This window comes from Candoia aspera, chromosome 4 (genome assembly GCF_035149785.1).
Source record: "Candoia aspera isolate rCanAsp1 chromosome 4, rCanAsp1.hap2, whole genome shotgun sequence".
In the NCBI taxonomy this organism is placed as follows: domain Eukaryota; kingdom Metazoa; phylum Chordata; class Lepidosauria; order Squamata; family Boidae; genus Candoia; species Candoia aspera.
Genome location: NC_086156.1, coordinates 106,498,497 through 106,554,065, shown reverse-complemented (window position 1 = coordinate 106,554,065; position 55,569 = coordinate 106,498,497). Strand labels below are relative to the sequence as shown.

General features: G+C 37.8%; 4 protein-coding genes across 4 annotated transcripts in view; all 4 read right to left on the bottom strand.

Annotated features, from left to right (window-relative positions):
- Window positions 1-3,439: 3,439 nt before the first annotated feature.
- On the bottom strand, window positions 3,440-9,782 carry LOC134496917 (vomeronasal type-2 receptor 26-like). The gene is made up of 5 exons (XM_063302633.1): window positions 9,495-9,782; window positions 7,443-8,303; window positions 6,290-6,517; window positions 5,186-5,342; window positions 3,440-4,341 (listed from the first exon to the last, which is right to left on the bottom strand). Exons 1-5 carry the CDS (start codon window positions 9,780-9,782, stop codon window positions 3,440-3,442), a joined length of 2,436 nt encoding a protein of 811 aa, XP_063158703.1.
- A 7,143-nt stretch (window positions 9,783-16,925) lies between these two features.
- Window positions 16,926-25,148, bottom strand: LOC134496916 (vomeronasal type-2 receptor 26-like). The gene is made up of 5 exons (XM_063302632.1): window positions 24,861-25,148; window positions 23,096-23,956; window positions 21,239-21,466; window positions 18,880-19,006; window positions 16,926-17,686 (listed from the first exon to the last, which is right to left on the bottom strand). Exons 1-5 carry the CDS (start codon window positions 25,146-25,148, stop codon window positions 16,926-16,928), a joined length of 2,265 nt encoding a protein of 754 aa, XP_063158702.1.
- Window positions 25,149-30,274: 5,126 nt separating this feature from the next.
- LOC134496915 (vomeronasal type-2 receptor 26-like) lies at window positions 30,275-41,480 on the bottom strand. The gene is made up of 6 exons (XM_063302631.1): window positions 41,263-41,480; window positions 38,771-39,062; window positions 37,264-38,124; window positions 36,558-36,631; window positions 32,216-32,397; window positions 30,275-31,185 (listed from the first exon to the last, which is right to left on the bottom strand). The coding sequence occupies exons 1-6, from the start codon at window positions 41,478-41,480 to the stop codon at window positions 30,275-30,277; spliced, it is 2,538 nt and encodes an 845-aa protein (XP_063158701.1).
- Window positions 41,481-54,477: 12,997 nt separating this feature from the next.
- Window positions 54,478-55,569, bottom strand: part of LOC134496914 (vomeronasal type-2 receptor 26-like) — a 1,543-nt gene continuing 451 nt past the window's right edge. The window contains exons 2-3 of the mRNA XM_063302630.1: window positions 55,459-55,569; window positions 54,478-55,400 (exon numbers count right to left, since the gene is read on the bottom strand). The exon at window positions 55,459-55,569 is cut by the window's right edge and continues 16 nt beyond it. Of these exons, the coding sequence (XP_063158700.1) occupies window positions 54,478-55,400; window positions 55,459-55,569 (1,034 nt within the window). The remainder of the gene's footprint in view (window positions 55,401-55,458) is intronic.

Sequence of the window (55,569 nt, the reverse complement as noted above, 5' to 3'; positions counted from 1 at the left end):
CTGCGGTTGATGGTTGGTAAAGTTCCTAGTGTCTCTGCATGTTATCCTCCAGTTTCCTAGTTAAATATTGATGCAAAAAATATTGACAGAAACCATGGCACAAAGATTAAAGACAAGATTCTTTATAAGATTGTGGTGAGGTCCCGGCTAACTGATAGCAGAAAGTGCTAGAAGAATCTTTGGGAGTCTACATCAGGAGGAACCCAATTCCTATTAAACCTTCACACTCAAAGCAGGATACCTTCTGTGACTGTGTGGGAACCAACATGGTCAAGGAAGTGAGACAGCTGGCATGATTTTGACACTTTATGGCCAGCTATCTGAACAGATCTATGACCAAGTCTTCCTAATAAGTTCCAACACACAGAGGCAGCGGGAAAGATATCCCAGGGGAGTCATCTTTATGGGGCTATAGAAATATACCAACATGACCCCTCCAAGGGGTCATGTTGGTATATTTGTAAGGAGGTTTTGTGTGCCGGCTCATCTGGCTGTAAGAATGTAAATTAGCAGCCTTTATATCTGCCACAGCCACAGATAGATGAGCTGAAGATATTTTACAGTGAGCAGAAAAGTCCTTTGGCCGTGCCTTGAGGCTAGACTGTGTTTAGAGTCCAACAAGTCAGGCATGGGTTCAGACCAGTAAACAAGCAATGGGGCAACAAATCCAGAGGGAAGGCAAGCTGAGGCTGAGATACAGCTGAGGTGCAAGATACAAGCTGAGTCCAAGATATAGCAATGCAGCAATAAAACATACTGTACATGCCGGTCACTGTGGGACCCTATGGGTTTTGGTTTTTATTTGCTTCAGTGTATGGGAGAGTTAATACCCCGAGTGAAAAAACGTCAAGAGACAAAGTTCATTAGAAAGCAGAAAGAACTTGACTTCTTTGTTCAGAAAGGACCTGAGAAAAAGCGTCAGAAGTACTCAAAGAAGGTAAAGTAAGGAAATAATGTACAACATAGCAATTGTACCATCTACCAACCTCTCTATATACGACCCAAACTCTTATGTCTGTCTGTCTGTTTGTCACCTTCAGTTGGGCAAAATGGTGCATTATAGGGCAACAGTTTTTGAACCGAGGTAGCTCAAATGGGCTAACTTACAGAATGAAACCCTGGGAACTTGGTAAAGTTGGGGCCGCTTCAGTGCTTCCATGCTGCTGCCACTTCAGCACTGCTGCATTGCTATAGTCAGCTCTGGCCATGAGATCATCATTTCCAATGCTCTCTGATAGTTTCTCACAAGTGAATGGGGAAGCTAGCAGGTCTAAATTTGGTCATGATTGCCAGTGCTCCTTGCCAGCTTCCCACAAGCAAAATCAGGGGAGGCCAACAGGAAGTTGCTAGTTGAAGGTCAAAAGGAAAATATGTGGCTGCTGCTGGGTGGGGGAGGAAGTGAGGGGGTGTGCAAGAGGTGCAGTGAGTGTTGGGGAAGATGTGTGGGGGTTCAAGAATGGCTGGTATGGTATGAGTTCACAGACACCGGGGGAGGGTGCAAAGGTGGCAGAGACTTACAATTAGGAAGGGAGAGAGAAAGGAAGGAAGGAAGGAGGAGGAAGGAAGAAAGGGAGGGAAGATGGAAGAAGGAATGGAGTGGGGAGGGAAGGAGCATTCAGATGCTCCCTGCCAGCTTCCCACAAGGAAAGTGAATGGGGACACTGGGAGGAAGTTGGAAGTTGCTCCCCTTCCCAACGCTTTTTTGCTTACCCATGGTCATTCTGTTTCTCTGTTTAGGTAAGGAAATATCTCTGAAATGATCCAACAAGTCACAGGTTGTCTAGTAAGTTCTAAGCCTTAAATTTTATTATAATTCCACACCAATACGGTCAGAGTCTTACCCACTGTAGAGCTCAGCTGGGCTGGGCAGGGTGAGAGAGGGGAGTTGAAGAAGAGGTTGCATTCTGTCTGGGATCAGCTTTTCCTGTTCTGACTTAGTCCTTTTCATGTGTGAACTCTTGGCATGTATATACTTAAGGGAGTCTACTGAAAGAATATATCAGGCCCAGCCCAAGAACGACAAAGGATCAATGCAGCCAAATGTCAGGGGGGTTTTTTTGTTGTTGTTTTTAATTTTCTCACACGAATCTTGCCAGATAAGCTACTCTACCTACCCTAAAGGGAAATGACCTGGATAGGCTCTAGGGTTGGGCTATTCTGAACTGACATTCTATACAAGAGCAATGCAATTTGGGGGGTCTTGATCTCAGTCTGTTAAGATTCAAGAGAGCAGTGTTGCACTCTTACCTGCTAGTTTAAGATTTAATAACATGATTGTTGGATATACTAAAATTGTTGATATTTCTTTTAATGAGTTTTCCACTACACTATGCCATACTATTTAAGGCAGAGTAGGCAGAACCCATTTTAGAGACCCTCCAATCCAGGAGAGAAGGCTCTGGAGTTGATCAAAATTGACTTCTGCTTGCAAGGAATGACTCAGAGCCTCCATGGAAACCCGGAGAGGGGCAAGAGGTGCAGCCAGAGCAGATGAACTAGATTTTCATCCAGGTTCTGAAGGAAGCCATGGTATGGAAATCTGTGTATCTCACTAGAAGATGAATCCACTATTGCTCTGTTTTGGTTTAAAACCCACAAGTTTGTCAATCATAATTTTTAAATAATTGTTTTTCAGATTTCTGAACTTTATTAGAAAAAAGAAAGGTGATTAAAGTGTATTAATAGAATATACTACAGGTGAAATTGAGCATAAGCATTAGATTCAAAAAGTTAGTCATAGAAACCAAATTGTGGCTCTTCTCCTGAAAATGACCATGGTGTGGGCCAGGCCTTAGGGGATCTTGTTTGAGGAACACTGCCTCCACTTCTTCACTCTTCTTCTTCTGGGCTAAGGGGAAATTAAGCATTCCCTCTGGTAGAGAAGAGACAAGCTACCCCACAGCCAAAAAAGGAGGCAGTGTAAAAGATAGCTTGGATGCAAGCCATGTAGGCAACCTTTCTCAACCTTTTGACCCTGGAGGAACCCTTGAAATATTTTCAGGCCTCAGGGGACCTCCAGGCTCAAATATAGGCCAGATGTCACAAAATCAGTATATTTGCTTCAACTGTAGACTGGTATACATGCATTAAGAGCGTTCTTAAACTAAAAATAAAGAATGACACTTTCCTCTTTAATGTGATTTTGCCCAAATTTGAAATATTTTTAGATAAATTATATCTCATGGAGCCCCTAGTGACCTCTCATGGGAATCTCAGCTACCACTGAACCCTTGTTGAGAAACCCTGTATGTATGGCTTTGGAGGTTAATATCAGCACTTTCTATTGTACTTGGGAACTACTGAAGGTGAATGGAGTACTACAGTAAGGATGCAATACCCACTGAAGCAGAGAGCCCAGAGTTCAGTAGGGCTTCCCTCATGGTGTCTGGGTGTAGGGATTTAAATAAATAAAAATGATTAAAGTGCCATCCATATTTTTCTATTGTTTTTTCCTTGTGGGCTGCATTTTCTTGTTTAGATCAGGCCTGAAAACAATGATAAAGCTTTTAGGGGAAAAGATACAAATCAGCAGTGCAGCACTGGATGCTATAATGGAGAAGATCTCCACAGCAACCATATATTTCCCTTTTGTGCTCAAATATGTTGGAACAAAGGACACCCAGACACAGCAAAAAGTCAACATGCTGAAGGTAATATGCTTGGCTTCATTGAAAGTGTTAGGCAATTTCCTCGCTAGGAAAGCCAAAGTGAAGCTGATGATGGCAAGGAAGCCCAAATAGCCCAAGACACAATAAAACATGAAGACTGAGCCCTCATTACATTCCAAGATAATTTCTTCTTTCTTTGAGTTCATGTCAACATCTGGAAATGGGGGAGAGGTTGTCACCCATGTTGTGCAAATCATAACTTGAATAAAGGAGCAGCAAAATACTATTGCCATGGCTAGTCTTTTCCCCACCCATTTGGTCACCTTGGAGCCAGGTTTGGTGGCCATGAAAGCCAGAACCACAATGATGGTTTTGGCTAAAACACAAGAAATGGCCACTGAGAAAATAACACCAAAGGTGGTTTGACGAAGGAGACATGTCATCTTGGAAGGCTGGCCAATGAATAGGAATGCACAAAGAAAAGACAACAAGAGAGCTACAAGCAGAATGTAGGTGAGGTTCCGGTTGTTGGCTTTAACTAGTGGAGTGTCCAGATGCTTAATAAAGATCCCCAGTACTACAGCTGTGACAAAAGAACAAAAAAGAGCAGAACTGGCCAAAACACTCCCCCAAAATTCTTCATATATCAAGAATGTTATCATTTTGCTGAGACACAAATCCTGATCCTTGTTTGGGTACTTATCTTCTGGACATTCAACACAGTCTTCCATGTCTAGAACAGAAAATATCAGGTCAGGATTTTGTACTCCTGAAATAACCAGAAGAATTCAAAGTGTTTGCCATTTATATTTTGCCCAAAGTTGTCTCTCCAACATTCTGTGCGCAGAGGTGGCCAATTGTCTAACAAGACTTTTGCCATTCAAGTAAGTAGAATACTCTATAAATAAGGTACCTAAAGTTTTAGTTCACTTAAACTAAAGCTATGTATATAAAAGTTTTCTCTGGGGAAAAAAAATAAAACTTTGAACTTTAAATAGAGTCATTCATAGAAGAACAGAAAAACGGGATTTGGGAATTTACTCATGAAAACGAAAAACAGGAACACCAAATAGAGCTTCTCTTCATTGTTAAGGACGACATGGATTTTTGGAACTTAGAAAAAAAGGGTGTTTCTTTCTTCAGGACATTAACAATGTTGGTGATGGATAAGGTTTTGAATTAATGGTGATGTGGTTTTTTGGTTTGTATCTGAATAGTTTTCGATCCTGTGGGATGCCTTGTGAGGTCGTAAATAAAGAGTATGGCCATCAGTCAGCTTTTTTCATGCATACTTAACGTAGTATCGTTCTATATCCACAGCTGATTGAGTACTGCAAGGTTGGTGTGCTTTGCGTTTCTTTGATTAAACACCATCTATTGGGACCATGGAATAATGCCTTGGCTATAGCAATACCTGGCATCTTAAATGAAGTGCCCCCTGAGATCCAGATGGCTTCCACCTTGTAGGTGCTTTAAAGGTCCATGAAGAGCTGGCTCTTTGCCCAGGTTGACTGAAACTCCTTTTGGATTGCATGGGTTTGTTCCTTTTTCATTCCCAATGGTCCCTTTTCCCTTACACTGAAATTCATGCTGATGATTCGCTACTACATTTAAAACAGCAGGAGAGGAAGAGGATTCCAAGTCTCCTGTGAAGATTGTCCGAAACCCAGTGATGGGTCTTAACTTATATTGGAGAATCACATCATTAGAGGGGGATGGGATGAAATTACACCACTAAGGAGTTCAGAAAGTTCAATTAGTCACTGAATCGAAAAATTTAAACACAACCACTTCTATTATTTGAATATGCCTGACTGGTTTCCATTTCTGTAACCTGTACCAGATGGAGAGAATTAGAAAAACCACTGTCCACACTGAAAAACTGTGATCTGCTCATTTGGATTGGAAAAGAAAGAATATCAAAGTGTTTTGCTTTTACTATAGCTATAAGCTTTACACATGAGATTTCTTACCCTCCTCGCTAGCCATTTTTCCCTCTGGACATCGAAGGCAATCATAGCAGCAAAATGGCTTCCCTTCTCTCTTGCTGTTACTATAACCTGAAGGGCACTTGTTGTTACACTGAGAAAGTGGCTGGGCCTGTGTGTAATGAAAGGAGAGACTTCATTTCTCTACACAGTAACCATCTAAATACCAAGTATTCCTCCCAATGTGCAGAAACACATCATGTCTAATAAAATACCTTATAGTGGATCTGTCCCATTTTTTTCACCCAGGGATTCATTGGATAATAATCTTGCATCTTCTATGACTGTCCTCATACCGCAAGTAATTCTTATTCTTGGGAGATCAGAATACATCTATTACACCAAGCATGTTGCAAAATCTATGTGAATATTTGGGGATATCTGAACAAAACAAACCATCTGTTTACCTTCTCACATATTCTCATGCCAGTATTCAGGCAAATATACTATCAGGTATTCCCAACAGATGAGAAAGAGGAAATGTGTCTTAATGTTAGTAGCCACATCACTTCAACAATATTAGAAAGACAGATGGAGACAGAGATGCAAACAGAGAGGGGGCAGGGGCAGAAGTGAGAGATTGCAGCAGGATTTCCCTTTCTGAATGTACTTGTTGAATTGGATACTTGCTTTTTGAGTATTTTCACTAATGGAATCCAGAAAGGATATAGCTGAGAGATACAAAGAGCATACCTGGTTAAACCTCCGTGGCCATACAATATCATCCTTATCAATGGTAAGTGTTTCTTCCTGGGAATCCATCAGATCCAGTCTTCCAACTCTGACTCTCAGGAAAGACTGGTTTGGAAAAGTGACCCAATTTATTATATCAAATCCAACTTCTAACTCTCCATATTGGTTGAAGGAAATTTTGTCTCCTGCACTATTGTTGAATGAGACTCTTCTCATAAAGTAGTTGAGCTTAATTGCAGAACAAAGAAAAGGAGTACAGAAGTCATTCATTGACATACAAAAGCTTAATGCTTTCTTTCTGTTCTGAAGGGTACAGTTTATTTACTTCAATTATTTATAGAGCCACCCATATCACAAGAGTGACTCTGAATGGCATAAAAAGATTAAAACTACTGTAACTGTACATCAGTGAACTTTTAAGAAGGTCAGTAAGCACTCTAAGCCTAGGCAGTAATATACACTGCAAATTCACAGACTGCCAAATTGTGAATATCCGTCACAACAATTAAACCTTCAAAACATAGTTAAATATTCAAGAGAGAGCTGCATGACTGAGAGTAAAAGAGAGGGTCAAAAACATGATGATCTCCAGAGCATTTGGAGGTAATAACTTGATTAGTCAAGAAGAATGTTGAGCCCAGTTAACCGGGGAGAAAAAATTGTGATTGAATATATCATTAAAATGTTTCTGGCAGAGAAGAAACTTAAGCCCTTTGGAAGAGAGTGTCAGCTGCTAAGTAATTGACAGACACATCAGTAGAATTATTCTTGGAAAAAGTAGAAACATGGATTTTTGACTTCTCAGTCTTACACCGATATATCAGTTCACTGATGTGCAAATTTACTAATGTGGAAGTTCAATGTCATTAATACTAATGAAGCAGCATTAACAGAACAAGTCCATATTACAGGATACAGATGGGGAGCGGGGAGGGCAAAGCTATCACATACCTCAGTATATCCTTTCAGGTAAAAAGTCAGAGTGCAAGTACATTTGAGAAGACAAAGGAAGAAAGGAAGTGTTTTCAGATAAATGAACAATTTGGGATTCAGCTTTTACAAACTGTTGTTGGAGAAATGTCCGCCACAGTCTATATGTTATTACCATGTGGATATGGTGAGCCCTCTGCCATTTGTTTGTTCAGGACATTACCTTCCAGAGTTGTTGTTTTAGAAGACTTTGTTTGTTCCCACATTCTTCTGTTCTGCGTTTCGGAAGAGAGGACTGGAAACCATGCAATGTATGTGCCACTGCAGAGACTGCATTGTAGATGCTGTAGCTGTGGCCAGTCATGTCCATTTCAAACACAGATGTCGGGAGGCTGTCTAGTTCTTCTTCTCCAGTGCAGATAGTCCGATCTTCCTCATCCATTATGGACCTGGAGAATGAACAGTCAAATGCATTTTCCCAGAAAAGCCTCATAAAACTACCTTCTTTTTCCAAGGCTGAGTTTCTCATAAGAAGAAACCTCTGGAAACTCACTACTTCCTTTGAGTGAATAGAAAAGGACAGAGCACCGTGGAGGAAATCTATCTCCTCAGTTCTTTGAAAAGGAAGTGAGGTGAAATCCATCTGAGTTGTCAAAACCCACACCTTGACTCTTCTCCATAGTGGTTTTTCTTCATATTGTGATAGGCCGGGAAGCATTCTCAGAAGAATCATGTCTGCAATCTCACAAAAAACCATCACTATATTGACATTGCTTCCCATAACAACATTGTACATTTCAATCCCAGCTTCCACAGAAGACAAAATGTTGTTAGAATAAGTGATTGCTGGGAATCTTTCACTGAAAGCAAAGCAGATGCCATTCTGAGAAAACATGGGAGCCATATCCTGTACAAACTTTTCACCATAATTGTTATTTGTATATACCATCCCAATCCAAGTCCACCTGAAGTGGAGCAATAACTGGAGAATGCCCTTGTACTGATGCTCCACATTTGGGAACATCATTTGGTACACAGAAGCCTGTGTTTTTGTATCCATTTCTGGAGTTGAGCCATAGATCAGCTGAAGAAACAAACAAGGAAGTGTGGGACAGGTGAAAAAAAAGTAGGATTTTATTTTGGTAATATTTCCTCTCAACTGCATTGACTGAAACTACAATTTAATAACCAATTACTGTTTGAAATTGAAAACCACACATCATATACGAATTTCGGAAACATTAACAGTAATTTCGGGATTGCTTCTAGATTTTATGAATCACTTATAGTTCAGTGGGAATAAGAGGAGAAGGAATACCAAGAATTCAGTTATATTTTGGGAGAAATTATCTGTAGAAATGCGTTTCTAACAAATCCATACAGTTGCATGCAGTTTAAATTTCATGAAGGTGATCTATCTCACATGACATCAGTAACATGGGCTTTCATTCATATCCTACAGTATTGACTTATCTACTCTCTGAAAATGTGCTCTCGTCTGAGACAACAGATTATAGTCTATATGGTCAGAAGCTCTGAAAAGTTGTCTTTCACATCTGGTTTTCTCTTCCTCTCTGTCAATTAAATCATTCATCAATCCCAGCACTTGGTTTTTTTTATCTGAGATTACAATTCATCTTCTCCTAAAAAGCAGTTTTAGATTTTTCTTGGACTAAATCCCATGTTTTGAAAATTTACTGTGTTTAGATAAGGTGTTTTTTTTTTTAAGAATTTTTTTCCCATCTACTTGTAATTTATTTTTTTCTTCTGCTTGTCACATGTATGGGAAAACAACAACACTATCTAACAGTTCCTTTTCTCCACTTGGATAATAATAACTCTAACACTAACAATAATCACAGTAATAAAAACAGGAAGAGGAGGAGGAGGAAACCTCCTTCCTTAAAGGCTACAGACTGTAAACTTCCATATTTCTCCATTATGGGTCTGTAAGTAGATTTTTTTTTCAACATTGCAGTCTAAGAGTGAGAGAGAATGACTCTCTCACATTTCCCCAGCTGGCTTCTCTACATCAGGGAAGGTTGCAATCTGGGTTACCCTCTTCTAGTCCAGCAGCTTAACCAGGGCTGAACAATGTCTCACTGCCTATTACTCTGCCTATAAGTCATACATACGTTATAGGTACATACATATATGCTATTTCTTCTGGTCATAGGACTATTAATTTTTGGACCATAAATACACCCTTGAAAAAAGGATTCCATGCATAAATGAAACCCTTGTGAAATACTGATATTCCATGCAAGCATTGTACCTGTGGTATTTTGTAGAGAGACAAGATGGTGGTCATATGGGCCTGAACTGCAGACGTTGGTCCTCCAATGATGGCTATTGGTCTGTTCTGCTGGTCACAGCTGTAGTTAGGAGTGAATCTGCCCTGAGCAGAAAAGAGTTCCAACGAGGCACGATAGGTCCAAATTGAACTAAAGTAACTATTATAGATGTGGAAGCCCAGGGTGTGATTGGGTAAAATATGTGGAGCATCATTGACCTCCTTGATTGCAAATTGCAAAGCCAGGAACTGCTGGTAGAGGGGTGTCATGACCCTGAAAGTAAATACACTTTCTCACAGCACTCACTTCATAATTCCACACTTGGAATGTTTCATTTCAGAAACTGAGAAGTGTTTTATGAATATACATCCATATAAACAATTATTTTCACATTCAACCGCAATTTTCTCACCTTTATTTTTTTACAATATTTGAAACATTTGATTAAGAGATTGATTTCTCTCAGTATGCAAGAAGTTCTTTTGGTCTCAAGTTCCACAGCAAAATCAGTTGTTAAGGATGAGTGTGAAAAGAGACTGCTAAAGACCAAGACACAGAGGAAAGCAAAACAGACATTAGGAATTGCTGAGAAGAGAAAAGAAGCCAAATCCAAAAGAGATACAGATCTGAAAGAGGAACTCAACAAGAGGTGTTAGAAGAGAGATCAAGCAATATTGCAATGTCATCTGTAAAGACATCAAAGATGGAAAGAGGATTGGAAAGTCTTTGCAAAGATCTTCAGATGCATAAGGAGATTCCAACCTCAAACTGCTCTGCTAAATAATGCAAATGGACAGATAAATGGATTCAAGGAAGATCTGAAAAATAAATAAACAAATGGATGGATGGATGGATGGATGGATGGATGGAAGGTATATTGTGGAATTCTGTGCTGTAGGGATGTCAGCCTCCAAGATCCTTTAGAAGAAATTCCCTGCTTACCAATTCTGTGGTAATAGAAGGGGAAGTCAGATCACTACTCTGATCATTACATATTCAGGAAGGAACAGGAATTGATAGAATTATCTAGAGACATATGGCAAGCAAGAGAAGAAGAATTTGTAAAGGTTGTAACTAAGTTTGGCCAGGAAATCTGGAGAATGACACCATGGGCAGCTGATTGGAAGAAGTCAGTCTACACCAAAGAAAGGAGACTTAGTAGAGTTTAAAATATACTTAATTACACTTGCTAGCAAAGTAATGTCTAGGAGTATGTAATGCTGATTAGCAATTAATCTGTAAAGGGAGATGCCAGACATTTAAGCTTGCTTTAGAAAAGGCTGAGGAAACAACGCCCAAGGAAAAAGGCTGACAAAAATTGTTGATTCATCCTAGATAATTGAGAAACAAAAAGAATAACCCCCCAAAGTCAGTACATGCTTCATTGATTGCCTAAAGACCGTTAATTGTGTTGACTGTGTGGAATGTGTTTAGGGCAATAAGAATCCCAAAACATTTCATCCTTGTGCCAAAACTCTACATAAGTTTTTTCAAATTATATGCTGAATATACTTTGGGGAAGATGAACTGGAAGAAAATAAATGAGGTTTAAAATTAGAAGAATAAACAGCAACAGCCTGCCCATGCTGATATCACTATTCCAATTGTTTAAAATACAAATGGTCTGCAAACTCCAGTAACGAAGGTCGAATATTGTGCTGAGAACAATGGGATCTCTTTTTAATGTAAAGACGACAAAACTAATGGCAACCAGCCTTCAAACTGACAGTGCAGATAACACAGTGGTAGAGAGTTTCAGCCTAAAGGAACCACCAATCAAGAAATAGGTCTCAGAAAAGAAACTTGGTGAAACAGCAATGAAAGCCATGGAAAAGGTGTTCATCTGCTGTGACATGTCTGTACCTACAAAGACTGCTTTCCCTTCTGAAAATCAGGGAAGAGAAAGTTGTAATTTGAAGAAGTAAGCAAGACAGAGAATTCCTGCTTTTGAAATATGGTAGTTTAGAAGACTCCTGAGAAACCCATAGACAGCTAAGAAAGCAAACAAATGGACCACAAAACATCTCAATCTTAAATTCTCACTCAAGGCACAAATGATCAGGCTCAGGTTATCATACCTTTGACACATCATGTGAAGACTTACCACTCTTGAGAAGTCTACAATGGTTGAAAAGGAGGAAGGAAAGAGAAGAAGAAAAGGATGTCGGGCAGCAAGGTGGTGCATTGTTGGAACTCCTCAATTAACAGGTTGGAGACAGGTCATCCTGGAGAAGTCTATATCTCGATCACTATATCTACGGTCAGTAGAAACATGGAGTTTTGACTTCTCAGTCTTACACTGATATGTGATTTTACTGATGTGCAAATTCACTAATGTGTAAGTTCAACTTCATTAATACTAATGAAGCAACATTAACAGAAAAAGGCAATATTACAGAAGACAGATGGAGATGGGGGAAGGCAAAGCTATCACCTACCTCATTATACATTTTCAGGTAAAAAGTCAGAGTGCAAATCCATTTGAGAAGGTAAAGGTAATTGAAGGGGAAGTCAGATCAGTATTCTGGTCATTACATATTCAGGAAGGGACAGGTCTTGATACAATTATCTAGAGACATATGGCAAGCAACAGAAGAATGTGTAAAGGTTGTAACTAAAGTTTGCCAGGAAATCAGGAGAATGACACCATGGGGGACCAACTGGAAGAGTTCAGCCTACATAAAACTACCAAAGAAAGGAGACTTAATAGAGTGTATAAACAATATACTTAATTTCACTTGCTAGCAAAATAATGTCTAGGATTATGCAATGCTGATTAGCAATTAATTTGTAAAGGAAGATGCAGGATATTCGAGCCTGTTTTAGAAAAGGCTGAGGCAACAATGCACAAGGAAAATAGGATGATGATACCTGCTGATCCATCCTAGATAATTGAAAAAACAAACAAACAAAAGAATAGCCCCCAAAAGTCAGTACATGCTTCACTGATTACCTAAAGACCATTAATTGTGTTCACTATCTCTGTGGTCACTAAGAGCTGACATAGACTTCTTGACATGTACTCAGACTAATTCAGTGCAAGAATGTTCTTTGAAAGCTTACAGATTCAGACACACAGAAATATATTCTATATGGAAGGACATATATTTACATTATACAATATCTTTATTACATATATTTACTTGTCTTGTATCTTTCCTTCCTTATATAACTGAATAGCATGCTATTCCCTATTCAGTGAGGAAACTGTATCAATATTAGACATCATTCTCTCTCTTTCTGTACCTGTGAGTGCTAAAATAAACTTACAGAATGTCATAAAAAAGATTACTAGAGGGTGGTTCAAGGAAGTCCATCATGTTATAAAATATGTAGATCTTAGATAGAATGCCTGCAATGTTGAGGTCTCCTGGTTTGTATTCCTTGTGAAGAAAAGGCAGAGGGTCACTGATGCTGCATTTGGGATTGGATATCTTACATGCTACCTGGGCCACAATCATTGTAAATATGGCTTCCAGGACCATCATCCTGAATGAAGCAGTTCCTTCTTGCAATTCCCCTCTCACAGCCTTGGCCAGTGTGTTTCTAGTTGTCAGTGACAATCATTCAAATTCAGGAACCTAACAATAAGTGTCCCCAAGTTGAAATAGTCAACGGAATGTTGCTTTGCACTTGCTCAGATGCTTTTGTTTTGTTGTGTTGCATTTCTAAGATAGAGATTTTTGCACAGATATTTGATAATTGCAGAGAAGGAATAACTAGCTGAGAATTACAGCAAAAATGAATCATAAATGGGAAAACCCCGTGGTTATATTTCGATGGAAATCTTGTTTATGCTTTTCCAGTGAAATAACAAGAAATGTAGGAGAAGTGACAGGTTTCATGGTGGGTAGAAGAACTCCTTTGGGACTAGGACATGTAGTTGAAATATATTGTGGTAATTACAGTGAAGAAATCTGTAACTCAGAATTAAAAGTCCTAAGGAACCAAAGAGAAAGCAACGTATTACTCACATCTCCCCAGACTTTCTCTTCTATACCACAATAGCAATAGTGTAAGGAAGGTGTCATTGTTGAGAGCAATATCATGGACATCAGTCCAGTCAGAAGTTTAAAATATATATCATTAATTCGAAAGAAAAAAAAAAAAGAAAAGAAAAGAGAAAGTATATCTATCAAGTCCTGAATTTCACAAGAGAGTTTTCTGCCTATTAGAGAAAGATTAAGAGAAAATAAATCCCACTCTGTCTGTTTGTGTCTCTCTCTCTGTGTGTGTATTTAGAGAAACCTGGAGAACCTTCTTGTTGTTGTTGTTTATTCGTTTAGTCACATCCGACTCTTCGTGACTTCATGGACCAGCCCACGCCAGAGCTTCCTGTCGGTCGTCAACACCCCCAGCTCCCCCAGGGACGAGTCCGTCACCTCTAGAATACCATCCATCCACCTTGCCCTTGGTCGGCCCCTCTTCCTTTTGCCCTCCATTCTCCCTAGCATCAGCATCTTCTCCAGGGTGTCCTGTCTCCTCATTATGTGGTCAAAGTATTTCAGTTTTGCCTTGAATATCATTCCCTCAAGTGAGCAGTCTGGCTTGATTTCCTGGAGGATGGACTGGTTTGCTCTTCTTGCAGTCCAAGGCACTCTCAGAATTTTCCTCCAACAGGAGAACCTTCTACTGCATACATTAAAAAAAAAAAAAAAAAAAAAAAACCTAAAACTGACTCCTAGAGCCCATTTTTCACAAATATATTAATTTGACATAATACTGTTTGGAAATATTTGTTGCAGTTTGACAAGACTTTTCTTCCCCAGCAAGCATAATTTCTCTACACCATTTTCTGGTTCTTGAGATTCTTTTTTGTTTGGTTAATTCCTCTTAGGGGTATCTATGTTTACATATTCTGCATTGTTAGGCTGTTGGAGATGTTGGTTTGTGTTACACATATGATTCATTATGACATCATAATTAAATACCTAAGGGTGGGATTCCTCTCATGTAGACACTGCATGCATCTTATAACCTTTACATACTCTTGGCTGGCTGCAGACACCACTCTTTGGCTCTCAGTCTCACTATATGGAAAGATAAATTCTCTCCGGGCACTTAGCAATGGGCTTCTTCCAATATTTTTCCATGTTTGGTTGATCTCCATCCTGAAGCATGTTTAAAATAGTGTCTTACAAAGATCAACACAATTAAATATGTGAATGGCAAGGAGTACAGTAAAGAAATGGGGTGAAGTTAAAATATAAAGAAGGCCAAACTAATGAGAACTGGTACAACAACCGGCCTTAGAACTGGCAGTGAAGATATTGAAGTAGTAGATAGCTTCTGCCTTTCAAGATTGATGATTAACAATAAAGAAACCAGCAATCAAGAAATACACTTCAGACTAGCACTGGGTAGAGTAGCCAGAAAGGTCTTGGAGAAGATATGGAAGACCTGAAGGACCACATTGGGACTATATCTTCCTTAATATAATCTATTTATGTAGTTGCTATCTGTTGACACCACCTTGGTGGCCCTTAATCAATCAATCAAAGTAATAAAACAATATACATACTATTGCAGTACCTAAGTATGCCCTCTGATTATGCCCCAGTAATATTATCAATTACTACTAGAAAGGATAATCTTATCTTTTCTAGATCATGTTGAAATAACAGATCTGCTTTTTGTAAATCAGGCACAAGGATTGGATTTCTTTCCTTTCATATTAATTGATATCCTGCAATGCCTCCTATCCACAATGGAGGAATGATTGGTGAAGATGATGGAACTTGCAAAGATGGCTAAATTAACATCCTTGATCAGAGAAAAGACAATCATCTACCTTTATGGCCAAGTGGAAACCATTTAGAGGATTTTTGCATAAAAAACAAAACAAAAAAAATGCACTTATGACTTGTGGTTCTGATGATTAAAAAAATAATTGGATAATAGGGAAAATAGCTTTTTTTTTCTTGTAACCATAGACTGAGAGATAATTTTGCAATAGTATTTGCTGCAAAGCAAATCAGAAGTTTCTTTTTTCTGTTTCTTTTTATTCCTTCTTTCTGCACTTCTGTCTCTCTCTCTCTCTCTCTCTTATTCTTTCCACTTTCTATTAGTTTCTGTTAGTATTTATGCTTTCTGAAAAACTTTTAATATTAAAAAAAAGAAAAGAAAATAAACCAGAAAGGTATACATTTGCAAGACTCTATTAAGATGATAGATGTTCAAAGTCAAGTTAGGAAGGGGTATAAATTCTTGAAAATATTTACTGATAACATTTTTGTGCTACCTGTGGTCCTGGAATAGTCAAGGGAAAAAATCCAGATCAAATGGACAACTAGCAGATTTGTATGAATGATCATGACATGGTCTCTGACACTGAGGTAACCTAGAAATCAAGCTGAAGTAATCCAGCATTGTTTATAAAACAGAATTGGAGGGAAGAGTAGTTTGAAGTCCAATCGACCAGCCCATTAAATGGCACCTTCTGCCCTTTTGTCACTTGGTCATTGCAAGGATGAACTTTGGTATACTATATATAATAAATGATGGTTAGAGTGAGCAGTAGATGCTTAAGCTGATGAATAAAGGATCTGAAAACTACCAGTAGTCTTCTGGAAATATTGGGTAGCATTTAAAGGTTGGTTCTTGTGTTACATAAAACATTTCTAATTCTACAGCAGAGCACATGTCTCTTTGTAACAACTAACATTATCAATCATCTTGTCCCTCATTTATAAGGGAATTTATATGCTTCCCAACCTCACTCTTGCAAATACCCAATTGTGCACACTTATCTAAGCAACAGTGAGTTTTCTCCAACAGATCTTAGGGCTGAATGACAAAAATAGGCATTATATTGCTTTTGCTACATTTTAATTATACATTATGCTGCAACTGGACATGAGCAGCATAATTCCAAAATACAGTGCAGATTCCAAAGCACTAAAAGAGACCAACAGAAGTAAAGACAAGGAACACAGATTTTTCAGTGCCAGGTGTATTACTAAAGTGGCAAGGAAGGCAAACCATTTCCAAAAAAGGCAAACCTTTTTCATTAACTTCATGGTTTAGTCTAGACTCTTCTTCAGGTACATTGAGGGATAAGTCCCACACAGATTAAATATTTCAAATCCCTTCTATTAAGCAATGTCATCTTGTTGGACCCTGGAGTTGTACCTTCTCAGTGGCAGCACCTTCCCTATGGAAGAGCATACCACAGGAGGTTTGGATGGCCCACCCCTGTTAGCCATTTGCAAGACATTGAAGACCTGGCTGTTCCCCCTGGCATTTGGGTCAGGGGGTGGGTGAGCTTTGCTGCTGTTTTGGGTAAGCTGAATCAATGTTTTCTTGTGCACTGGGAATTCTCTGGTGGGGTTGTTGCTTTAATTTTATATGCAACTGAGAATCACTTGTGTGAGATGGGAGGCAATATAATAAATACAAAAATACATCCAGGTTTATATTCTTATACTGTTTTTTATCCGTAGGTTTTCTTTCTTGTTTAGATCAGATCTCCATATAATGATAAAACATTTGGGGAAGAAGATGCAAATTAGTATCCCAACACTGGAGGCTATGATAGAGAAGATCTCCACAGCCACCATATATTTTCCTTTTGTGCTCAGGTATGTTGGAACAAAGGACAACCAAACGCTGCAGAAGACCAACATGCTGAAGGTGATAAACTTGGCTTCATTGAAAGCACCAGGCAATTTCCTTGCTAGGAAGGCGACTGTGAAGCTAACCAAGGCAAGGAAGCCCATGTAGCCCAGGGCACAGTAGAACATGTAGTTGGAACCTTCGTTACATTCCAGAACTATTTCTTCTGCCACTGAAGTCAAGTCAGCATCTGGGAATGGGGGAGAGGTTGTCAGCCACACAGTGCATATCACAGCTTGAACAAAGGAGCAGCCAAATACTACCGACATGGCAAGTCTTTTCCCCACCCATTTGGTGACCTTGGTCCCAGGCTTGGTGGCCATAAAAGCCAGAACCACAATGAGAGTTTTGGCTAAAACACAAGAAATGGCCACTGAGAAGATAACTCCAAAAGCGGTTTGACGGAGGACACAGGTCACCTTGGATGGCTGGCCAATGAAGAGCAAAGCACAGAGGAAAGACAGCAAGAGAGCAACAAGGAGCGTGTAGGTCAGGTTTCGGTTATTGGCTTTAACTAGAGGAGTATCCTGATGTGTAATAAAAATCCAGAGGACTGCAGCTGTAATGAAAGAACAGAAAAGAGCAGAGCTGGCTAAAATAGTCCCCCAAAATTCTCCATACATCAGGAATGTCAAAACTTTTGGGAGACACAGATCTTGGCTATTGTTTGGGTACTGATCTTCTGGACAAGGAAAACAGTCATCCATATCTAGAAAAGAAATGATTAGTTCAGAAATAGGGTAGTTCTGAAATTCCATTCAGTAATCAAATGAGAACTTAACAATTATCAAGTGATTACTGTTGACTTAGAATCCGAAAACCAAACAAATTTCTATAATGTACAGTAAATGAACTGCAAAGGTCATCTGGAACAAGTCTGAAATTCAGCAAGGGGTCTTAATTCATAATGTAAGAATCACAACATTGAGTGATTTTCCCATTTAGGAATTCAGAAATATCAAATAGTGCATAGGTAAAGGTAAAGGTTTCCCTTGACATTAAGTCCAGTCGTGTCTGACTCTAGGGGTGGTGCTCATCTTCGTTTCAAAGCCGAAGAGCCGGTGTTTGTCCGTAGACACTTCCATGTTCATGTGGCCAGCATGACTACACGGAATGCCGTTACCTGCCTGCCGAAGCGGTACCTATTAATCTACTCACATTTGCATGTGTTTGAACTACTACGTTGGCAGGAGCTGGGACTAGCAACGGGAGCTCACCCCGTCACGAAGATTCGAACCACCGACCTTCCGATTGGCAAGCTCAGCAGCTCAGCGGTTTAACCCGCAGCGCCACTGCGTCCCTAATACTGCATACAGACCAAGAAATCCAATGTGATCTCTGCTTTTATTTCAATTTGCATAAACAATTTTGAATGGGTTATAGTTGGGTTCTTGGGGTTCTCTGAGCTTGCTTCTCTTCCTGCGGAAATGTCATTACCAGGCTAGGTAGCATCATCACTGCATGGGAGACTGGAGTTTGCTGGCTGTCTATATGTGGTTTATAATGCCCCCATGAAATGAAACATATGTAGGAAGAGAAGCAAATGCAGACAACCCAACAGAGATTATTTTCATTTGTTTTTCATACTGTGATATTCCTTGATGAATTAAAACATCATCATCATCATCATCATCATCATCATCATCATCATCATCATCTTCATCTACTTTTGGATTATTATCCAAAAGAGAAGAAATCTCTCTGAGTACTGATGTCAGTAGACCTTTCAGCTTTCTGCACAATCTCTCTTACCTTCCTGGTTAGCAATCTTCCCATCAGGACATCGAAGACAATCATAGCAGCAAAAGGGCTTTGATTCTACTTTTTTCTTAGTGTATCCTGAATGGCACTTGCTATTACACAGAGAAAGTGGCTGGGCCTGTCCATTACGAGAGAAGAGAATGTTACTGATGGACAAGACTTTACCTCCGTTATTTATTTGTCTATTAATTTAGTTTATTATACTTTGTTGTGGCAAACCAGAAATGGACGATCCCTCCCAGGACATCAGAAACAAAATCAGGTCCATGCCCTAGCTACCCTCCCTCCTTTCCACAATCCCATCAGACCTGAAGAGATTATTCCTGCCCTAAAACAAAGTCCCCTTAATCCAGTCCGGCCAGAAGAAAAGAAGTATCACTCACCAAGACAAAACCATCAGAAGACTATCAGGACTCAGCCTTCGCAAGTGCCCAGCAGCAGACCCAGTAAGGAAATTGCAACGGTGCAGCTGGGTGGAAAATCATAGACTTTCCAGTTCTAGAAATTAGCACACACCTAATCTCCGGCTGCTCATGAGAATGGGAAACAAAGGTCATTTCCTAACACTGCTCTCTCCTTGGCAGAGGTGTGATGCTTCCTCCTCTCATGAAATGAGATATTTGGGCATACCCTCTGTGGCCCTAGAAACCCACCAGCAAATCGTTGCCTAAGAATGTCCTGTTCCCAGATCACAACCCCTTCTTTTTTTTTTTTATCTTGTTCCTCTTTCTCTTAGGAAGTGGAACCCGGGGATCAGAGCCTGCAATAAAGTCTGATCCTCTTCCTCATGCTTGTGCTCCATCTTTTTAATCTAGGACACTTTATACTACCACAGTCAAAACTGGCTCTCAGTGGTTTACCACGAAATAAGCATAAACTCATGCTGTACCATAGGAATAAGAAACCAAGCAGAATAAAGTAAAAATCAGTAAAACCAGATTAAAATAAGTATACAGGAAGAAAACAGCATAATAACACTATGGAAGAGTCTCGTTTTAAGTGCCCCCAAACATCCTGGGGACCGGATGCTCTACACTTTGGGCACCATTATGGAAAACACTCTCTCTGTGTCCCCCTGACATCTCACAACTATCTGGGATGATTTTGTGTCTCTCTCTGTCGGTATGTGTGTGTGTGTCTCGTATACTTTTTCTGCCATATTTCTCCCTTCTTCAAACAAAACTTTCTGTAAATGTGGAATCAGCTTTGGATGGCTGACTGTGATATTCCCGATCAGGAAGTTATGTTATTAGGTCAGAGTTGCCATACAGAAGAGGAGAAAAAGGCAGACACAAATGAATATTGATGAACTCCTAGTGAGACTTTTTGGCTCAGAGGCACTTTGGCACAGGACTTGACTGGATCAGGGTTTCCTTGATCCATCCATTCCTTGGCCCATAACTTCCATTTATGTAAGTGTCATCAGGAAATACAAGCATCACCACAACAATTTCATTACCAAAATAAGGGATAATGTGGGAAGGGCTGTTTCATTAACCTTCATTAACTTTCTGCACACATGCTCACATCTTGTTCATGGGGAGGATCAGATAGGAACCTTTTCATAGAACTATTATTGCTGTTCTTGTTGTTATCTGGAAAATATATCTGAATATTTAGCTGAAGCACATCAAAGCTGGGAAGAGATATTTCTGAAGATGTTAAAATTTTACTCTCAGAAATCCCAAAATTAGAGTTGTGACATCCGCATTTTTTACAATGGCTATAAAACAAGACCTTCGGTAATAAGTTAGGAAGTCTGAGTTTTTCCATGATTTATTTATTTATTATTCAAATTTCTGTTACTGCCCATCTCCCCCCAAATAAATTTATTATTATTGTTTATAATAAATAATAGAAATTTATTATTATTGTTTATAAAAAAACAATAAACAATAATAAAATAATTTATTATTTTATTATTGTTATTTATTTAAACTGATTAGCCATCAACTCCATTTTGTGTAATATCTGTGAATTTATTTAATCTGTTAAACTATTTAATATAATAAACTATTTAATAGATTAAACTATTTTATCCTATTCCAAACTTTTTAATTATATTTATCCTTTGCTATTGGGGTCTTTGGACAATCAATACAAATTATAATTATTGTAAATGATGCATGTCACTTATGGAACCCCAAGCCATCAGGTACACCTCCCACATTATTTTTTTCATATATCCACACCCCTCCATTCACACAATGACACATGGCCTGGACACTACATGGAAGAGGGAAAAAAAGCCTTGGATGGTTTTGTTTCTCAATGTAACTGGTGGGTGGGATAAACATTTTTACCTGCCAAATAATTATGGAAAATCATCTAAGATTTAATTGGACCATACCTGGTTAAACCTCCTAGGCCATGCAATAGATTCTTCAGAAGGAGAGAACATCACTTCTTGGGACTCCATGCTATTTATCCCTCCAATTCTGAGTCTCAGAAAAGACTGATTTGGAAAGACAATCCAGTTCATAATGTCAAATCCAACCTCTAACTCTCCATTCTGATTGAAGGAAACTTTTTCCCCTGCACTGTTATTGAAAGATACCCTTCGTACAAAGCGGTTGAGCTAAATTTAAGAGAAGAAGAAAAAGCAAAAGAGTACAGTAGGCATTCCAGAACATTACGAAGAATGTTCTCTCCTCTTTGAATGATGCAGGGAGTAAACTCTTTAAGAGATTTAAGAAGTCCAGAAGGCAAGGTAATGCTAGTTGATTATATCTTTCAATTTTAGTGGATAGTCTTGAGAATGATAATCACCTCCAAAAAGAATAAAACCTACAACAAGCATCACAAATTAATCAAAGAACTACATCTGTGGAGAACAATCAGATAAAAACTGACATAAAAACTCTTGAATTTCTGTTTATTTTAGGAGAACAATAAACTGATTAGTGGATAACTGTTTCAGGCATATTTTGTTAAGGAGAATAATTTGTAACTACAGTCAATGCTGGAATATAAGAAGCTCTAAATATCTCAATTTCCCACAGATTAAAAAAAAGTTGGCATTTCCTTGAAGATAAGCTCAACTCCTTATGAATTCATGGAAATATCACTGTAGTATTTTTGTGGGAGCTAATACAGAAATTATTATACATTATGTGACTTCCTAGCTCCCTAGAGAAGGTTCTAATGCTGGGAAAGCTGGAAGGAAAGAGAAGAAGAGGAAGACCAGAAGCAAGGTGGGTGGACTCAGTTACAGTGGTGATGAATGCACCGTTGGAAGACCTGAAGGACCAGATTAGGGACAGATCATCCTGAATATAATCTGTCTATGTGGTCACTAAGAGTTGACAATGACTTGATGGCACATAATCAATCAAATCAATCAGTATAGAATCTGTTTTTCAAGTTCCCAGACGATTAAACAATACTTGTTTTTCCTGGGGGTATCCTATCCAACAAATTACTAGGCCCTGCTTATGTTTTGGAGTCACCTAAGAACAAAAAGATATTTCATTTTAATTCTAGCATGAAGTGGTATTCATTTTTTTTTTTTTTTTTTTTTTATGGATTTCCTTTCAAAGAATTTGCAAGAGGGAAACTGCTCACAACTGTGATAATTTAGTAATGGGGACTATGACATGTTTCACATTGTGGAACTGTGGTGTCCTTATCTAATGTTACCATATCAGGTGGAATGAAATAATGAAATCATCAGAAAACTATCACATAGCTCACTCGCATTAAAATGCATAATTTTAAAGCTACAATTAAAGAGAACCTTATGTCTAGAAAAATGTTCATCTTTAGGCTCTAAAAAATCATAGGAGAATAGTGTCCTCCCCTATCTAGGTTCTATTATTTTACCTGCAAATATGGTCAGCTCTCTGCGATTTACAATTTATTTGCTTAGGACTTTACCTTCCATAGGGACGCGGTGGCGCTGCGGGTTAAACCGCTGAGCTGTCGATCGGAAGGTCGGCGGTTCGAAACCGCGCGGCGGGGTGAGCTCCCGTTGCTCATCCCAGCTTCTGCACACCAAGCAGTTCGAAAACATGCAAATGTGAGTAGATTAATTGGTACCGCTTCGGCGGGAAGGTAACGGCGTTCCGTGAGTCATGCTGGCCACATGACCCGGAAGTGTCCTATGGACAACGCCGGCTCCAAGGCTTTGAAACGGATATGAGCACCGCCCCCTAGAGTCGGACACGACTGGACTTTACGTCAAGGGAAACCTTTACCTTTACCTTACCTTCCATAGCTGTTGTTTCATAAGGTTTAGTTTGGCTTCATGGTGTCCTGCTCGATACCTGAAGATGGATGCCTGCATGTCATGCAAGGCATGTGCCACCACAAGGACTGCATTGTAGACACTGTAGCTGGGGCTAGTCATGTCCATTTCAAATACAGATGAAGGCAGACTTTCCAGTTTTTCTTCCCCAGTACACATGACTGCATCTTTCTCCTCCATCATGGAGTTGGGGAATGAACATTCAAATGCATTTTTCCAGAAGAGCTTCATAATAACATCTTCTTTTGTCATGTGAGGCTTTCTCATCTGAAGAAATTCCTGGAATCCCAACACCTCCGTTGAGTGAATTGCAAAGGATAGAGCACCATGGAGGAAGTCTATGTCTTCATTCCTTTGAAAGGGAAGTGATGTGAAATGCAACTCAGCTGTCAGCACCCAGACTTTAACTTTTGCTATTAGCGGTATATCCTCCACTTGGGATATGGTGGGAATTATCCTCAAAATAATCATATATTCAGCTTCACCATGGATTAGCACTACATTAGCAGTGCTCCTTATTGAAACCTTGAATGTTTCAATCCCAGCTTCCACAGAAGACAAAATATTATTAGAATAAGTAATTGCTGGCAAAGCTTCAATGAAGGCAAAGCAGATGCCACTCAGGGAAAACATGGGGACCACGTCTTGAACAAACCTTTCACCATTCTCACTATTTGAATACACCATCCCAATCCAAGTCCACTGGAAGTGGAGCATCAATTGGAGAATCCCATTGTATTGATGGTCTGCATTTGGGGACATCTGTTGGTATGAAACAGCCTGTGCTTTTTCATTTTTCTCTGGAGTTGAGCCATAGATGAACTGAAGAAATAGATGGAAAAGTGGGATGGGGAAGGATCATTTTCAATGTTATGGGAAAAAGAAAATGCTTCATTTAACAATAGCCCACAAATGAGAAATTAAGAATTAATTCTTCTTTCAAACTTCCATTCTAGCCATATTTTACATGTGAATTCAGAATGTTATGGGAAGTTGCTGAGATGTTACGTATTTCATGTAACAGCTATATCTGCATTTTATTTAAAAAGCAAAACTTATACTCCATCCTCAAGTATCAAGTGTGACATATGTTGAAACAATTTTACCTTCAGAGATAACAAAGTATACTCAACAGGCTCTGCAGTCAATGACCTCACAGCCAGTTCTGGTCTAGTGTATTCACCACTAAGAACATTTTTTTAGTCTAAGGAGATATTATCCAGTGATATTATGAAACCAAAATATTCTGCTAATTTTTCTCTGGTTTCTTTCTCTACAATTCAGTTTACAATATATATTATTCTCTTCTCCTTCCACATTTTTTTTTCATTTTCTTCTTTTTTAAAGAGCAAGTAAGAGAAGGGATTGTCTGAAAAATTTAACAATAATAATAACAATGATAACAACAACCACCATTATAATGATAACCATTAAAATTTAAGCAAAGATAAAAATAAACAAATATCCATATCAAGCCTAAGCAACTCTAACCCTAAAAGAATGGTTTCATATCAAACTGGTAAACACTTTACAACAAAAAGAATACACTGGACACAAATAAACCTGCTTTAAATAAACCTAGCAAAATAAATAGCTTAAGGCTTTGCAAGATCCAGTGGGCCCATTTATTCCCTAACCCCCACCCCCAGACCATGACAAACCCCCACCACTGGAAGGAAGACACAAAAGACTTCAAAAGCTCCTGTTTTCCACAATGGCATTGTACCTGTGGCATCTTGTAGAGAGAAAGGATGGTGTTCATGTGGGCTCCAACTGCAGAACTTGGTCCGCCAATGGCAGCTGTTGGTCTTTTCTGAAGGTCACACGTGTAGTTAGGGATGAATCTCTCCTTGGTCGAGAACAGTTCTAATGTGGCACGATAGGTCCATGTGGCAGTAAAGTAACTGTTATAGATGTGGAAGCCCAGGGTGTGGTTGGGTAAAATCTGGGGATTTTCATTGATCTCCTCGACTGTAAATTGCAAAGCCAGGAATTGCTGATAGATTGGTGTCATCGCTCTGAAAGGCAAATCATTCGTTATTTCACACAGCATTCAGCTCAAGATACGACACTCAGCAGAGTTCACTGCAACCTATTTTACTGTAGAGGATTGGTGTTCATATACTTGAACGTGGGGAAATATTGTCACCTGCAGCTGGATATTTCCTACCAGCTTTTATAAGCCCAGTACTAAAATATTTGAAATACATTGGTTAAAAGAATGATTTCTTTCCCTCCCAAATAAGGTATTTGGTAATACAATTTCCCACAAAGAATTTGTTTTGGAACCTGAAGTATTTGAAATACATCGTGCTGAAGCTCATGCCAGCACAGTGTTTATGCAATTATTCAAAATACTTTTCTTATTCATTTTTCTGCACATTACCATGAAAACACAATTTACCCAAAGGTTTTTATTCCATCTGTTTACTTTTCAATTTTATCCATACCATCAGTATAGTAAAAATATGGAGACAAGTAAATAAGATGTATGATAAAGTCCCTAGTCTTTTTAAAAAGCCTATGCGATTACTCTAAGTGAATGTAGTATTAGTTTGCATTGAATTACATATAATTGATTATGTATACATTATGAAGGGAATACAGAAGTGTTCTCTTCTTTGAAAGCCTGAGGTCCTGGACCCACAAAAAGCTAAAATGGTGGAAAGTCAAAACTTGAAATATCTGTATTATACATAATCTTTTCCTCTCATTATATAGGCTGTTATTCACTTCCTATCAGAAAACACCCTCAGATAAGATTCGAAATGAAGATGTGTCTCTATGTTTCAAATAAAATTACAGGATTTCATCAAAGAGATTACTAGACGGTGCTTCACTGAAGTCCATCACTGTATAGAATATGTAGACCTTAGACAGAATGCCTACAACGATGAAGTCTCCGGGTTCATACTGCTGGTGAAGAAAGGGCAGAGGCTCACTGATGCTGCATTTAGCATTGGGAGTCAGGCACACCATTGGGAGCAAAAGGACTAGAACTAATCCTTCAAATATCACCATCCTGAATTAAGCAGGTTCTTTTTTTTTTCTTCTTTAAACTAATTCATCCCTCCCAGGGATGTCTTTCATTAATTAGGATAGTCTAGTGTAAGTCCCCATATAAGTAACAATTGTCCACATTCAGAATTCTAACTATCCTTAACTGCAGGTTGGAATGTTGCATTGTGTTTTCTCCTATCCTTTTATTTTGTTGCATTGCATTTCTGTGTTAGTAGTTCTTGCCACTCATTTGAGATCTATGGGGAATGCTGAAGTGATCACACTTAAATGGATAATTGTAGAGGAGGAATCACCAGTTGAGAAATATAGACAAAATGCAATGATGAATAAGAAAGCCCACTGGACACTTCCCAGCAGAACCCTCTTTGTGGTTGTTTGTTTTTCAGGGGACTGGGGGATAACAGTACCTGTTTGAGTGGGTACAAGCATTCTCCTGGGATTAAAGATGAAGTTGAAATAAGACTAATTATATTAGTAATCACAGTGGAAATATAAAAAATATATAATCAAAAGTTCTAGAAAAGAAGAAAGAAAAAAGAACTGCAGAAAGAAATATAACACACTAGTATTTCTTTGGTTGCTATAAGAGGCAGCAACTAAAACCATCCCAAAGAAAAAGAAATACAAGAAAGCAAAGTGGCTGTCTGAGGAGGCTTTACAAATAGCTGAGGAAAGAAGGAAAGTGAAAAGCAAGGGAGAAAGGGAAATATATAAACAACTGAATGCAGATTTCCAGTTAATAGCAAGGAGAGATAAGAAGGCCTTCTTACTGTAAGTGAACAATGCAAAGAAATTGAGGAAAATAATAGAATGGGGAAGACTAGAGATCTCTTCAAGATAATTGGAGATATCAAGGGAACATTTTGTCAATGATGGGCATGATAAAGGACAAAAAAGGCAGGGACCTAACAGAAGCAGAAGAGATTAAGAAGAGGTGGCAAGAATACACAGAAGAACTGTACAAGAAAGAGCTTAATGTCCCTCATAACCACGATGGTGTGGTCACTGACCTTGAACCAGACATCCTAGAGAGTGAAGTCAAGTTGGCCTTAGGAAGCATTACTAACAACAAAGCTAGCAGAGATGACAGTATTCCAGCTGAGCTATTTAAATTCCTAAAAGATGATGCTGTTAAAGTGCTGCACTCAATATGCCAACTAATTTGGAAAACTCAGCAGTGGCCATAGGATTGGAAGAGGTCAGTTTATGTTACAATTCCAAAGAAGGGCAATGCCAAAGTATGTTCAAACACGCTCATTTCACATGCTAGCAAGGTTATGCTCAAAATCCTACAAGCTAGGCTTCAGCAATATATGAACCGAGAACTACCAGAAGTACAAGCTGGTTTTCGACGAGGCGCAGGAACTAGCGATCAAATTGCCAATGTTTGCTGGATTATGGAGAAAGCAAGAGTGTTCCAGAAAAACATCTCCTTCTGTTTCTTTGGCTATGCTAAAGCCTTTGCTTCTGTGTATCACAACAAACTGTGGCAAATTCTTAAAGAGTTGGGAGTACCAGACCACCTTACCTGCCTCCTGAGAAACCTGTATGCAGGTCAGGAAGCAACAGTTAGAAGCAGACATGGAACAACTAATGGGTTCAAAATTGGGAATGGAGTATGACAAGGGTGTATTTTGTCACCCTGATTCTTTAACTTATATGCAGAGTACTTCATGAAAAATGCTGGGCTGGATGAATCACAAGCCAGAATTAAGATTGCCGGGAGAAATATCAACAACCTCAGATATGTGGACAATACCACCCTAATGGCAGAAAGTGAAGAAGAACTAAAGAGCCTCTTGATGAGGGTGAAAGAGGAGAGTCTAAAAGCTGGCTTGAAACTCAACATTAAAAAAACTAAGATCATGGCATCTGGCCCCATCACTTCCTGGAAAATAGAAGGGGAAGAAATGGAAGCAGTGACAGATTTTATTTTCTTGGGCTCCAAGATCACCATGCAGCCATGGAATTCAAAGTTGCTTGCTCCTTGGGAGGAAAGCTATGGCAAACCTAGACAGCATATTAAAAAGCAGAGATATCACCTTATTGACAAAGGTCCGTTTAATCAAAGCTATGGTTTTCCCAGTAGTAATGTATGGCTGTGAGAGTTGGCTGAGCACTGAAGAATTGATGCTTTCGAACTGTGGTGCTGGAGAAGAATCTTAAGAGTCCCTTGGACTGCAGGGAGGTCAGATCAGTCAATCCTACAGGAAATCAACCCTGACTGTTCATTGGAAGGACAGATACTGAAGCTGAAGCTCAAATACTTTGGCCACCTAATGTGAAGAGAGGGCTCACTGGAAAAGACCCTGATGCTGGAAAGACTGAAGGCAAAAGGAGAAGGGGACGGCCAAGGATGAGATTGTTAGATAGCATCACCGATGCAATGAACAGGAATTTGAGTCAACTCCAGGAGATAGTGGAGGACAGGAAGGCCTGGTGTGCTATGGTCCATGGGTTCTTGAAGAGTCAGACAGGACTTAATGACTGAACAACAATAATTTCTTTGGTATCAATTTCTCTGAGTTACAAATAGAGTTCTCTGCATATTATGGGAAGAATGAAATTCAGAATTGCACTGGATATGTTGGCATCCATATTTCAACATTTCAGACAACTCTTAATATTACCGTTATAATATTTAAGTTTTTATCAACTATTTTAATGCAATTTTAATATTGTGATAGTATTGTAATAGGAGGAGGAAGGAGTATTTGGCATGTTCACCACCTTGAGTTATTTATAAAAATAATAAAGGCAGGATAGAAAATAAATAAATAATAAATAAATAAATATTTTGAATTTAAATCAGGAACATTTAAATTTTCTTTTTAAGAACATGCTTCAACATGGCCATAGATGCACACTGTTCCCATCACACAATTATATGATCCCCGGAAAAGATGCAACTTCTTTAAGAAGGTGCTAAAAAATGCAGTATGCATAAGTTCTGCATGAGCTTCTGTACAGCTTCAGATTCCATCTCTTGATTCTTTAGTACTGAGTCCAATGTAATCAATGGAGAACATCATCAGTTTTTATCTAGTATAGATGTATGTAAGATTGCATGTGACCTTTTTTGCTTGCTCAATAAATGTTTATCTTTATAAAGTTCAATGTGGTTTGCTGGGCTATTTCCCTTCATTTTGTCCCCACACCAACCACATTATACGGAGATTGACCTGAGACAGGATAACTGGTCCAAAGTCATCCATGGTTAAGGGGATCTGGTGTCTCCTGGGCTAGTCAAATGTCTTAAACACTATACAAAAGAGTGGGGGAATTCCTTAAGTTTAGCTCAAACTTAGCCCCCTCCTCAAGATGCCATCACTGGATCCAATGGTACTGGACAATTTTGATCGAATTTCCAACCTTCTCTTTTGTCCTTTTTTTCAAAGGGTGGTGCTCTAACCACTATGCTATCCAGCTGTTGTATACACAGACACACTCAGACACACAGAGACACACAGAGGCACACATACAGACACACACACAGACACACACACAGACACACACACAGACACACACAGACACACACACACACACACATATATATATATATATATATATGAAAGACATCATACCCCAGATTTATAGTCTTGGACAATATGCATTTGATTTCTGTTTTTGAACTAGTACTTCATGAAGTTATAGAAATACCAAGCCATACTATTCAGTAGTCAAAGTTTAATGGTTCACTTTTTGAAATTGGGGTAAAATATTATAAACCAAATACACCCAACATGTATCTGAGATTCCTATATTCTGGGTTTTGAAAACAAGTTTGGAAATGGGAAACAACTATACTGTCAACTGAAAGCATGTGTGTAAAACACGCAGAATTCTCATTTCCCAGCAGCATCCTTCCCACGACTGCCAATTCCAAGGGATGTTTGAAGGTGCATTGTTTTTCAAATCTTTAAGAAATTATTTTAGCCCTATTTTTATAAATATGCAGACTGAATGTCAATGAAAAATTTGAATGTAAATGATTTGGATTAAATTATTTTTCATGTATACAGAAGAATATGCTCCAAAAGGTTGAGTAGGGATAACAGTAATATATAGGCATAGGAATGTAGATTTTTTTTTAAAAAAATGAAAGGCTATCTAGTTTTATCATCTTGTATTATTTTTTTTTATTCTTAGCTGTTCTTTCTTATTCAGATCAGGCCTCAACACAAGGATGTAGCATTTAGGGAAAAAGATACAAATCAGTAACCCAGCACTGGAAGCTATAATGGAGAAGATCTCCACAGCAACCATATGTTTTCCCTTTGTGCTCAAGTATGTTGGAACAAAGGACAACCAGACACTACAGAAGACCAACATGCTGAAGGTGATAAACTTGGCTTCATTAAAAGCATCAGGCAATTTTCTTGCTAGGAAAGCCAATGTGAAGCTGACAATGGCAAGGAAGCCCATATAGCCCAAGACACAATAGAACATGAAGACTGATCCTTCATTACATTCCAGAATTATTTCTTCTGCCATTGAACTCATGTCAACATCTAGGAATGGGGGAGAGATTGACAGCCATGTAGCACATATAATACCTTCTATAGAGGAGCAGCAGGATATAATGAACATGCCTAGTCTTTTCCCCACCCATTTGGTCACCTTGGAGCCTGGCTTGGTGGCCAAGAAAGCTATAACTACAATGATGGTTTTGGCCAGAACACAAGAAATGGCCACTGAGAAGATAATGGCAAAAGCAGTTTGACGAAGGACACACATCACCTTGGAAGGTTGGCCAATGAATAGCAAAGAACAAAGGAAAGACAACATGAGAGCAACAAGGAGAACATAGGAGAGATTTTGGTTGTTGGCTTTGACTATGGGAGTGTCCTGATGCTTAATAAAGATCCAAAGTACTATAGACGTGATGAAAGTAAAGAAAAGAGCAAAACTGGTCAGAACAGTTCCCAAAGTTTCTTCATATGTCAAGAATGTTATAACTTTGGAGAGACAGAAATCCCGATTTTGGTTTGGATATTGATCTTGTTCACATTGAAAACAATCATACATATCTACGAAAAAAGAAATCAGATTAGAAATGCAGTATGATAGTCTTGAAGTTGCATTAAATTGAACAAAATCCAAGAATTCCCTGAAATTAGGGCAGCTAACTTAAAATCTGAAAGATAAACTTATATCATTTTCCTAAAGTTTTATTTGGATGATTCTTCATTCAGAAATGACTAAGAGGAGTTTTGCCATTCAAGTATTTTTGGAGGCAAATGAGTGAGGGTTTATGTTCATTCATTAAAACAAAAAGAAAAAGAATGACTTGTGATTTAACACATGAAAACTAGAAGAGATTCCAGACAAACATTGGTTTTAATCTTTCTGGGTGACATGGGCATAGGTGTGTTTATGAGCTTGTGCTCTGTTACTCTTATTCATTGATACTCCTAATTTCATTTCATTGTGATTCTGGCAGCTGGTGCTGATGGAGAGAGAGCACAGAATTATTATTAAAAAAATAAATAAAATATTTCACAGGATTATTCATTTTAATTTCTAAAAATCAAAACTTTCAACTTTTCCAAGTTCTTCATTGCACCTTCAGGCCATTTGCATGCCAACTCTTACGTATAATGCTACCTTATGGAAGTTAACTAGAGAATAAGGAGACTCCAAGACTGATTTGGAGCAAGTCTGTAACTGAATAATAGGTCTTAATTCCAAGTATAAGAGTTACATCATTAGAGTGATTATTCCATTCATGAATTCAGAAAGCTCAAATGGATCATATATCCCAATAATTCTGTATTCAGATGTTCTATTTATTTCTTTAAAACAGCTGAGAAGACAACATCTGCATGCAAACCCTTGCTCAGGATGGTAGCAGATGCAGTTCAAGCCAGGTAGAAAGCGGAATTCAAGATTCATCTGAAACACCGCTTTCTCTAAAACTAATTAATAACAGTGTTGTTACCTTCTATAGAGCTGAATGAACAGCCACCATAAGCAAATGTGACAATTTCTTTTGTAAGTGAAGGACTATCTCTAAGTATCAATCAATATATTGATGGCATTGTATTTACCAGCTCTTACCTTCCTGGTTGGCAACTTTCCCTTCTGGACATTGAAGACAATCATAGCAGCAAAATGGCTTCCCTTCTAACTTGCTCTTACTATATCCTGAATGGCATCTGTTATTACAGAGAGAAAGTGGCTGGGCCTGTCCATAATGAAGAAGAGAATGTTTGTCAGAAAATGCTTCTGAATGGACCAGACTGGATAGACCAATATTTACAAACTTTATCTCATATTTTTTTCCTATCCTCATGGATGATTTGCCTAATGTTTGGTGTTAATTAGAGAGGGGAGAGAGAGAGAAGGCACAGGAATCTGGGTGTCAGGAAGTGTCTTAATTAAAAGTAAGAAAGAAGGCAGTGGTTTAGCACTAGCACATTTAGACAATGGCTATGAACTATGTTATGTTTAAGGGACGCGGTGGCGCTGCGGGTTAAACCGCTGAGCTGCCGATCGGAAGGTCAGCGGTTCGAAACCGCGCGGCGGGGTGAGCTCCCGTTGTTAATCCCAGCTCCTGCTCACCTAGCAGTTCGAAAACATGCAAATGTGAGTAGATCAATAGGTACCGCTTCGGCGGGAAGGTAACGGCGTTCCGAGTCGTCATGCTGGCCACATGACCCGGAAGTGTCTATGACAACGCCGGCTCCAAGGCTTAGAAACGGAGATGAGCACCGCCCCCTAGAGTCGGATTCGACTGGACTTTACGTCAAGGGAAACCTTTACCTTTACCTATGTTATGTTTGGATTTGTTTCTTTGTTCTTCTCCCCAAGGAATGATGGGTTTATTAAGGCTGCAGTATTATTTTTCCTTGTGGACTCTAAGTGTCCTATGATGTTGGCATTTCAGTTGAATAATTTATTAGGTTTGGGCTGGCATAGTGGGTGGAGACTTCTGGGTAAGAAATGGCAGACTGAAGACGGCTCTGCAAAAAGTGGAACTTACAGCTGCGGCAGAATGAAGAGCCGGAAAGTAGATCAGCTCCTTGACAGTTCCTCTCCAGAAAGGAAAGGATTTGAGATCACCCACATGTGATCCTGACAGCTGTCCTTGTGAGGAGACCAGAAGACAGATTTAGAGCTCTGGGAGATGAGGGAATAGCCATCTCACTCAAATAGCAGTTGGTTACTTGGCGCCTTTGAAAAGACACTAAGTTTGCATACTTCCTTTTCTAATCACTTTTGGAAATTGCTTGTTAACTGCTTTTCAGCCATTATGAACCTTTGTATCAACAAGTTTTACAGCACCAGGTGAGTTTCCTTCAATAATAGCAAGAGAAATTTTATCTACAAGTTTAAAATCTTTTTTAAAAATTCAATAAACAGCAAAAGGATGATTAAAACTTTCCTGGATCGAGAAGCCCTTTGTAAGTCAGTCATGCCCTGGTCATCTCCCATGTAGACTATTGCAATGTGCTCTACATGGGGCTATCCTTGAAGAGTATCCAGAAGCTATAGCTGGTCCAGAATGTGGCTGCATGGGCAATTCTAGTTGCCCCAAGATCAGCACATGTAACAACTCTGCTGCGTGAGCTGCATTGGAGGCCAGTTTGCTTCTGCGTCCAGTTCAAGGTGTTGGCTATCACCTTTAAAGCCCTACATGGCATGGAGCCAGGCTAACTGAGGGACCATCTTACCCCATTGCATCGACCCGTCACATCCAGTCATGCAGGAGGGCATGTTACAGACCCTGTCTGTAAGAAAAATTCATCTGGCTGGGTCCAGTAAGTGGGCCTTCTCTGCAGCAGCTCCTGCCCTTTGGAACATTCTTCCCCCGGAGGTGAGGCAAGCCCTTCTCTCCAGACCTTCTGTAAGAAACTGAAGACCTGGTTCTGCCATCTCACTTTGGGTGGAAAGGGGAATAGTTATTCTTGGGGATGGCTGGTGCCATAAAATAGCCCTCATATATATATGAATAGAATTAGAACTTCATTGCCATCTGGATTTTATTTTATTTTTTTTTATTTTTATCTTCTATTTCTATTTAATGTATTATTTATGGTCTTACTGTATTTTAAATCTTACTTTTATTGTAAACCACCCAGAGTCTGTCCTGTGGTGGGAGATGGGCAGTGGCAAAACTTGACAAATAAATTAAATAAATAAATAAATTTTAGAAAGTTTTAAACAGACTAAAGGTCCAGATAAATCTGAAATATGATTTTGGAATTAATGATAATCCTTCCCATGGGAATATACTTTTGTTTTGATTTTTTTAAAAAAAATAATAAAATTAGATTTTAAAAATTGGACACTAGAGGGAACTTGACAGAACTAAAGATTACAATTAAAGGAGAAGAACACCCAAACTCAACTTAAATTGCAGAATGAAGCAAAATATTTTAACATTGGACATATTGAGGGATATTTTTGAACAATGGACCCAGAAGTTAATTTAGGATTGTCTGCCTTTATTGATAGAATTGTCTAAAGATGTTATAGAAGAGGAGCAAGTTCAACCTGACAAGATAAAAGAGAATGATTTGAAAGCAGATTTAAAAATGACAAGCTACAAAAATGACATGGAAAAAGATGTTACACTAGATATACAAAAGAAACCTGCTGATGTCTTAAGAATTAAAAGGGATATACAAATAACAAGCCAAGAGAGTGACCTGGATAATTTTCCTACATTCGATTTAGAAAAGAGGTTTGTTAAAGTTTTGAAGAATTGTGTGAGAAGGGACAAAGGAAAAAAAAATGAAAAGAAATCAAGATCTATGACCTTATTTGTAGCTATTAAAGATCAAGATCGCTCGAAGTAAAAGGAAGGAATATGAAGTTGGTTTATTTGATTAAGGTTAAAATAGATATATTCTTATCTCTGGTAACCCTTAATGGACTTCAGTCCTGGCATCAGGACTGCAATTACAAGGCTTTATGGATTTGTTTATAGATAAGAGATGGATATGGGAAGAAGAGATCATTTGTTGTATTTTAAGAGAAGGCTATAAGTGACTAAAATTGTTTATACTTGTGATGAAGTTGGAAGTAACTTCTTTATATATTTCTTTTCTTTTTCTTTACTATATTCTTACTATATTCTTTCTTTTTTTTTCTTTTTTCTTTCTTTTCTGCACTTTCTGCTTTTTCTTTTTATACATATGTACATAAAGGTAAAGGTAAAGGTTTCCCTTGACATTAAGTCCAGTCGTGTCCAACTCTAGGCGGTGGTGCTGATCTCTGTTTCAAAGCCGAAGAGCTGGAGTTGTCCATAGACACCTCCATGGTCATGTGGCTGGCATGACTAAATGGAACACCGTTACCTGCCCGCCGAAGCGGTACCTATTAATCTACTCACATTTGCATGTTTTCGAACTGCTATGTTGGCAGGAGCTGGGACTAGCAATGGGAGCTCTCCCCGTCACGCAGATTCAAACCGCCAACCTTCTGATCGGCAAGGTCAGCAGCTCAGCGGTTTAACCCACAGCACCACCGCATCCCTAAATATGTACATACATACATATATTTAGTTTGTATTATTATTGTTGTAATTGTAATCTTTTATAAAATTACTATAAAAAAGGAGCTGGTATAGTTAGTATATACAGTAAAAGAAGGAAAAGGAAGTCACAAAGCAATGCTGATGCATCCTATTGAGGCTTTTTGGATTAAAAGAAGACTGCACTAGAATTTCTCACTGAGCTACTTATGAAAAAGTAATTAGGCACCAGACTGCATTCAACTAGATATTCCTTAACCCCTCATTGCCTTTTGACATCTGTTTGTGCTATGAGGAAACATGTAGTTATTGCAGCTAAATGACAGGCTATGAAGGGTAATCCAAATGGGGAATAAGTGAAGTGGTTTATAGTTGTTGTTGTTGTTGTTGTTATTATTATTATTATTGTTGTTGTTGTTGTTGTTGTTGTTGTGGGACTATTTCTACTCACATCCTGAACTCTTATTCTTGGTTGATCAGAATAAGGTATTGTATTACAAGTTCAGGTAAGAAAAATCATCCTGATTTTATCATATACCTCAACCTGCCTTTGACCCATTAAGGCCCTAGCACATAGCCAATAGATCAATAGTTGGAAAGGTTTTCTAAAGCTAACCACATGGCCTAAGTAGATAATCTTTGGGAGAATCAGAGACCATGGGGAATTCTGCTTCTGAATGTAAATACTGGTGAAATCTTTGATTTCTGTATGGTTTCCCTAATGGAATAATTATGGGACATAGTTGCATTTAATCTCCTTGCCATACCTGATTAAACCTCCTTGGCCAGACAATAGATTCCTCAGAAGAAGAGAATATTTCTCTTTGGGAGTGCATAGGATCTATCTTTCCAACTCTGACTCTCAGGAAAGACTGGTTTGGGAAAGTGATCCAGTTCATAATATCAAATCCAATCTCTAACTCTCCATTCTGATTGAAGGAAACCTTTTCTCCTGCACTGTTGTTGAATGAGATCCTTCTCACAAAGTGGTTGAGCTAAATTAAAAAAAAAAGCAAATAAAGGAAGGAGTTTTATCAAGAGGTGCAAAACAATAATGCAATTTTCCCTTTGAGGAAGACAGATAATAAATCCTTTTAAAAATTTAAGAAGGCTTTCAGTATAATACTAGTTGACAAAACTTACCACAAATTAATGCATGTCATTTAATTATTTTTTAAACACAGTAAAATATACAACAAACTGCAAAATAATAAAAGAGGTACAGGACTACATAATAACAGATTACAATTGAAAATTAAAAACATTCATGATTTGCAATGTCTTTGAGGAACATAAAAATGACTGAATGGTTACGAATATTGGCCAGTATTGGAGGGGGGGATGGGAGAGATTTTTCTTAATAAAATTACATATAGAATTAAAATGTAAGAAATTAAAATATGTCAATTTTGTAGACCAATTAAGTTACCACATATATTACCTTTTATTAATTAACTGAGTTATCAAAAGTACATCAGAACTTCGTCATATTAATATGCAGTATATAAATCTAACTTCAAAATTCCATTCAATAAAATTGGGTAGGGCAGGAGGAATTATATTTTTTTTCCTTCGATAAATTAACAATCTGACAATGATTTTGAATTTTGTTTGCTCAGGACTTTACCTTCCAGAACTGTTGTTCCAGAAGGCAAAGTTGGGCCTTGTGGTTCTCTGCTTTGAATGTAGATGCAGATGACAGCATGGCATGCAAAGCATGTGCTACCACATAGGCTGCATTGTAGATGCTGTAGCTGTGGCCAGTCATGTCCATTTCAAACACAGATGTAGGAAGTGTCACCAGTTTCTCCTCTCCAGTGCACATCACTCCATCTTCTTCTTCTATCATTGAGTTGGAGAATGAGCATTCAAATGCATTTCTCCAGAAGAGCTTGATAAAGCTATCATCTTTCTCAAAGGCAGGCTTTCTCATCTGAAGAAATTCCCGAAATCCCAACACCTTGTTTGAGTGAATTGCAAAAGAAAGAGCACCATGGATGAAGTCTATGTCCTCATTTCTTATAAAGGGAAGTGATATGAAATCTATTTGTGCTGTCATAATCCAAACTTTAACTTTTGTCCACAGCTGTATTCCTTCCAATTTGGACATAGTAGGGAATGTCCTCAAAAGAATCATGTCATCAATTTCCCCATGGATTAATACTGCATTAGTGGTGCTTCTCATAACCACTTGAAACATTTTAATTCCCTCTTCCATCAAGTCAAAAATGCTATTTGAATAAGTTGTTGTTGGAATTCCTTCAATGAAGTCAAAGCAAATACCTCTCTGGGCAAACATGGGAACTACATCATGTACAAATTTCTCACCATTCTCATTCTTTGGAGAAATTACACCAATCCACGTCCATTTGAAGTACAGTAGCAATTGGAGAATTCCTTTGTACTGATAGTTGACATTTGGGAACATCTGTTGGTATAAAACAGCTTCCTTGTTTCCATTTCTCTCTGGAGTATAGCCATATATGAGCTGAACACATAGAAGTAGTGTTGGGAGGATACATTTTTAGTTTCATATTTTTTGAAGTGACCTAATTTTCAGAGTTTATCCCCCAGCATAGAAATTAAACTCCAATTCTTATTTCAAAGTATGAATCCAGCCATACTTTACATAAACATTTAGGTTATGTTAATGGACCAGGAAGTTTCAATGCTTTTTCCCAGCTTTTATGATTTTCATGGAATTCAGTTGGAAAATAAATGGTTGACCAAACCTTCTGGTTAATTATGCATTGGGAAATCTACAGTAGTGCATTACTCCATAGGCAACATAGGGTCATGTTGTTATTGAGAAAATGTATCTGTGTGGTCACTAAGATTCGACACTAACTTCATGGCACATAATCAATCATGATCAATAGATCAAGTTTATGGATAGATCTAGTTATCAATAGATATGGATGTATCCACAGTCCTCTTCTGCACTTAAATTTATTTTAGTCCTAGTGACATAACCACAACATTAAAAGTTTCTTTGCAGTGCATAGAGATCCCACTTTCAAGAAGTGCATCCTCTTAGTTCATTCACTGCCCTGTTCATCTTTATATGATAACTCTATCAATTTTAAAAAGTGAATGAATAAATAAAAGTCCAACATTCCAAGCAAGCATTGTACCTGTGGCATCTTGTAAAGGGACAGGATGGTTGTCATATGGGCTCCAACTGCAGAGGTTGGTCCTCCAATAACGGCTCTTGGCTTATTCTGTATGTCACAGCTGTAGTTAGGGATGAATCTGTCCTGAGTAGAGAACAGTTCCAATGAGGCACGATAGGTCCAACTTGCACTAAAATAGCTATTGTAGATATGGAAGCCCAAGGTGTGGTTAGGTAAGATCTCAGGATTTGCATTGATTTCCTTGACTGCAAATTGTAAAGCCAGAAATTGCTGATAGATCGGTGTGATCACTCTGAAAAAAGAAGCACATTTAATTTCACAGAATATTTAGTTCCAAATAAGACACTTGGCATATTTCATTTCAATTTATTATAAAGAATTTGTATCAGTGTATGGGAACATGAAGAACTGTTGTCACAATGAATTGGAGATTTCTCATCAGATTTTGTCTTTTGTTTTTACAAACCCAGCACTCAAAGCATTCAAAATTTATTGGTTAAGAGAATAATTTATCTCAGTCCTCCAGAAATTCTTATACTTTATATTTTCCTCCAGGGAAATGATCTTGGGATCTGACATATTTGACATATAACTGCCAATGCAATTGTAAATATTATGTTCATTCAATTGCATACTTTTCTTTCTGATTTTTATACACCACACCATGCATGCACTCTTTTCCAAAAGTACCAATATAATACCTGTTAAATATCCTAATTTCAGTATAGGTAAGTCTCACTTAGTGAGGTTAATGAATCCCACAATATGGTTACATTATTCAAATTTGCACTATTTGAAGTGATATTTCCATGGAAAATAAGGTGATTGGTTCCAGCTTGATGGAAATAGGCAATGGATTTCTTTAAACCTATTTGTATGTGTTTATTGATGAAGTATAGCAAAAGATTAAAAGAATACATTTACAACTTAAATTTATTTCTAACAAAGTCACAGAGTAGTTATAGAAAGCAAAATAAAAACAAAAATATCCTAATTGTCACTCCTGTCTATCTTCTAGATAGATAGATCTCATAAATATTTAAACTAAATAGATCAAGTGAACAAAGGACAAGCTGGAGGATAAACCCATATCCAAAGTGTACCTGCTGTCTCCTGTATTCTGCTGCAGTTCTTCAAAATGAGCCTCTTCAGATGTGAGTAGAAATAGTCAATCTTAATGCAACCTCATTAACCACTTTCCTTATTCCATAAAATGCTTTCCTCAAATGGAACCTTTCTCTTTTCCATTTTGCAAACCCAATGATTACTGTCTAAAACCCCAATGGCAACTGCAGATGAGGTAGCCTCAACTGCACTAATCACAACCTACCTGTACTGTTTTGTTCTTTTAAAAATCACATATTAATTCAAGCAAATAGGATTCTGGTTCTCATTTAATAGAAAGGTTATCTATGCATTATGAAAGGTATACAGAGACATCGTCTACCCTGGAGATCCATTGGATTAACCCAGAATTTCATTTGGTGCGAAGTCATTCAGATATATCTATAGCTAGTAGTTAGTAGCCAGTGTCTGATTATAGAAATTAATTTCAGATACTTTTGCAAATAAAGTAGTTCTTATTTCTATTCTGTTAGCAGTTTCATCCCTTTAAGATTGGACCTAATAGATTCTTCATTACACTCATGCCATGATTTGTTCAGATACGGACCTTATTAGAAGGAAAATCTTATTGTGGGAATAATATCAGAAATTGAAGAAGAAAAAGAGGATTTTTATCATTGTTGTTTGGTGGCAGAAGTTCTAAACATTCTTCAAAAGACTTGGTTGAATAAGATGACCATCTGACCCAACCCAGCCCTCTCTTGAGCTATAGCTGACATATCAGAAGCAGACGTATGGAGTTTGGGATGCACAGTACTGTTGGTTCTAGCATTCCTTTGTAGATCAGGTTTTAGACACCTCAGCATAATAATATGTTATTACCCCACAGTTCAGCAAATAATCTCTTGTCTCACTTTTTCCTAGAGGTGTGTTGTTTTCTAAAGAAATGTTGGCATTTTCGTCTAATAGTTAAAATGAAAGAAAATTAAAGATTTCTTCTCAATCTATAGGAGTTTAAAATTTACTGCCTAATTAATTATTCTGAAGAAAGAGGTGGAATAGGAACAGAAGTACTGTTTTATGCATAGGATGTCATTCAGCAAAGAATGGGTACTATGAAACATTGATTTTTTTTTTTATTGGAATACAGTTAACACTGTATTAAGTTAACTCTGTCAATACAAATTATTATGTTGTACATATGAAACATATATAACCTTAAGTTGAGCTCAACTTTTGGTTACTGCATTACCTTTGTTGTTTTCTAGAATTTTTATCTATTTTTTGCTTCCCAGCCTAGTCAATAGCCACAGAATTCTTGGGTTGCCCCAAACCAAGCCAGATCCTAATTAGATTCCCAGTTCAGACAAGGTCGACTTGGTGCTGCCAGACATATTTGTTGGCATGTATGTTTGAAATAAACTTACAGAATGTCATCAAAGAGGTGACTAGAGGGTGCTTCACTGAAGTCCATCATGGAACAGAATATATAGATCTTAGATAAAATGCCTACAATGATGAGGTCTCCTGGTTGGTATTCCTTGTGAAGAAAAGGCAGAGGCTCACTGATGCTGCATTTAGCACTGGGAATCTTGCATACAACCTGGGGCAAAAGTACTAAAACAATTGCTTCAAATATCACCATTGTGAATGAAGCAGTTCCTTCTTTAAGCCATTTCTACTGTCCCAGCATTGTCCTTCATTAAATCAGGCAGTTTATATAAAATCCCAGGCTGCGAGTGAGTAGTTAACTCTTTGAACTAAAATTGTCAGTGGTCAGACTCACAGAATCTTTTCTAGCTGATCTCCAAGTTAGAACACTCCAGGAGATATTACTGGCATTGTATTCTTTTTTTTTTTTTCCAAATTCTGTTGTATTTTTCATGTTCTGTTTCCATTCTAATTGTTTTGCAACTCATGTGAGATATAATAGTGAGTCAGAGGTTATCATGCTTAAATGAATAATTGCAATAATTATAAGTCAAACCAAATCATAAATAGGGAATCTCATTCATGTTGTTGGCCACATTGGCCATTGGTCTTGTAGAAATGTTTTATGTTCTTCAGAGAAATTGCAAGGATTATAAGAGATCATTGATGTTGTCATAGTGAGTACAAGTGTTCCCTTTGGGTTAGGAGATGTAGTTGAAGCAAACCAAGTCAAATTGCTAATTATAATGGAGAAATCACAAATTGGAATCAAAAGCCCAAGGGAACTCTGAAGAAGAAAACACGTTCACATTTCAGCAAGTATCATACCAAGAGTTTCAGACATTTGTAGCTTACTGATAGCAAGATAATGGTCCACAGTCCAGTGGGAACTCAAAAAAAGAAGGGAGGGAGGGAGGGAGGGAGGGAGGGAGGGAAAGAAAAGGGGAAGGGAAAAAGATTCTTCAGAGTTCTTTGCATGAATACTGCACTCATATTCAGTATGATTTGGAAATGAGATTCTTTTGAGAATACACAAAACTGATATGAAACCACAAGAGACAGATAAGCTCCTCCCAGTCCCCACTGACCAATTTCTGAATGACACAAAAGTTGTCCATTAGGCCTATTTTTCACAAATCCAGTACTTTAATATGCTAATTTCGCAAAATAATTTTCCCCAGTGAATAAAGCTTTTTTCTACTTTATTCTCAACTGTTTGTAACTATTTCTTCTGAATGTGTTTTGATAGTATTTTTGTTTGCTTTATTGTTGAAGATGACAAAGCTTAGAACAAATTATTTTCTGGATTCTGTTACACATGTTTCCATCATTTTGAAATTCCCTTCTGTACAGGTGAATAATAACATTCAATATTTTCAAGGCATTTATGACTTCCTTTTCATCCCTTTTTTTTCTAGAACACTAACATTTGTCCAATTGGTTTCAATACTACTCTGAGATATTATTATCCTTCTCAAACAAACCTCTAAAATACTCCATCCAGCATTTCCTTTCTTCAGCTCCATCCAAAATCACTTCAACACTTTTATTTTCAAATCTGGAGGATTCTTGCTTACCCTTCCAAACCATTAAAAAAAAAATCGGTACAAGTCACTCTGCATTTTTTCTGTTTCTTCTAATCTTAACTGTTCTTTGCTCACTTTGATTTCACTCTTTGCAATTCTTTTTTTCTCTGTTCATATCATACAATATCTTTCTCTCATCCTAATTTTTGTAGCAATCCATCTTTATAGGACTTTATCCCTCATCCACAGCCTCTTTCACTTAATTGTTCCACCAAGTATCATTTTCCATATTTCCCTTTAGTGTAATTCCAGATACACTTCTCTGACCCTCTGCAACATAATTCTTTTCACTCTATTTCAAGCAGATTCTGCATCCTGTTTTCTTATATCCACTTTCAATAATAATAATAATAATAATAATAATAATAGCAGCAGCTTTATTATGGTCAAACCTAAGCATAGTTCCACAATGGCAATGAAAAATAAAGATAATGAAAGCACATGAGCAAATCAGAGTAACAGGAAAGTGAGTTAAAACACTAAAATAATAACATAAGTCTATAGTGTATAAGGTTTAAAATATTTTTATATTGCAGGGTAATTGAGTTTATATACTGATTTAACAATTGTTAGAACAGTTTATAAGTACCAGTAGAAGAATATAGGAAAATATATGTATACACCTAAAAGTGGTTAAGATTTTGGCTAAAAAATTTCAAGTCCAGGAAGCTTTGCCTTCCACTGATTCTATGATTCTTGAGCAAGCTACAACAGAGATTGCCATTCTTCTGGACATCCTGATTGATTTGACTTTTAAAAGAGGACATTTAACAAAGATTAAAACAGCTTCCATTCATAAAAAAATAATGGTCTACTCTGTGCATCAATCTTGTATTAGCCACCTCTTTCTCGTCAGTCAGATTTGTATCTTAAGGGGAGAGGAAACATTTGTGGTAATATGTGGTACATTAGAAGACAAATACAATGGGAGTGCATGGGAGTGAAATATCTGGACAGGAGGTGAAAGGAGAACAAGAGAGAAGGATTCAGGATACTTGAATCTTTTGAAGATTCAAATTATTGAAGCAGGCAATCAGCTGGGAAGTGCTAGTTTTTTGCTGTAGGAGCCGTGACTGAACGTCTTGATTTACAAGACAATACCATCGACCACCTCACCTCCTTAATGAATCATTACAGAACTAAAGAGGACAAGAGGCTAATCATAGCTATAGAGATACAGAGGCTCTTGGTGAGTTTCATTATTTTGAGACATTTTCTAGAATTATGAAGGGATTTAAAGGACTACTACAATAAACAGGGATTGGACTTGTTTATTAATATAAAGGAGCCATTTTCTAGTGATTTGATTTGACTTTTTTCCTTACATCGTGGAGGATACACAAAACATAAAAACTTGATTTAAATATTGTATGAACTTAAGGAAACATGAATACTAGAAAGCAAAATAGAAGAGGTTTGGGGTCAGGAGAAAACAGCGGAATACATGCTATGTTCAAAGAATTTTCTTTGAAGACTTCCGAGACAATTCTTCAAAATGTGAATCTAATGTTGGAAAAATGTTTTGAGGACTTTGAAAAGAAATCAGAACAAAAATTAGAAAAGATGAATGAGAAAATGGAGGGAGAAATTTAAAAAGTGCCTGAAAGGGTGGAAGAATTAGAAATAGTAAGAGAAGATGAACTAGATAGAATAGCATTGTTAGAATTAAGAGATAAACAGTATAGCTTAAGATTTAGAGGCATACCAGAGGGGAAGGAGGAAGAAATGGAGGAAACAATAATACAAACTTTAGCAAACTTAATAAATTGGGAAGAGAATAGGATGGCAGAAGAGATAGAAAAGATGTTCCACATGAATTCAAACTATGCACATATCCATCAAAAACCTAGAGATGTTCTGATTGAATTTTCCAGAAGAAAAACCAAAGATATGATCTTGCAGGCACATTTTGAAAATAGGATTAGAATTAAAGGGAAAGATATAATTGTACTTAAGGAGATACCTATAAGAATATTGAGAAAAAGAATATATAAATTAAAAGCATTTGCAGATGACCTAGTATTTATATTACAAAATCCCCTAGATTCTATAGAACATCTGTGGAAGAAATTAAAGGAATTTGGAGAAGTGGCAGGATTTAAGGTAAATAAACAAAAAAAAAATGAAAATGTTGAGTAAAAACATGACTCAAAAACAACAAGAAACTTTAATAACTAAATCAGGTTTTACAATAGAAAAAAAGATTAGATACTTAGGAGTAATATTATCAACAAATAATAATATATTATGGGAAATAATTATGGGAAAATTTGGAAGGAAATAAAAATTGATATGGAAAGATGGGGAAAATTACAACTATCTTTGCTAGGAAGGATATCCATAATCAAAATGAATGTATTACCGAAGATGCTATTTCTTTTTCAAACATAACCAATTCTAATTAATGGGGAAAAAAAAGTATGGCAAAAAGATATCTCAAATTTCATTTGGCAAGGAAAAAGACCAACAATTAAATTTAAATTATTACAAGATGCCAAAGAAAGAGGAGGGTTGGGGTTACCAGTTCTCACATTGCATTTTGAAGCTTGTTGCTTTCTGTGGATAAGAGAATGGTTGACGTTAGGAAATCCAAGACTTTTACAATTAGAGGGACATAAACTTAGATTTGGGTGGCAGGCATATGTTTGGTATGAAAAAGTAAAAATGAACAAAGAATTTAGAAATCATACTATTAGAAAAGTATTATTGAGGGTTTGGGGTAAATATAAAAGTAGATTATTACCAAATATACCAATGTGGATATTGCCACAAGAAGCTTTTGCAAGGAAGGAAAGTTTAGATGATAAGATAAAATGGTTAAGATATAAAGATATAATAAAATATGAACAAGATACACCTATGCTAAAAACAAGAGAAGAAATAGAAGGAGAAGGACACCGGTGTTATTGGTTCACATATATGCAGTCGAATGAACGATTTAAATTAGATTTAATATATATATATATAAATTTAAAAAAGAAAAAAAATAGAGATTGCAAAACAGTTATATATAAATAATGAGTATATTATTACAAAAATGTATAAAATGTTATTACAATTAAATCAAGAAGACGAACAAGTCAAAGATTGTATGATTAATTGGGCAATAAATTTTGGATATAATATTTCATTAGAGAACTGGGAAAAATGTGGACAAAGGGATTAAAATTTACTTTGTGTTATAATTTAAAGGAAAACTTTTATAAAATGATGTACAGATGGTACCTGACCCCCCAAAAATTAGCAAAAATGTATAAAAACATTTCTAATGTATGTTGGAAATGTTCACAAAAGGAAGGAACATTTTACCACTTATGGTGGACCTGTAATAAAGCAGAAAAACTCTGGGCACAAATACTTGAGATGATTCAGAAAATTCTTAAGATAGAAATTGTAAAAAAACCAGAATTATTTTTATTAGGTATAATGGAAGAGGATTTAGAGAGAAAATATGGTGATTTATCATTATATATGATCATAGCAGCTAGGATTATATATGTGCAACACTGGAAAAAGGAAAACATACCAACAACAGAGGAGTGGGTGATGAAAATATTGCAGCTAGCACAGATGGTGAAATTAACAATTTTAATAAAAGGAAAAAAATATTACGAGATTTAAAGAAATATGGCAACCGGTATTAGATTACCTGTATACAATTGAAAAAAGTGGAGATGATAATGGGATTTATATATTAAAGAAGTAAATAAATAGAAATAATAGTAACTTAAGGGAAAATAATGATAAGAGAGTTGTTGTTGTTGTTTATTCATTTAGTTGCTTCCGACTCTTCGTGACTTCATGGACCAGCCCACGCCAGAGTTTTCTGTCGGTCGTCAGCACCCCCAGCTCCCCCAGGGACGAGACCGTCACCTCTAGAATATCATCCATCCATCTTGCCCTTGGTTGGCCCCTCTTCCTTTTGCCTTCCACTCTCCCTAGCATCAGCAACTTCTCCAGGGTGTCCTGTCTTCTCATTATGTGGCTAAAGTATTTCAGTTTTGCCTTTAATATCATTCCCTCAAGTGAGCAGTCTGGCTTTATTTCCTGGAGGATGGACTGGTTGGATCTTCTTGCAGTCCAAGGCACTCTCAGAATTTTCCTCCAACACCACAGTTCAAAAGCATCAATCTTCCTTCGCTCAGCCTTCTTTATGGTCCAGCTCTCGCAGCCATATGTTACTACAGGGAACACCATTGCTTTAACTATGCGGGCCTTTGTTGTCAGTGTGATGTCTCTGCTCTTAACTATTTTATCGAGATTTGTCATTGCTCTTCTTCCAAGGATTAAGTGTCTTCTGATTTCCTGACTGCAGTCAGCATCTGCAGTAATCTTTGCACCTAGGAATACAAAGTCTTTCACTGCTTCTACATTTTCTCCCTCTATTTGCCAGTCATCAATCAAGCTGGTTGCCATAATCTTGGTTTTTTTGAGGTTTAGCTGCAAACCAGCTTTTGCACTTTCTTCTTTCACCTTCATCATAAGGCTCCTCAGTTCCTCTTCACTTTCAGCCATCAAAGTGCTATCATCTGCATATCTGAGATTGTTAATGTTTCTTCCAAAGACTTTAATTCCAGCCTTGGATTCCTCAAGCCCAGCTTGTCGCATGATGTGTTCTGCATACAAGTTGAATAGGTAGGGTGAGAGTATACAGCCCTGCCATACTCCTTTCCCAATCTTAAACCAGTCTGTTGTTCCGTGGTCTGTTCTTACTGTTGCTACTTGGTCGTTATACAGATTCTTCAGGAGGCATACAAGATGACTTGGTATCCCCATACCACTAAGAACTTGCCACAATTTGTTATGGTCCACACAGTCAAAGGCTTTAGAATAGTCAATAAAACAGAAATAGATGTTTTTCTGAAACTCCCTGGCTTTTTCCATTATCAAGCGGATATTGGCAATTTGTTCCCTAGTTCCTCTGCCTTTTCTAAACCCAGCTTGTACATCTGGCAATTCTCGCTCCATGAATTGCTGAAGTCTACCTTGCAGGATCTTGAGCATTACCTTACTGGCATGTGAAATGAGTGCCACTGTTCGATAGTTTGAACATTCTTTAGTGTTTCCCTTTTTTGGTATGGGGATATAAGTTGATGTTTTCCAATCTGATGGCCATTCTTGTGTTTTCCAAATTTGCTGGCATATAGCATGCATTACCTTGACAGCATCATCTTGCAAGATTTTGAACAGTTCAGCTGGGATGCCGTCATCTCCTGCTGCCTTGTTATTAGCAATGCTTCTTAAGGCCCACTCAAACTCACTCTTCAGGATGTCTGTCTCTAGCTCACTGACCACACCATCAAAGCTATCCCTGATATTATTATCCTTCCTATACAGGTCTTCTGTATATTCTTGCCACCTTTTCTTGATCTCTTCTACTTCTGTTAGGTCCTTGCCATCTTTGTTTTTGATCATACCCATTTTTGCCTGGAATTTACCTCCAATCTTTCTAATTTTCTGGAAGAGGTCTCTTGTCCTTCCTGTTCTATTGTCTTCTTCCACTTCCGCGCATTGCTTGTTTAAAAATAATTCCTTATCTCTTCTGGCTAACCTCTGGAATTTTGCATTTAATTGGGCATATCTCCCCCTATCACTGTTGCCTTTTGCTTTCCTTCTTCCTTGGGCTACTTCTAGTGTCTCAGCAGACAGCCATTTTGCCTTCTTGGTTTTCTCTTTCTTTGGGATATATTTTGTTGCCGCCTCTTGGACAATGTTGCGGACTTCTGTCCATAGTTCTTCTGAGACCCTATCTACTAAGTCCAGTCCCTTAAATCGATTCTTCACCTCCACTGCATATTCCTTAGGAATATTAGTGAGCTCATATTTAGCTGATCTGTGGGTCTTCCCTAATCTCTTTAGTCTGATCCTAAATTGTGCAAGAAGAAGTTCGTGATCTGAACAACAGTCAGCTCCAGGTCTTGTTTTTACTGACTGTACAGATGTCCACCACCTTTGGCTGCAAAGGATGTAGTCAATCTGATTTCGGTGTTGTCCATCTGGTGAAGTCCATGTATAAAGCCATCTCTTAGATTGTTGGAAGAGAGTGTTTGTTATGCAGAGTGAATTGTCTTGGCAAAATTCTATCAACCTATGTCCTGCTTCGTTTTGTTCTCCCAGGCCATACTTACCTGTAATTCCAGGGGTCATTTGACTGCCCGCCTTAGCATTCCAGTCTCCTGTGATGAAAATAACATCTCTTTTAGGTGTGTTGTCCAGTAGGTGCTGCAGATCCTCATAGAACTGCTCTACTTCAGCTTCTTCAGCATTTGTGGTTGGGGCGTATATTTGGATCACTGTGATGTTAGATGGCTTGCCCTGAATTCGAATTGAGATCATTCTGTCATTTTTTGGATTGTATCCAAGCACTGCTTTAGCCACTTTGCTATTAATTATGAAGGCTACTCCATTTCTTCTGTGGTCCTCTAGTCCACAGTAGTAGATCTGGTGGTCATTTGATGTGAAGTGGCCCATTACAGTCCATTTCAGTTCACTGACGCCCAAAATGTCTATCTTTAATCTGGACATCTCACCAATAACCACATCCCATTTGCCCTGGCTCATAGATCTTACATTCCAGGTTCCAATGGTGTGTTGATCCTTAGAACATCGGATTCGCCGTTCACCACCAGCACCGTCAGCCGTTAGCCGTCCTTTCGGCTTTGAGCTAGTTGTATCATCATGTCTGGGGCTAGTTGAGCTCATCCTCTGTTCCTCCCCAGTAGCATTTTGACCATCTTCCGACCTGGGGGTCTCATCTTCCGATGGTATACTGACATATCTCTCGTTGTACTGATCCATTTAGTTTTCACGGCAAGAATACTGGGGTGGGTTGCCATTACCTTCCCCAGGGATCGCATTTAGTCTGACCTCTCTGTCATGACCTTCTCGTCTTGGGTGGCCCTTCATGGTTTAGCTCATGGCATCATTGAGGTGCTCAAGCTCCTGCACCACGACAAGGTAACGATCCTTTGCTGAAGAGAGAGATCCTTAAAGGGTTGTAATAAAAAAAAAAAAAATGATTATCAAGAAGGGATATGATATGGGAAGAAGAGATTAGTATTTTTTTTTCCCTTTTTTTTCTTACTAGAGAAGGTGTTAACTTAGTGAAATTGCTTATACTTGTCTGGAGGGGAGGGGGCTCATCTTTTTTCTGCCTTTTTTCTTTTTCTTTTTCTATTTTTCTTTGTATTTCTTTTTTTCTTTACTTTTTATATTTTCTGTTTGTATTAGTTTTTCATCTTTCTATATGTCAATTTTAATAAAACAATTATATATATATATATATTATTACAATTATATATATATATATATATATATATATTAACAATTATATATATATATATATATATATATATATATATATATATATATATTATTAAGTTTATATATATATATATAATTCAAATCCTAACCAAGGACCAGGGCAAGCCATCTAACATCACAGTGATCCAAATATATGCCCCAACCACAAATGCTGAAGAAGCTGAAGTAGAGCAGTTCTATGAGGATCTGCAGCACCTACTGGACAACACGCCTAAAAGAGATGTTATTTTCATCACGGGAGACTGGAATGCTAAGGTGGGCAGTCAAATGACCCCTGGAATTACAGGTAAGCATGGCCTGGGAGAACAAAACGAAGCAGGACACAGGCTGATAGAATTTTGCCAAGACAATTCACTCTGCATAACAAACACTCTCTTCCAACAACCTAAGAGACGGCTTTATACATGGACTTCACCAGATGGACAACACCGAAATCAGATTGATTACATCCTTTGCAGCCAAAGGTGGCGGACATCTGTACAGTCGGTAAAAACAAGGCCTGGAGCTGACTGTAGTTCAGATCACGAACTTCTTCTTGCACAATTTAGGATCAGACTAAAGAGATTAGGGAAGACCCACAGATCAGCTAAATATGAGCTCACTAATATTCCTAAGGAATATGCAGTGGAGGTGAAGAATCGATTTAAGGGACTGGACATAGTAGATAGGGTCCCGGAAGAACTCTGGACAGAAGTTGGCAGCATTGTTCAGGAGGCGGCAACAAAATACATCCCAAAGAAAGAGAAAACCAAGAAGGCAAAATGGCTGTCTGCTGAGACACTAGAAGTAGCCCAAGAAAGAAGGAAAGCAAAAGGCAACAGTGATAGGGGGAGATATGCCCAATTAAATGCAAAATTCCAGAGGTTAGACAGAAGAGATAAGGAATTATTTTTAAACAAGCAATGCGCGGAAGTGGAAGAAGACAATAGAATAGGAAGGACAAGAGACCTCATCCAGAAAATTAGAAACATTGGAGGTAAATTCCAGGCAAAAATGGGTATGATCAAAAACAAAGATGGCAAGGACCTAACAGAAGAAGAAGAGATCAAGAAAAGGTGGCAAGAATATACAGAAAACCTGTATAGGAAGGATAACAATATCGGGGATAGCTTTGACGGTGTGGTCGGTGAGCTAGAGCCAGACATCCTGAAGAGTGAGGTTGAGTGGGCCTTAAGAAGCATTGCTAATAACAAGGCAACAGGAGACGACGGCATCCCAGCTGAACTGTTCAAAATCTTGCAAGATGATGCTGTCAAGGTAATGCATGCTATATGCCAGCAAATTTGGAAAACACAAGAATGGCCATCAGAGTGGAAAAAATCAACTTATATCCCCATACCAAAAAAGGGGAACACTAAAGAATGTTCAAACTATCGAACAGTGGCACTCATTTCACATGCCAGTAAGGTAATGCTCAAAATCCTGCAAGGTAGACTTCAGCAGTTCATGGAGCGAGAATTGCCAGATGTACAAGCTGGGTTTAGAAAAGGCAGAGGAACTAGAGACCAAATTGCCAATATCCGCTGGATAATGGAAAAAGCCAGGGAGTTTCAGAAAAACATCTATTTCTGTTTTATTGACTATTCTAAAGCCTTTGACTGTGTGGACCATAACAAATTGTGGCAAGTTCTTAGTGGTATGGGGATACCAAGTCATCTTGTATGCCTCCTGAAGAATCTGTATAACGACCAAGTAGCAACAGTAAGAACAGACCACGGAACAACAGACTGGTTTAAGATTGGGAAAGGAGTACGGCAGGGCTGTATACTCTCACCCTACGTATTCAACTTGTATGCAGAACACATCATGCGACAAGCTGGCCTTGAGGAATCCAAGGCTGGAGTTAAAATCTCTGGAAGAAACATTAACAATCTCAGATATGCAGATGATACCACTTTGATGGCTGAAAGTGAAGAGGAACTGAGGAGCCTTATGATGAAGGTGAAAGAAGAAAGTGCAAAAGCTGGTTTGCAGCTAAACCTCAAAAAAACCAAGATTATGGCAACCAGCTTGATTGATAACTGGCAAATAGAGGGAGAAAATGTAGAAGCAGTGAAAGACTTTGTATTCCTAGGTGCGAAGATTACTGCAGATGCTGACTGCAGTCAGGAAATCAGAAGACGCTTAATCCTTGGGAGAAGAGCAATGACAAATCTCGATAAAATAGTTAAGAGCAGAGACATCACACTGACAACAAAGGCCCGCATAGTTAAAGCAATGGTGTTCCCTGTAGTAACATATGGCTGCGAGAGCTGGACCATAAGGAAGGCTGAGAGAAGGAAGATCAATGCTTTTGAACTGTGGTGTTGGAGGAAAATTCTGAGAGTGCCTTGGACTGCAAGAAGATCCAACCAGTCCATCCTCCAGGAAATAAACCAGACTGCTCACTTGAGGGAATGATATTAAAGGCAAAACTGAAATACTTTGGCCACATAATGAGAAGACAGGTCACCCTGGAGAAGATGCTGATGCTAGGGAGAGTGGAAGGCAAAAGGAAGAGGGGTCGACCAAGGGCAAGATGGATGGATGATATTCTAGAGGTGACGGACTCGTCCCTGGGGGAGCTGGGGATGTTGACGACCGACAGGAAGCTCTGGCGTGGGCTGGTCCCTGAACTCACGAAGAGTCGGAAGCGACTAAACAAATAAACAACAAGAATACAGGCAATTCCAGGCAGAGTGGTTTTTTGGAAAAATTAGGGTATTCAGGTCCAATAAATTCAATATTTCCAGTTATTGAGGGACTCTGATAGATATTACTCCAAGAGCTCTAATCAAGATTAGTATAACAACGGATTTCTTTTTCCATTGGTGTTCAACTTCAATCTGCAAGTCCCAGTAATTCTCATATATATATATATATATATATATATATATATATATATATATATATATATTCCAATTGTTCTTCCTCAAATTTAGTATAACCCACTATATCATCATCATCATCATCAATACAAAATTAAAAATAATAAAAATAACTCCTCAAAATGGATCCAGATATTTATGTTTTCAAATATGGAACACAATAACCATGTCACATTCCTAAAGTACCTGAACTTTTTCTTACTATCTTACATTCACATTGAAAATCTTTTAGTGTACTGAAAACTTTCTATATTTTATTACTGTACCTGCTAACCATTTCAGACTGCTAAACCATTTATCCTCAGCTTTTATTTAGACATTCATAACTGTTAACCTTGCTAAGGGTTTAATTTCTTCTCTCTCTCTCTCTCTAAGTTATTTTGGAGATCCAAATATCAAATATTTTGGTGCTGGAGATAAAATTTTAATGTTGGAACACTAATTTGTATCTGCTTGACATGTCCTACTATTGCCATATTTTAGGATAAAATCCATAATATGATTAAATTGGTTTTAAATCAATCATTCTATTTAAATCAATCTCTATTAAGGAGGTATATATTTTAGCACCGTTAGATCCTTAGTCAAGAAAATTGAATATTTCAAGCACACGAGTTGGCTGAAAGAATCTTTGTGTGACATTATCTGTACTCAAAGTAATGTGTTATTGATATACAAAATCTATAAATATTTAATTGTGACATTTTCATTTGAACTTTTGTCGTTACCTCCTAATTGCATACTAATTTGACAAAGGATGAAGAATTTCAGAGTTTTTGTGGCTTCCGGTGAGAATGGCGGACTGAATGGCTGCGCCCGTGGGTTCAGCAGGCAGAGCTGACAATGCAATAATAATAGAATTTCAGTGTTTTCACCAATTTTTTTGGAATGCTTATTCAGGAGACAGATTCCACAGGCACATATTTTTGCTTCTTTATTATTTAACAAAATTTATGTTTTGTTTTGTTTTTTTGTGAACATGAAGTAAAACAACAAGAAATATACCTTTCAATCAATGAAACCTAAACTGAAATGTTGTTTTGATTCTAAGAGTTGTTTTGATTCAATGTATGGTAGTAATTGTGCTGAACATCCCAATAAAATTGAATGCATTGTCTCAGATTCCTGAAATAGATTGAATAAATAGAATTTACCAAATTGTGCTTCTGCTTCTATCAAAGAAATAAAAAAAGAAACCCACCAAACATTTTAACTGATAACAGAAGGGTTATCATCTTCTTACAGATATGTGGTTGTAGGTCAGCAGAAAATGCAAGAAATGAACCAACATCACACTGATAGCTTGTCTTTCATGAAATTTAGAATTTTATTCCATTTCAGTTTTAGAGGAAGATTACATAATAAGAACACAGAAACCAATCCATTTGAAATACAAAGTTGTTACTTATAAAAGAAAATGCGTTAATACAAATATTTACTTATGGCGAACTTTAACATCTTCAATTATTCTTCTTAGCTGTTCCTTGTTGTTTAAATCAGGCCTCACCATAATAATGTAACATTTTGGGAAGAAGATAAAAGCCAGTAACCCACCACTAGAAGACAAAATGGAGAAGATCTCCACGACCACCATATATTTCCCCTTTGTGCTCAAGTATGTTGGAACAAAGGACAGCCAAACACTGCAAAAGACCAACATGCTGAAGGTAATAAATTTGGCTTCATTAAAAATGTCAGGTAACTTCCTGGCTAGGAAAGCCACTGTGAAGCTGATAATTGCCAGGAACCCCATAAAACCAAGGACAGAGTAAAACATGATGGTTGACCCTTCGTTACATATCAATACAATTTCTTTTGGCATAGAAAACATATCAGCATCTAAGAATGGGGGAGATGTTGATAGCCATACAATACAAATAGTGGTTTGAATAAAAGAGCAAGAACGAACAATAGGAATGGCCAGTCTCTTCCCCATCCATTTTCTATTTCTGGACCCTGGCTTGGTAGCTATGAATGCTAGAATTACAATGGTAGTCTTTGCCAAAATGCTAGAAATTGCCACAGAAAAGATGACAGCAAAAGTAGCTTGCTGAAGAAGGCATGTCCATTGATGAGGACGGCCAATAAATAGCAAAGTGCAAAGAAATGACAGCAGGAGGGAGATGAGAAGAACGTAGGTGAGGCTTTTATTGTTAGCTTTCACAATGGGAGTATAATTCTGTTTAATGAAAATCCATAAAACCAAAATGGTGATGATGGAAAAGCAAACCACAAAGCTGGTCAAAGTGTTCCCCAGGGTTTCTTTATAAGACAAGAAGTTTGTATCTTTCAGAATGCAGGAATCTTGGTCCTCATTGGGATAGTGATCTTGTGCACAGTGAAAGCATTCATCCAAGTCTGAAAATGAAAATTTGAGCTTCTGTATATGGCAGTTATTTCACAAGCTGTCACTTACCCTTCTGGTCAGAAATCTTTCCTTCTGGACATGGGATACAGTCATAGCAGCAAAACGGTTCCCCTTCCTTGGAAGCCTTTCGGTAACCTGAATTGCATTTGGCATTGCAAA

Excerpts from the sequence above, each read along its gene's own strand:
- LOC134496917 (XM_063302633.1), bottom strand. The coding sequence starts at position 9,782 with ATGACACCCCTCTACCAGCAGTTCCTGGCTTTGCAATTTGCAATCAAG. Across the intron at positions 6,518-7,442 it reads TAAAACAACAACTCTGGAAG|CTCAACTACTTTATGAGAAG; the intron begins GTAATGTCCTGA and ends TCTGCAATTAAG. Across the intron at positions 5,343-6,289 it reads GGCCACGGAGGTTTAACCAG|TGGTGTAATTTCATCCCATC; the intron begins GTATGCTCTTTG and ends TGAACTCCTTAG.
- LOC134496916 (XM_063302632.1), bottom strand. The coding sequence starts at position 25,148 with ATGACACCAATCTATCAGCAATTCCTGGCTTTGCAATTTACAGTCGAG. Across the intron at positions 21,467-23,095 it reads TGAAACAACAGCTATGGAAG|CTCAACCGCTTTGTACGAAG; the intron begins GTAAGGTAAAGG and ends TCTTAAATTTAG. Across the intron at positions 19,007-21,238 it reads GGCCTAGGAGGTTTAACCAG|GCCCAGCCACTTTCTCTGTG; the intron begins GTATGGTCCAAT and ends CGTAATGGACAG.
- LOC134496915 (XM_063302631.1), bottom strand. The coding sequence starts at position 41,480 with ATGGTGATATTTGAAGCAATTGTTTTAGTACTTTTGCCCCAGGTTGTA. Across the intron at positions 36,632-37,263 it reads TGGAACAACAGTTCTGGAAG|CTCAACCACTTTGTGAGAAG; the intron begins GTAAAGTCCTGA and ends TTTTTAATTTAG. Across the intron at positions 31,186-32,215 it reads GAAAGTTGCCAACCAGGAAG|ATATGTATGATTGTTTTCAA; the intron begins GTAAGAGCTGGT and ends CTTTTTTCGTAG.